A 72,089-nucleotide genomic window follows, 5' to 3' on the forward strand; every position below is an offset into this window, starting at 1 on the left:
AACCCAGATGTGGGGGTGTGTGCTTGTAATCCCAGCTGTAGGGAGATATCGAACCAGAGGATTTCCCATGCTTTCTGGATGGCAAGCCCAGGCTGACCTGGAAGATCCAGGCCAGTGAGAGACCCTGTTTCAAAAGCACACAGTAGGGGCTGGAGAGAGGTCTCATGGGTTACAAGTACAAACTGCCCTTCTAAAGAACCCATGTTCAGTTCCTAAGATCTTGGGTGGCTCGTAATCACATGCAAATTCAGCTCCTGGGGAACCTGATGCCCTCTGCTGGACTCCGTGGGTACCTGCACTCATGTACATATATCCATACACAGATATACAGATGCATACATACATGCATGCATGCATAATACATACATACATGCATACATACATATAATTAAAACCTATAATATGGGAGGACCACTAAGCAGTAGGACATGACGGTGAGCTGTGGCTTCCACATGCTCTCTTTTTCTCTGTCCTCTGTCTCTGTCTCTGTCTCTGTCTCTCTGTCTCTCTGTCTCTCTGTCTCTGTCTCTCTCTCCCTCTGTCTTTCTCCATCTTTCTCTTTCTCTCTCTCTCTTTCACACACACACACACACACACACACACACACACACACACACACTAATGAAAGGATATCTTTTTGTCTTGGGCTCTCCCCAGGTAGGTACTCCCAGCTGTGTAGGGTCAGAGAGAACAGACCTACCCATCATCATCCTTGGAGCATCAAGTAATGGAGGGTGTAGTTTCTACCATGGTAGAAATCTAGCTTACAACCCAACCGCAGAAACAGTCAAAAACAAAACTAAATATTAAGTCCAATACGAAAGTGAGATAACAGGCAACAGAAACCAGGACAAAGCATAATAAAAGTAGAACTTAGTATCACTTGCTCTGTGACCTATTTCTTTGAATCCTAGATTCACGCCAAGGAGTTGAGCCTCATTTTCCCACTTTGGGTCAGGACTAACTCTGCCTTCCATGTTTACTTAGCTCCTTTTTATACAGTTACAAAGGACGTTGACATTTGTCCTGATAAATATGACGTCGCACCTTCCTCCCCTCCTCTCTCTCTGTGGTGCTGGGATTCGTACCCATGACTTGTGTATGCCAAGCAAATGCTCTGCCCCTCAGCCACTCCCCAGCCTGCTGCTCTCTGTCCTAATGTCAAATAACCTTCCTCTTCTTGTCAGTTTCTGAAGCCTCGCTGTGCAGTAGTCGCCGTGCAGTGAAGCTGCGTGCCTTCTAGCTGCCTGAGCAAAGCCATTTTTTAGATTCGTGGCATCTTAGGACAAAGCGTGGGGAAATCACTTTCACTTGTCCAACAGGAGGGTGCCAGGAGCAACCTTCGAGACACACCACAAGCTCTATAAAGTGCATTTAAAATTGCTGTGCATATTACATCATGCAGAGCTTCCCCAGGCTGCAGAACTCAGATGCTGGAAGATTCTCTCCCTCAGATTCCACAAGGCAGACAGATGGCGGAGTCGGGATTCGAACTCTTGACCTTTGGATTCCCAGCTTGCTCTCTTAAACAGTTTTCCAGTTTAGCTCCACTTTAACCTTGTGAGGGAAATGAGGCAGGTAGCCAAGGAGGTTGCTCACCAGGCACGGAAGCCGATGCCAAGGCCACAGTGACTTCTCCAGAGTCACTTGGAGGAAGCACGGTAGCCTGAGGGCTCTGGATGGAGGAGGAAGGAGGTGCTCTGACAGTAGGACGTTAATCTCCAGCGGCTAGCTAGCTGCCTTCCCTGCCTCCCCTGCCTCCTCTGTGAGCTGCTGCCTCCTCCTGGTGTTTTAAGAGGCCCTGGGGATCTGGTGAGGAAAGAGGCTTCGACTCAGTAGAAAGTCGAAAAAGACAGATATTCCCAGGGAGCCTCGTGCAGATGGTCCCTGACAGTTGATTATTCGTTCAGCAGCCTGTTTCGGACTGTCCTCTGCATGGCTGGTGATGTTCAAGACACTTGGCTAAGGCCGAGAATCGTGGGGATAGGGTAGCGGTTGGCTAGCACATGGGTCGAAGGCTGGCTCTGCTCCTCTCAATCTGAGTGACCACTGGCATGTGATCTCACCACTCTGAGCCTCAGTTTCCTTATCTGTCGAGAGAGGGCAGCAATGGTTGGGAGCTCAGAGGATAGCTGTGTGACACTTAAAATTAGTATGTTAGCTTACCTGTCGTCTGGTACAGCATGCAAGAATAGGAAAGCTGAGAATATTCATTCAACAAACTCAGGCAGCCGTCATACCCACCCAGCATTTATTGGAGTTCTTGATATCCCAACTCTGGTCCTTCTGTTTGGGCAGGAAGCATTTTACCCACCCAGCCATCTCCCCAGTCACTGACCAGGCGATGGCGATATATGATGGTGATTGGCTGGCTGTCACTGGCTCATGACACCCTGCAGATCTCCTATCTTTAAATTTCACTAGGGATTCAGGAAACTGAGTTGATTGACAAGCCGAGGATGTCACCAGTCAGTCACCTGGGATTCCCAGATTCTCCCTCATGAGGACGAGATCCATGATTGGGTTGGTGAATGGGCCTTGTGGGTTCCTGTAGAGGGAAGAGGTGATGAGCTGTGTCACTTACCCTGACCTGAGGTGGCTAAGTTCAGGGTCCTCCTGACCTCCTCCAAACTTCTACAGGCACCTGCTTTCATCTTGGTAAAATGTGTTCCCATCCGCAGCCCAGATAACAGACATCCTGACCAAATTGTGGTGACGTTGAGGTAATGATGGTGATGTTGATGGTGGTGGTGGTGATGGTGATGGTGATGTTGATGGTGGTTGTGGTGGTGGTGGTGATGGTGATGGTGATGTTGATGGTGGTTGTGGTGGTGGTGGTGATGGTGATGGTGATGTTGATGGTGGTTGTGGTGGTGGTGGTGATGGTGATGGTGATGTTGATGGTGGTTGTGGTGGTGGTGGTGATGGTGATGGTGATGTTGATGGTGGTTGTGGTGGTGGTGGTGACGGTGATGGTGATGGTGACAATGGTAGTGATGGTGGTTGTCCCTTACCATGGACCAAGTGCTCATTGATACAGTCTTATTTTTATTTATCTTTTTCCCAGCCCTACACATCAGACCTTACACTCTCATACAGAAATAGGAAAATACAGAGCCAAGAAAAGTAAGGTGACTGTTTCATGACCACATTCCTAGAAAGAGATAGAGCTGGTTGCCAGTCACGAGCTTCACCACTAAAATCCTACCACCAGGGGTGTAGCTTTGGCCAGATACCCTCAGGCCCTCGAAGGCATTACCTCACTTAACCACCCCAGCCTTTTAGGGGATCTACTCCCTAGAGCTGCTGCAGACAAGAGAGCTGAATGCTGCCCCCCAAACCGTCTGTCATGGATCTGAGACCTACTAAACAATTTGCTCATGGAGTCCTAATTCTGAACTTCTGATTTAAAATGAGTTTTACGTTTTGTTTGGATGGAGCTCTAACAGGCATATGGAGAAGTGCAGATATGTTGCAAGTGCTGATGTGTGCAATATGTGTTACAAGTGCTGATGTGTGCTTGCATGTTACATGTGCTGATATGTGCAGACATGTTAGATGTGGCGTGTGCAGGCATGTTACATGAGCTGGCATGTGAGGGCATGTTACATGTGCTGGCGTGTGCAGGCACGTTACATGTGCTGGCATGTGCATGTATGTTATACATGCTGGTATGTGCATGCATATTACATGTGCTGGTATATGCATACATGTTACATGTGTTGCTGTGTGCATACATATTACATGTGCTGATGTGTTTTTATGCATGCCTAAACTCCACTGGATAATCCAGAGCTATGAATCCACCAACAAGCTATGCTGACCTAATCCCCACGGTAAGTTATTGTCTTGAAATGATTGGACAACACTTAATAAACTAGTCATGTCTTCACATGTTGAATTCACATAAAGGGAAACTCAATCCAGATTTACTCCATTCCAACAACCTGTCTCTGAATACCTCACACACGATCTTCACCTTTTTCAGGATGTGAAAATCAGGGGTTGGGGATTTATCTCAGTGGTAGAGCACTTGCCTAGCAAGCGCAAGGCCCTGGGTTCGGTCCTCAGCTCCGGAAAAAAAAAAAAGAAAAGAAAAGAAAATCAGGGCACAGAGATATTAAGTGGTTCACTTAAGGTCACACAGCAATGAACTTACCCTGTGTGGTATAGCCTGGCATCCTTTGCACACCCCATTCCTTACACACATGCCTGACTCATATGAGGAAAATGCCATTATCAGTCCCCCTTACGGACAGTACACAGGGGCTGTACAAGCTGAGAGCCATGGATCTGCATGTCTGTCCTCCTGAGCCACACCCTGAGTCCCAAGACCTTTACTCGGGGTCAGAATTTTCCATTTTCAGTCCTGCCTGGGACTCCAGCTTACTGTGTCAGGTTTTCTGGTACTAACCCCACCCCTTGTTCCCCCTCCCACACACACCTGGTGAAGTTTTTAGGGGAGAGAAGGTTCTAGAAGGAACCTGCTTGCTCACAGTGGTGGAGGAGACCAGTTCCCAGTTGGCTAAAACAGGAGCGGATAGATGCTTGTCTGTCTGTGGGACTCACTACTTCACCCCCTTTCTGTGAGCCTTCTCCTGGCCTTTCCTGGCTTCCCCATTTGCCCTCAGCTTGCGAGGATATGAATCCCGTCCATCTTGGCTGGAACGACCATCACGATGCATACAATATGACAGGAAGGAGGATGCATACAATATGACAGGAAGGAGGAGGAGCCGCACTGACACACAAAGCAAAGCAATCCAGCCTTGGGAATGGGCAGGTCAGAGGTCCCTGGAGACCCGTTGGGCTGGAGCCGCGCTGCAGACAGCAGCCTTGGCCATCTCCAGCTGTAACAGATGGATGGCCACAGTAACTTCCATGCCAGGGTCCCGGGGGGCACCGCCACTATCCAGAGCAAACGGACACACCACACATCGTCCGTGGGCCCCTGCACCGCTCCTCGCTTTGGGCCCTTGACTCAGAAGAGCTGGGGTGGGGGAGGGGAGACCCATCCATTCAGGTGACAGGACAGCAGGAAAGACTTAGCTAGGATGAGGGGAAGGACTTCCTGCAAGGAAATGTTATTAAGCTCCCAGGATGAGTTATTGACAGAAGTGCTGGGGGAGAACTTCCTGAGTTTGAGAGCAAGACGGATAGTTCTCCATCTGCAAGAGCTGGGCTAAGGCCTTCGGTGAACACAGCCCTGACCTCTTTGAGGAGGTCTTGCATCAGCTGCCGCTGCCTGTGAGGTCATAGCTGAATGCGAGGCTGGGATAGAACGGCCCTCTGACAAAAGGCCATCTGCGATGGCTGATTTTATTACCATTTCCTTTCCTACAGTAACATTACGACATGCTCGCCGTACACTTTATTTCTTGTGTTTTACTGCTGGCCCTGAGGTTTGAACCCAGAACCTAGTGCTGGCCAAGCAATGCCCCTGCCCTTGTAAATACGAATCTGAACAATACAAGCAAAGGAAAGTCAACAAAATAAACTGCTCATTTCCTTCTTCCTGTAAAACCCACCACCCTAGAGAATGACTGTGATTTGGGGGTGAGTCAATGGATTTATCTACTTTTATTCCTTTTAATAAAATATATTCTTTTAAAATAAAATATAATCATAATATAAATAAAATATATAATAATACAAATATATAATAATATAAATATAATTTCTTTTCCCTTTCCTTCTTCCAACCTCTCCCTTGTCACCCTGCCACGCCCTCGCAAAATGATAGCCTCTTTTGGGGGGCTATTATTGTTACATACATACATACATAAACACATAAATATATAAGCACAGCCTGCTGAGTTCACCTAGCGTGGCTGTATGTGTGTGCGCATGCGCACGTTAGGTTTCAGGGCTGACCACGTGGTAATCTATAACCAATGACAGTTCCTCCTAGAAAGAGGCTCGCTCTTCCCTCTCTTAGATTTTCCACTTGTCCTGCCCGTTAGCACATTTTTGTTGTTGTCATTGTTCAGACAGTGAGAGTAGCTTCCCTGTCGTTTCGGGGAGACCCAGTCTCAGACAGGCATCCTGGTCCTCAGAGTCTTAATCTTCCTGTATCTTTCTCTGCAATGTTCTCTGAGACTTAGGGGTAGGGGTTTTGTTGTAGACGCATCCACCGGGACTGGACGCTTCACATTTACTCAGTTAATCTCTGAATCATGACGTGGTGTGGTTTTCTATAATGGTTCCCTTTTGCAGCAAAGAGAAGCTTTTCTGAGGAAGAGCGAGAGCCTAAAAGGATGCGTTTTAGAATATAGTTAGGAATTAGGCTGATCTGGTGAGGTTTCAGCCTAAGAGTCTCTTCTAAGACAGAAACCCTCACTAACGCTGGGTAGCCGCCTAGGTTGCCAGTACCAGGCATGGTTTCCTTCCTGTTGAGCAGGCTGGAAGTACAAAATAGAGAGTCGTTGGTTACTGCTAAGATGTGAGCTCCACTACTGTGCCTTTGGGAGCATCTTGCCGTGTTGGTCATTGTCGCAGTTCATAAGCATCCCAGCTGTATAGGATCATTGATAGCTCTTGTCCCTCGGAAGCTGCACGGTACTTTCAGGTTCTACGCAATCCAGACCGTGGGAAGGAGGCTTTCGGGTCAGCTCCAGGGCAAAAGTTCAGGGTTCTGTGTCTGAAGTATATGGCGTCGTCAGCAACAGGGGCCTATCCTCAACAACTGAGAGGAGACTAAGGACAACAATAATTACCTATACTGCTTTAGAAATCCGTTGGACTTTCCTAATGAATAACTCAGAGGTTTTCACATGCCTGGGTTTTTGTTACTCTATGACTCTCTCAGGGAGTATTGGCACACCAAGTAGCATTAACTATGATATATATATGTATATATATAACTTATATTATATAATATACATATAAATATCATAATTTTATAATATTATATTTATATCTATGTGATTGTATACATAATGTGTAATAATGTATAATTTTACAAAAATATAAAATAATAATTACTAGAGGCTTCATCAAACTTCCCTTGTGTTGTTTGTCCTTCCCTCTTCTCCATGTTGATTTTTCTCCCCTTTCCTAGACAAAGACCCCCTATTCCCCGTTTTTCCATTTCCCCCTTTATGCCAGCTGTACCTTGCTATTGTCCTCTCTAACTGCATCTCTTCATAAGTTCCTAATTTCAGTAGTTACTCCAGGTTGTACACTCACCTCTGACTATTTGGAGTTGGGACCCACAGAAGAACCATGTGTCTTCTGGGTCCGGGTCTCCTCACTTGCTATAATACCTTCTAATTTGTTTGTTTTTTTTCTTGAATGCTTAATAGTATTTCGTTACGTATATGTTCCACATTTTCATTGTCTTCTGAAGGACGTTTGCAATGTTTCCAATACCTGTGATGAAAATACAGGTAAAAATACCCAATACTAGTAAACCGAATACAGAGATACATGAATTCAGTCATCACCGGGGATCAAGTTGGCTTTATTTCCTGAAACATTTCTTTTGTTCTGTTTTAACAGTCAACTCAAGCAATTTGTATGCAATCTAGGAAAACCTTAACAATGAATAAAACACGTAACATCAATAAGCTTACCCATTTAAGCCCTTCAGAGTTAAAAGTCACCGAAGAACGGCTTGGGTGGATCTGTCAGCTTTCTGTTATGACAGAAAAATAGCTAAGGCAAAATACGTGCCAAGGAGGGTTAATTTAGCTCAGTGCTAGAGGCACTCAGTTCCAGACTGGTCTTTCCATTAGTGCTGGCTCTGGTGGGAGCAGCGGAAGGAGCTAACGGTCATGTGATGTCATGAGTGCACCATTTACTTCCGCTTCTCTGAGACAAAATGCATGCCGGAAACAAGTTAAAGAGTTTATTTCAGCTCACTGTTTCAGCAGCTTTCGGTCCAGGATGGTATGGAAGCCGTATGGGGGCAGCTTTTCACATCACAGCACACAGGGAGCACACAGGAAGTAGGGAACCCGACTAGATCAGGGGTGGCTCTAACCTCCCAAGGCCTGTAGTGACCTAGTGATCTACTTCCCCGAGTCTGTGCAGCAAAAACTTGCCCTCCTCCTGCCACAAGATCCTGAAAGCTGAGATCCTAGGTGTGGGCCACTGTGTCCAAATTCTCGATTTATTCTCTATGGTAGCACATATGGTAGTTGCTTTTACTGCGTACATTTTTAGGTGGGGAAACGGAGGCTTCTGGGGGTTAAATTACTCCCAGCTGGTGGGAGACAGGTTCATGCTGCCTTTGGAAGAGGGCCTACTATGGAAGCATTGCTAGATAAGCATAATTCCTAACTACTCTCTACAGCTCACACCTAGACACACTCAGAGACATTTGTTTCCACGGTGATTGTAAATCCAGTGATCATTGATATATTTGTCCATCTATTGTTTATCTTCTGTATATTCATTTATCAGTGTGTCTATCCATATTCTTATTCATTCATCCATTTATATATTCATCTATCCAGCAATGAGCCATCTATTAATCCATTTCTGCATCTTTGCATACACACCTCCTGTACCGGTCCCTCCATGTATACATGTGTGCTTCCATTCTATCAGTATGTCCATCCATCCACCCATCCACCCATCCACCCATCCACCCATCCATCCACCCATCCACCCATCCATCCATCCACCCACCCATCCACCCATCCACCTATCCACCCATCCATCCATCCACCCATCTATCCATCCGTCCATCCACTCATCCACCTACTCATCTATCCATCCACCTACCCACTCATCCATCCACCCATCCATCCACCCACCCATCCATACATCCACCCATCCATTCACCCATCCATCCATCCACCCATCCATCCATCCACCCATCCACCCATCCACCCATCCATCCACTCATCCACCTACCCACCCATCCATCCACCCATCCATCCACCCACCCATCCATACATCCACCCATCCATCTGCTTATCCATCCATCCATCCATCCACCCACCCATCCATACATCCACCCATCCATCTGCTTATCCATCCATCCATCCATCCATCCATCCATCCACCCACCTATCCACTCATCTACCCATCCATCCACCCATCCATCCATCCATCCATCCATCCATCCATCCATCCATCCACCCACCTATCCACTCATCTACCCATCCATCCATCCATCCATCCATCCATCCATCCACCCACCTATCCATTCATCTACCCATCCACCCATCCATCCACACACACACCCATCTACCCACCCATCTACCCACCCATTCATCCATCCATCCATCCTCCCATCTACCCATCTACCCATTGATCTATTCGCCCATCCACCCACCCATCCATGTCAATATCCGTGCAGTCATCACTCACCCTTACCTCCATCCATCTTATCTATCATCCATCACATTCTGTGATCAAATCCACTGTAGGAGAACTCTCCCTCTCACCTTTCATATGCACCCTCATAGATACCTCACATTGGTTACTTAGGAAAGGCACAAGGTATATTAGCATAAAAGACCCTGAGAACTACCACACACTCTGAACTAACCAGAGCCTACTCATACCTGTCTGTCGTGAAAGAAACACCCTCTTTTCATATGTGTTTTTTCCAGTTCTGTTACTGTCACCCACCACATTGCCTTTAGGGAAGTTCTAGGCTACACTCCTGAACAGAATTCCTGCTGAGGCCTTGCCCTGCTTTCTCTAGCACCTTGCTGAGCTCTTGAGACTCTGATGGCTGTCAGAGATGAGTACCACAGCCCAGTCAAGAAGGCCCTCTCTTCCTCTGTTTTTACAACTTCATTCAACATGAATCTTGGATGCCAAGAGAAAGGCTCAGAATTGACGTCATTTGCCTCAATGTCACAGCAACTTGCCACTTGACTGGGGTTCCTTTCTCTTGTTCTGTTTTTGTTTATGAGTATAACATGTACTGATGTATGTATACTTTCATGTGTGGGGGCACGTGAGTGTGTGTACAAATGGAAACCAGAAACCAAACCCAGCTGTTGTCTACCTTGGTTTTTGAGGCCAGATCTGTCTCTCAGTGGCATAATGTTCACCAAATATACTATATACTAGGGTCACTAGTCAGGGAGTTCCAGGGTTTAGCCTCTCTCTAGCTCTCCAGAACTGGGATTATAATGTATATATGTATGTGTGTATGTATGTGTGTATGTATGTATGTATCTATCATCTATCCATTCATCTGTCTATTCATTTGTTGATCTATCTTCTATATCTGTCTTATCTATCAATCTATTATCTGTCTGTCTATCTGTCTGTCTATCTATCTACCCATAATCTATTCTATGTATATATGTATCCATCTATCTATCTATCTATCTATCTATCTATCTATCTATCTATCTATCTATTTATCTATCTATCTATCTATCTATATATCTATCTATCCATCTATTCTTTGTGTCTATGTATGTATGTATGTATGTATGTATGTATGTATCTATCTATGTATCTATCTATAATCTATCCATTCATCTATCTATTCATTTTTCTATCTACCTATCATCTATCTTATCTATCTCTATCTATCTCTCATCTATCAGCTACTTTTGTATCTATCCATCCATCCACCTATCATCTATTCTTATGTCTATATATCTATGTGTCTATTTATGTATCTATCTATATGTCTATTTATGTATCTATATATCTATCCATCTATCTAGCTACATACTCACCTATCCATCTATTCTTTGTGTCTATGTATCTATGAATCTATCTATGTATGCATCTATGTATCTATCCATGTATCTATCTATGTATCTATCTGTATCTACCTATGAATCTATTTATGTATCATCTGTCTATCTATGTATCTATGTATTTATCTATCATTTATTTTTAATGTAGGCTCTGGTAATTGAACTTAGGCCCTCCTGCTTACAAGGTAAGTATTTTAGCAACTGCGTCATCCCCCAGCCTGTGTCAAGTTCTTTATAAACACAGAGACAGTAATAGAATTTCCATTCTCACAGTCAGAAAAGCCAGGGGCCCTGGTATCAACCATCACAGTGTGGCTGCCTCCTCTAAGAAGAGCCTTCCCAGTCCATTTCTTTCAGAGAATGCAGTTTTTAAAACATCTAGCCTGGATCACAAACAGCTCAGAGCATGTTCTGAATCCTGAATGAGAGACCAAAGCCCCTCTCCTTTGGTGGTGCGTTCATAAACAGATGCAAGGCAGGAAATAGGTACCCTCTGCCCCTGCTCTGGGGTGTCTGTCGATAGAACAAAGAGCAGGGTTCTGTGCCCGGCCAGCACGTGGAGCCTGTAACGTGATTGCTGCCTGATGGTGGCGGAATGGATTCAAGGCCCTGGTCCATCTGGTTTGTGTATCGCGAACGAGCTGTTAAAGTGTCAGGACTTAACTTCTCTGAATTTGAGGAAGTCTCCCGAGGTTTTATTGAGCAGTTAAGATGGGTGTAAACCTCACTGGCGACCAGCTTTTCTTATATACACTCAGAGAGAGGCATGGCTCATGGGATGGAGAAATACAGGGGGTTAGAAAACCAGGTTAGACCCTTAGAACAACCAAAGCGTCGTAGCTTGGAACCCACACTTCACTGAGCAGACACAGTGCCCAGCGTCTCCTCAGGGACATGAGGACAATGTGACCTCACTGGACAGGGCAGTTTGGATGCAAATAATAGCAAGAGTGGTCAAGTTGTAGACTGATGGGACACACACACACACACACACACACACACACACACACACACACACACACACTTTCATAGAAAGATCCATAAGTGGTGGCAGGGACTCTGTGTCCTGCTTCTGTTTTTCCTGAGAATTCAGAACTTCTGTGTAGTTGCTGGGAGACTGGTGCTGTCCAGTGAGCTCCAGGGACCCACTTGTCTTCACTCTCTTGATATGAAGGTCATCAACACACACCACAAGGCCTGACTCCACCTGCCCTTGGATTCTGGAGATCTGAACTCAGGTCCTCATTCTTACGCAGCAAGCACTTTACACACAACTCCATCTTTCCAGCCCCGCTCCACATCCTGAACTTGTGCAGACCTGTGTGACTCTTGAGACCAACAGTGCAGGGGAGGTGATGCCCTACGACTTCCAAGGCCAGCACCTGAGATCAGCATTTCTTTCCTCTCAGTTCTGACAGCTTGCTTGCTCCTGGAGCCTGGCCGCCATACTTAGAGGAAGTGTAACATTGCCTGTGCGGGGGAGACCATCTGGAGATGCCTCAGCCCAAGCTGGCTAACGTACCAGCTTTGGTCACAGCCAATGGTCTGCAACAACTGCCTCACATGTAGGTGAAGACTCTTCTAGATGATCCTTTCCCCTGGTTACTGGCACATCCGCAGCTGTCACATTCCCCAGCTGGGGTCCTAGACATTGTAGGGCAGACACAAGCTGTTTCCGTGGTTCCCTTTCCAAATTCTCAACCCACAGAATGAGGGAGCAGAAATGAATGACTGTCTTACCTCACTATGTTATAAATCAGTGGTAACCGGAAGACTTGGTGTTGTTGTTGCTGTTACTATTATTTGAAACGAGATATTATTTATCTGCAGGCAAATTATCAATGATGTCTCCCAACAGCACAGAGAAAGTTATTTTTTATTCAGAAAACTCTTTTCTTGTCTTTATGTATTCTTTCTCATTCCCCCTTCCTCCCTCTCCTTTTCTTCCTCATTCTCTCTCTCTGTCACTGTCTCTCTTTCTCTTTCTCTGTCTCTGTCTCTGTGTCTCTCTGTCTCTGTCTCTCTCTGCCTCTCTCTGTCTCTGTCTCTGTCTCTGTCTCTGTCTGTCTCTCTCTCTCTCTCTCTCTCTCTCTCTCTCTCTCTCTCTCTCTCTCTCCTAATCCTCTTGTAGCCTAGGATGGTCTCATTATACAGTTGAAGATGACTTTGAATTTCTAATCCTCCTGTCTCTGACTTCATCTCCCAGAGTGTTGGGGTCACAGGCACCCCTACCTTGCTCATATTTATGTAGTTATGATAGAACTCCCCCATACTAGACAAGCATTCTACCAACTGACCTAAACTCTCTGCCCACTCTATTAAAAAAAAAAGAGAGAGAGAGAGACATTCTGCTTTGTTTCCTGTGTGACTGTAGTTGTTACATGGCCTCTCTGTGCCACAGTTGCATAAGTGTGGGCGGAGATTAGCATCCCTCTTTACTTAGAACACAAACACAAAGACAGGAGGCAGGGGGGTGCTTGGGCTCTGTTTTACTTTTGTCATAGAGGGCTCGTTTAAGAGCCAGCCCCAGTGTTGCCCAGAGTTGCTATGGGAACCAGAGCCCCCTTCCCAAGTGCTGCCTTAGCCACTTGAGAGCTTAGCCAGTGAGATCTACTGCTCTGATCCCAAGGCCAGCACTGCCCACTGAGAAACCTGCAGGATGCCATTGCTTTCAATGGACTGAATACTTTAAAGACCTGTGCGGTCCTGGGTGGTCCTGCTTCATCCTGGTGCTCCTAAAACACCGCTGCTCTGCTCACCTTTCAATTGCTTGGATGCCACGGGTTCACAGACAGCAGACCTCTAACCATACCCTTCTTCCTCCTGAGCCCCTGGCTCTTGCCCATGCCTACTCCCTGCTGTGAGCCTGTGAGCCTTCTCTGCCCCACCCACCCCCAATTGTTAACCTCTGGGCTCCCCGTCCCCCTACTGGCTTTTCATACCACAGGTGCTCATTGTCCCAATTCTGTCTTCCAGGTTCACCAACAACCTCTGAGGTTTGCTGTCTCCACAAGGGCAGGAAAATGAGTTGCCCCCTCTGCCCCAGTCTCCCCAGAAAATGTAGCACAGATCCCAACACTCTCTAGGTGATGAATACTGGTGGACTAAATGATTGAATGGACAAATGCCAGCCTTTTTGATGCTTTATCTTCCGAGGGGACTGTGTAAACAGTAGAATACTCCCTGAGGAAAGACAAAACAGACCTGTAGAACACACGTGCTGATGTCAACCTGTGCTTCCCCTGGTCTTTCTTGTCCATAGGAACCTGCTGGCCTCAGTCGAGCCAGCGCAGGGACACAATTCACGGTGAGACTCTTCAGACTTATATTCTGATTTAGTTACTCCTGACATCTTGGTCCTGAACAAGGGACTTAATCTTTTGTTTCTCATCAGTAAAGGGGGTTTATTGTGGTCTAGCATCACAAGATCAGTTCTGAGCTGTAGCTGCTAACCCGTGGGTGCCTCGGACACTCTATCCATCTGAGCTCCGGGTCTGTAGCTGTCATTTGTCTTAGGAAAGCACCACTTTGCTGGTTGCTGACTCGCCAGCCCAGGGCTCTGCACAGGTGTCTACAGAGAGCCAGCCCTTGTCCTGTTGGATGGCAAAGAGTTGCTTGGTGTCCCTTTGTGCTCACTCTTCTGGACTCTAGGCCTTCCTACTCAGGAGCAAAATGCTGAACCAAGATGGCAACCCATGGGGACAGCACCATGCTTGTCAGTTTGCTTATTACCCTGCTGGAGGCAGTCATGAAGTAGAAACTTAAGCCTTGGAAAGTCCGTTGGATGCTGTTTTGCTGGGGCAAACGCATGAAGGAACGTTTGGTTACGGGGGAAACAGGTGTGAGAAGATGAGGCAGACTTGCTGAAGCAGGCACTGAGAGAGGATGTTCTGCTAAAGCAAACATGTGAAAGGACACGTGATGAAAGATTCTTGGCTAATGACACGCATGTATTGGTCCACCTTACACCGGGCAGCTGAGCTTCATTTGTTGGGACTCCATAGAGAGAAATGCACCAAAAATCTTCCGGTGGTGTGCTGAAGGTCGTTACCGGTTCTGTGGACTCCAGCTGATTGGATGCATGTGCTGAGGCAAGCCACGTGAAGGACATGTGACGTTTGGAGGGTATAAATAGGAGCCCAGGGAGTAACAGAGACAGAGCTTGGCTTGCTGGTACAGCTAGCTATGCAACACTTGTGGGTCCCATATCTTGTGCCTTCACTGATCTTTGCCTCTCTGAGAGAGTCACAGCCGAGAACTCCTGATGTTCCTCCTGGTCCCTCCTGCTGACTCCAGCTGAGGCTGAGGCCTGGCTGTCTCTGCTAGGCCACGTCACCACTGTGGCTAACTCAACTCTACCCAACTGGACTGCTGGTCTATCTGTGGGATGTTTACGGGTGGATCAAGCTGCTGCTGCTACTGATTCTCTTGGAGCATAGGTAAGACTTTACAGAAGGAGCTACGTTAATCAGGTCTTGAGGGATCAGTAGGAGTTTACCTAGAAGAGGACAGAGGAATATCAGGTAGAGAAAACAAAATAACCAAGTGACCAAATTTACTATCTGAAGTTCCCAGCAGATGGCTTTGGAGGAGGGGAAGACCTCTGTCTGAAATAGAAGGGAAGGCACCTCACTATCCCCAGAGAGTGACCCAGAGTCTCATCACAGCTGAGACCACAGAAGATTAACCCTTGAAGGGGGCACTGGGACACCAGCCGCTTCCTCTCCTGCTTCTCAATGCTATGATGAACAAGGCTTCTCTGCCACATGCTCTTGCCATGAAGTCCTGAGCCACCACAGACCCAAACCAATAGGACCCGTGGCCATACACCAAGAACTCTGAAACTGGTATCCTGAACAAATCTTTCCTCATTTTAAGTGTGGTGTTGGGGATTTGGGCAATAATAAGGGAAAATTGATCAATACAGGATTCTGGAGGTGGTAAGTTCACCCAAGGTGAGATGATGATGATGATGATGATGATGATGATGATGATGGTGGTGGTGGTGGTGATGATGGTGGTGGTGGTGGTGATGATGGTGGTGGTGATGATAATGGTGATGGTGGTGATAGTGGTGATGGTGATGTTGGTCATGGTGATGAAGATGGTGGTGGTGATGGTGATGTTGGTCATGGTGATGATGATGGTGGTGGTGATGGTGATGTTGGTCATGGTGGATATGATTATGGTAATAGTCATGATGGTAATGATGAGGTTTCCATAGTGCAGATAATGATGATGGTAGTAATTGTGATGGACAAAGAAGATACCTTGCTCTTGGCAAAATCAATCCCTGACCATCTCTCCCTGGATGCTGGAATGCAGAGATGTCCTGAAGGATTGTCTTGACATAGCCATCCCTAGCAGAAGGAGGTCCTTGCTGGGACAGTCAAGTGGATCCTGGAGCTACAAGAACTGGTCCTTCTGTTCTGATTGGGGAGCTGGGCAGCACACCCCAGGATCCACTACAGGAATTGCCATTCTTGGTTACAAAGCAGGACACCGAGACAGGGGGTGCAGAATTTCAGGGGCAGGTAGTTTCTAGGCTTCAGATTGCAAAGCCTTTGGACTTGGAGCTTGGCAGAAGACAAGCCATAGGAGTGCATTTGCCCAGCCTATGCACTAGAGTTTAGAGTATGAATCAGGGAGGGAGAGGTGGGGGGAGGGAAGGAGGAAGGGGAGAGAGAGAGAGAGAGAGAGAGAGAGAGAGAGAGAGAGAGATCAGATAACCACATCAGACCAGCAGAGACACTTAGAAAATATGATTTGCTTCTGCCGTTGAAATAATTAGCTGGTTAGAAAAGGTCACCCACTCTAGCCCTCCTCAGCGGCCATCTTTCTCTCCCTCCAAACACACATTCAGGAGGAGCTGTGGTTAAGAATCACCAGTCCTGGAATCTGGAAGACTTGGCTGTGAAGCTTCTTGTTTTCCACCTTGCGCTGTGTTGGCAGATGATGTGCCTTCCCCGGCGCATCCATTCTGTGTCTCCATCCATTAAAGGGTGGTGTTGACTACATCTGCCTCTGACTGTTGATGCCACTGCAGAGATAAAGTCTTGAAAAATCCCTGACGCATTAGCAGGTGCAAAGCCTTCAAACTCCCTGGCACATTAGCAGGTACCTGACGGTGTTTAATTATTAGTGGTATTCGTACCCTCAGTGGTTTTCTCTTTTCCAAGTACACACTCTTAAAGAGCTATTAGCATCTGCCTGGACCCAGAGGATGTTTTGACTGTAACTGTCTTCATACACAGAACTGGATTTTTTTTCCCCTCCTAGAGTCCAAAAAAGGATCAATCCTCAAATTCTTAATCAGCTCATGAGTAGTTTCAAGAGAACGTTTCAATGTTTGTATACAAGCAAGAGAACCTTGTCTGAAATGACGGAGATTAAAAAAACAAACAAACAAACAAAACCTTTGCTCTCAACACAACCATCTGCTTCCGTTGGTGACTTGAACTGTCATGGACTCCTTTGACATAAAACGCATCAGGTTTCCACTCACCAGATTGGAGCTTTCGTGATTCTTGCTTGACATGTAGTAGCTGACATTCAGGTTAGACCCTGAGCCTCAAGAAGTGTAGACACATGTTAGGAAGGGGCTTCAAATACAAACTGAGCACTGTTATAGTTGAAATCAGTTCATCCCACTGAAAGCCTGAGGGAAGAAAGGGGGGAGAGAGGCAGAAGAGAGGGAAGAGCATGTATTTCCTGGGCAGGCAGGACCTCATCTGGAGCCAGGTCTTCGTAGCTATGTAGTTCTAGTCAAAGCAAAGTCTCCTTCCAAACCTTCGCTCCTCTACCTAAACTGAAACTGAAAGCACAAGTGTTAGGAATGTTCTAGAAGGATCTCTGTGAGCTACAGAACAGCAATGAGGTGGCCAGCGTACAGCAGGCCCTCACTGATGTTTTCGTCTTCATTGATTGACTTATAAAGACTTCCTATTGTTTTTTTTTAATTATGTGTGTTGCGGAGTGGAGGTGTTTGCACACACAAGCCCAGGTAGCTCAGGAGGCCAGAAGTAAGTGTTGGATCCTCTGTAGCTGAGTTACATGTGGTTGGGAGCCATCCAACACACCCGTCTAGAGAACTATGCTAGCTGGCTGATGAAAGGCGATGTGGAATTGTAAGCCAAATAAACTGTTTCCTCCCAAGTTGCTTTGGCCATGGTATTACATCACAGCAGTAGTGAGCCTAAGACAGGAATCACACCCAGGGTCTCTGAAAAAGCAGTAGGAACCTCTGAGCCATCTCTCCAACTTCTAATTTTTTTGTTGTTAAATATTAGCCTCAGCTATTTTAAGAGAAAGTTGCTTGGCATCAGTTTCTCTGCACCAGATAAGCCACATAATGAGATGCAGTACACAGCAGACCTTGTTTTTAAAAAAAGGCAAACGCAAACCCAAGAAACTAAAGCAGAAAGCAAATAACTGCAATAAAGTGAACACACATATACATACACATACATTCATATACACACATATACACACACATACACATATACACATATACACACATACATATACACACATATACACACATACACACACATACACATATACACACATGTACCCACATACAAATACACGCATATACACACATATATACACATGAACATATATACACACATATACACTCACATACACATATGTACAGATGCACATATAGAGAGAGATATACACAATACCCACATATACACAAATGAACATATATACATACATGTACACATATACACACATGCACACATATACATACCCATACACACATGTACACACACATATACACAGACATACACACATATACACATACATATACACACATATACATACACATATATACACATATATACATGTACCCACATATGAATACACACATATACATATATATATATATGAATGTTTATACAGGTATACACGTTTACACATAAATACACATATACACAGACATACACAATACACACATATACATACATATGTACACATGAACATATATACACACGCACACATATACACACATGCACACATATACAGAGACATACACACTAACACATATACACATATATATATACATATACACATACACACATGCACACATATACATACCCATATACACTTGCACACACACATACACTTGTACACACATATACACCCATACATATACACACATGCATATACACATACACATATATGCACATGCACACATATATACACATATACACATACATACATATATACACATACACACATATGCACACATACACACATATATACATACACCCATGCATACACATACTTACACATTCACACACACACACACACACACACACACACACACTGACCAAATCAGTTGCAGTCCTACATGCAAGCACCCTAACCAGACCTGGTGATGGACAGGCATTTTCACACATCCCATGTCTGCTCACTCCTGGCTGTCATTGTTTGTAGAATGCCACCATAAAGTCACTACGAATTTGAAGGCAATAGTACTAGATTTTCACTTGGAGGAAGGAACCCTCTGTGTGCAGGCACTGTTCTTACAACATAGGGGAGGCTGAGTTGAGCTGAAGCAGGAGCATCCCTCTGACTCTCTGTAGCTTTATCGTGGCCTCCGAAACCCACCTCTGGTTCCTAAGATACAGATAACGTTGTCCAAACCTCTCCAGGCTGCCTGCCAACCACCTATATACATTTAACCCTCCCATTCTCCCTTAAAACTGTAGTCAGCACCCTCAATATGTAGAAGGGAAGCAGGCAGAAGGAACGAATGACAGATAGACTCTCAAATCCAGCAAAACGTGACATTCATGCAGGATTTCAGCTCAGACTGCTTTAGTGTCAGCTTGTAGGCTGACCCCAAGCATTGAGTCCAACCTGTATGCTCTGTTGCACATGCTAACACACACCCAATGTCCACTCCTCCAACTTCTCATGAACCCACACTCACTGCCCATGCCTCTAATACCACAGGAACCCACATACGGTGCCCAGCCCTCTAACACCAGGTGAATCCACATTCAGTGCCCACACCTCTAAGCCACCTCTTCTGACCTTTTCAGACAGACAGCCTCAAGAGCCACGCGTTCACAACTCCCAAACTCTATCAAGTGCTTGTGGGCTGTCGAGTGATGGACGGAGCAAGCTGGCTGGTTCCGTTTTAATTGATGCAGAGAGGAATCGTTAACTCAGATCAAATTCATTTCAGATATGTTTGTCTCTTCCCTGATCCCCGTCGAGATGGCTGTATGGATGGGATGGGGGGAGGGGGCCAGACAGCACGATTTAATTTTTCAAGTAACACCGTTCAAATAAAAATACGTTTGTTCCAATGAGATTGTCCCGAAACAGCGTTTGCATTGATGGCTTCAGGGGTAATTCTATTAGCTGGAGCCAATTTTTCATCGAGAGTCAGGGGAGGGGAGGGGAGGGGAGGGGAGGGGAGGGGACAGGGTGAGAGAGTGGGGCGGACAGAAAGCTGGATGCGACCTTCTGTAGCAACACGCGCGCGCGAGACACTTTAACCCATTTTATCTCGGTTTTTGCTCCTAAAGTTGTTAAACAATCTCCTGCCTGCCACTAGGCTGAGGGGGAGCTGCGTGAGCTCCAGGACCCAGTGGGGCAGGCATACACATGGCTGCCGGTGCTGGGAGGCTGGACCCAAACAGGACCTGGGGCATAGGTTTCTGCAGTGTTCCCCACGAAGAACAACTGCTGAGTAAGAAACAAATGTGCACATGCTCGTGCAATCACAGAACACACACATACACACACACACACAGGTTCCTGTTACATCCCAACATGGCTGCTCATGAAATCACAGAATATGCAAACACACACACACACACACACACACACACACACACACACACAGGTGCCTGCTATATCCCAACATGGCTGCTCATGCAATCACAGAACACGCACACACACACACACACACACACACACACACACACACACAAGTGCCTGTTACATCCCAACATGGCTGCTTATGCAATCTCAGAATACACACACACCCAGGGGCCTGGCACATCCCAACATGGCAGGATGTGTGTGGCATATAGTGGCGAGTTCTGAGAAATGTGCTACTCGGCAGTTTTGTCACGGGCATTAGTGAGGGATCGTGTGTTGACATCAAAAGTACAGCCTGCTGAAAGGGAGGTGGACCCTCAGAGCTCCACTCCTCACCAAGAATCTACTCACGGTGATACTTGTTTGGAAATGGAAAGTCGCTTTTTGCCAACAGGGTGTCACACATCAGAGGAAGCCCTGTGCGGGCTCAGGAGTCACTAGCCAACACAGAACGGACTCCACATTTTGTTTTGTGGTGGAATTTTTGATGTTTTACTTTGCTTTGGCATTTTTGGCGTGTTTCACACTCGACATTTTTGTCCTAATTGGTATTTTGTTTCTTTCGCTTTTTGCTTTTTTTTTCTTTTTGCTTTTTGCTTTTTGTTTGGGGGATTTTAGAGAGAGAGAGAGGGAGAGAGAGAGAGAGAGAGACAGAGACAGAGAGAGACAGAGAGAGACAGAGAGAGACAGAGAGAGACACAGAGAGACACAGAGAGACACAGAGAGAGAGAGAGAGGAGAGAGAGGGAGAGAGAGAGAGAGAGAGAGAGAGAGAGAGAGAATGCGAAGTTGGGTGGAGAAGAAGAAGGTGAGAAGATTTGGAAGGAGTTGGGGGAGGAGGAAAATCATAATCAAATTATATCGCATGAAAATATTTTTATATTAAAAGGAAAGATTGGCTTGCTACACGCTGAGGTTTGCTGATACCACCCTGATATAAAAGGTCCAGTCTTTAAATATCAGTATATAATTGCTACCATGGCTGTCTGTTGAGCATGGTAGTTCCCAGCACTTGGTAGGCTGATGCAGGAGGATTGTCACATGCCACGAGTTCAAGGCCAGCCAATGTTTAAAAAAGAAAAAGTCTTTTACAGGAGGCAGCATGTGTGGAACACCAACTCCTACTCATATACATATAAAGATATATATATACATATATATGTATGTATATATATAATACACACCTGCCTCAACTCACATATATGGTCACCATGTATGTAGACACATGTATTCAACATGTCTACATATACATATATACAGACATAGATACATACATATAAACATAGATACATACGTGAATATGCATATATACACACACATACACGCATACATAGAATGCATAGTCAACTCTAGACAAATTTCAAAATGATCAAAGCTTAGATAGGATGATCACTGTGAGTTTAAGTCTAGCCCAGGTTACCTAGGGAGCTCTAGGCCAGCCTGCTCGACAGCGTGCGATCCTATCTCAAACAAGCAAACAAACCAAAGGCATTCAAAGCAGCCAGCCACTGCGTCCTGATAGACATGAGCCACCTGCTGCCCCACATTCAACCCTGGCCCCATTTCACAGACAGGGAAGCAGAGGCAGCTCAGGTCAGTGATTATCGAGTGCTGGAGCTGGAGCAGAGAGGATCGACCCAAGCCTGCTTCAAACCTAAGGTGTGGTTCTCAAAGGCTTTGGTGTTTGTCAATAACGGGTCTCATGAGGTCCTCAGAGAGGTGACAACCTCCTGTGTTCTCTGTCTTCTCGTCTGCAGATTGGAAGCTTGCCAGTCTTCCCTGGAGCTGGGCTGGCGACAGGAGCACGTTCTCTGCCCAGGGTAGACTTATTCCCTCTCTTCTCACCTGGCAGTTAGTTCCCTGATGTCACCCTTCCCTGCAGCCCTCACAACTCCTCACACATCTTGGTTACCTCAGCTCAGCCTGAAGCTGGGGCCCCACATGAGCAGAGCTGGGAGGGAAAGGCCATGGCTTATCGGGAAGCGTGGGAGACTCAGAAAACCCTCACTTGAGATTCCTTCACCTCTCCCCTTTGCCCTAGTTCTGTGTGGTGCCGGGGTCGTTAGACAGACATGAGACTGGAGGTTAACCGGGGGCGAGAGTCTGCAGGAGTGCAGCTGCCCTTGTGTCAACCATGCTGCGGTAGGACTCTGGTGACAGAGCTGCCTGAAAGTCACCCACAGCCCTCTCTGTATCCCCAGTAAGCTTGTTGGTCCACCATTTTGACTCAGATGGAATTTTCCTTAGGTCCGCTGGTACCATCTAGGTGGAGACTTTTATTAGTGTGTGAGCCTGTGTGTGGGTGATGGTGGATGAATGCTCATGGGGAGGCCAGAGGACAACACTGGGTGCCACTTCTCAGATACTGGCCCCCATCACTTTTGAGACAGGGCCTTACACTGGAACCTGGGGTTCACTGAGGCTGGCTGACCAGAGAACCCCAGGGAGCTTTCCCATGCTGGGATGACACAGTAGAGCCACCAACCTGTTCAGCCTTTAACATGGCTGGTAGAACTCTAAAATCGCATCGTCATGCTTGCAAGAAACGTCTGTATATACTGATCCATTTTCCTAGTCCTACCACAACATACTTTTATCTCCAGCCAGACAAAATGGGAAACTGACCTCTGTCTCCTGGGCAGGCTGGTCTGGCGTGCTATTGACTTGCTTGTGATTGTCACTGTCCCATTTTTTTACATCTGGTCCCACAAGAAATTTTCTGTAAAGCTCTGATGACTCAGGCTCTCGTGGTAGGAACAACACAGAGGCCAAGACATCTGGACGAGGAACCGGAGCCTCTGGGTACCATGAGATTCACTTAGAGGCCGTAATAGCCTCCTTGAGATGTGTCTAGAGAAGGGGGCCGCCCAGAATGACAGGAGTGAGCCAGGTGGAAGAGTTTGCATGGCAGAAAGACAAACAGGTTTTTCTACAGGAGTCATGAGAGGCTCCGAAAGCCAGGCTATGTTGAAACTCTCTATCCAGGAGTTTAGAAACAGGTGTCTTGGGTTGGTGTCTCCCCGTTGAACTGTGAACCAAATACTGTGGAAGTGTTGGCACCTGAAGGTTCTGGGGGAGAGGCCATCTCTCTTTCTGAAGTCCTACTGTATGTCAAAGCTCTGTGGACATGTGGAAAGCCCATCAGGGATTAGATCAAGATATGTAATGCCCGAGCAGCGACTCCGCTCTCCTGGGGAGTCTGGACGAGGAAACATGTTCCAGAACCTTCCAGATTGGCTAGTTTCACAATGGCTTTTCCAAGGTCAATGTTATTTTCGACCATCTATTAGGGATGATGCAACGCAGGCTCAGAGTGGCCAAGGAGCTCAGCCAAGGCCACACAGCAAGTACGTGGCAGAGCCAGGCTGCAGGCCTGGTACATCTCTGTCCAAATCAGTTTCTTTCCGCTGCCAGGGTAGCCAGGACGAGCTGGCACCGCCCCAGTGTCTCTCAGTCACGTACACCTGATAACGATCAAGGCCACCAGAGTCCCAGTGGGTGGCCTCCATCCAGAGGTTCATCCCAGAGGGATGGACTCTGAGGGTCCTGCATTGCACACTCACAGAAGACTTCGACAAGTTGAAACAGGGGCCTGGCGACGCAGCTCAGCCAGCAGAGTGCTTTTCTAACATGCATGGAGCCCCGAGTACTGTCCCCAGCTTAGTGTGGGGGCACGTCCCCTAATTCCAGCCCTCCAGTGGTAGAGACAGGAGGATCAGGAATTCGAAGTCACCTCAGCGGCATAGCAAGTTCAAGGCCAACTTGAGTGGGACACTCTGTGTCGAAATAAAAACAAACAAAACAAAACAAAGAAGAACAAGAGAATCTTGAAATGGAGATGGAGGTGCGGTCAGGTCTCAATGCCACAGGCACCAACATCTGGTGTTCACCCTGTCTTCTTTTCGGTGGGACTTTTCTCAAGATCCTATGGAGGTATGCTTCCAGGAGACGGGAAGCGTGCAGGTTCCTTGAGGAGTTTGGGCTCGCAGTGGGGGAAAGGGACCACTTGAACTGCCTGATTCTCACGGCTTTACTTAGCTGTGGACGAGTGACCTGCCGACATACTTCCAACCTTGGCCAGCCAACATTGGGAGGGTTAGCCTGTCGAACAAGGGTCAGCCCAGCTGGCCAAAGCTGCTTGCTAGCCATCTCTCCGTTTCAACCTGTGATGACTGGGCCATCTGCCTCCTCCCCCTGGGCAATGTGTTGATGTTGTGTGGGGCATGGCAGGTGGCTGGGGCTGAGGTGACAGTGTCGAGGTCATTGGATGGCCAACTTCAAACCAGAGGCTTGGGGTGGCAAACAACTGGGGGGATGTCCACTGTCCAAGTCAAACAAACTTCAGAGAATCGCGAGGTAGGTGGACAGGTGACAGGTCAGGATGGGAGAAGGCCTTGGGACACCCCATGGGTGTGAGGTGAGGGTTAACCCTGTCTACACTGTTGACTCCCGGGTGCAGGGAAATTTCCCAATTTCACACAGAAAAAACAAAGACAAGAGCAAAGCTGTATGTTTGGCAGCAGTCAAGACACCAGAATACACCAGTGGCGAGACACAGCACACAAGCCTCCCAAAGTAAGCTTTGGACATATTAACAATGGTAATCTGGCCATAACAAAGGAGACAACGTTGATTCCCTAGAGTTTTAGCTGAAAATTAATCATGTGTCATCTTGTGTTCTAGTTGGTGGGAATACTGTTGTTGAAAAGAATGCTTTAAAAAAAACAACAACAAAAACCACCATGTTCTCACAGAATTTTCAAAGTAACAGGAATGGATTTGATGGAAGTAAGAGTGAGATTGTATAGTAGTGCACAAATGTATGCTGAAGAAAATGAAAAACAAGAGATTTAGGAATTGAGTTTCACTGTGTGTGCACGTGTATACTTGTGTGTACACATGTGTATATGTGTGTATTGTGCAAATATGCATGTGTCCATATGTGCATATATGCGCATGTGAGCATGTGTGTATGTGTGTATATGTACACATGTGTGCACATGTGTGTACATGTGTGTTGTGCAAATGTGTATATGTATGTGTGTAGATGAACTTTCTGTGCACATGCCCCAAGCACCTGTGGAGGCCAAATAGGTCAACATTCATGTCTTCCTCAATCACTTTCCACCCTCTGTTTTAAGACAGACTTTCTCAGGGAACTTGGGTCTCAATTTGAGATAGACCAACTGCACGTCTCCTGTCCCCAGAACTAGGGTTACAGGTGTCACCTCTACCACTCCCATTTCTTATATGAATCCTAGGACTCTAACTTGTGATGTCAGCCCTTCACCTACTGAACCTTCTGCTCAGCCCAAATGGTTTAGGATTTAAGGGTTATCAGAAAAAGAAAGTCCTTGAGAAAACAATGGTTGAGCAAAGTCTAGAAGTGGGTGAGATGGGATGTGACAGCAGAGAGGGAGAGGGAAGGAAGCAGAGACAGACAAACAGACAGAGAGATAGTAGGAGAGACACACAGAGAGACAGAGACTGACAGAGAATGTCACAGAGAGAGACAGTAAGAGACACACACACACAGAGAGAAGCCGAGACAGAGACAGATACAAAGACAGAGACAGAGACTGAGAGCGAGCACACAGATGCCCTTAGAAAAGTCTCCAGGAAGATAGCACAACCCATGCACCCATGCGATCGTCCTGGTGTGGGGGTGCCTATAGAGTATTTCAGTGCTTCAATGAGAGGCTTGAAAGTGGAGGCAAGGAAAGCATTAGAGGTGAGGGAGAGAGGGTGCCTGAGGGTGGCACACAGGGCAGTCCTTCCACCGTCAGTACACGCTTTCCTTCAGCTTCTCCCCTGAGGAGTGTGGTGTGAGGAAGGTGTAGATGAGGAACTGGTAGGACCTTGACCTGGGTCAAAAGGGTGTCTCTTTGACTGCCTTTGGGAACCTTGGGGAGAAAAGACAGAAGCTGGGAGACAAGTTGTTAAGAGCCTTGAAGTCTCTATAACTCTTTATATGAGAAAGAGAAAGAGACAGAGAGACAGAGACACACAGAGACATAAAGACAGGCAGACAGAGACAGACAGAGACAGAGACACAGAGAAACAGGGCAGACAGAGAGACAGAGAGACAGAGACAGACAGGCAGAAATAGACAGAGAGACAGAAACAGACAGAGAGACACAGCTAAGTACCTAATCTCTCTCACAGGTGAGAGGGTGTGTATGAGAGACAGACATAGACACAGAGACACAGAGACAGGCACAGGCACAGAGAGATGATGCTTACTATGAGAACACACACACACACACACATATACTCACTCACACTGCATGATGCTTGGTTGATTGACACAAGAAGGAGAGAAAGAAAAAAGAAAACGGAAGGGATGGTAACAAGGAAGGAAGGAAAGAAGGAAGAAAGGAAGAAGTTGTAACTCATACACTGGAAAGCAGAAGGCCTGTGGGAAGGCATCTTGTAGAACAAGAGCAGAAACTGAGCCAGGAGCAGCCACAGATAGCACAGGAAGTGTTTGCAGCTGATCTCTGGGTATGCAGGAGCCACAGGCGGTGTTCCAACAGGAGGATTGCTACCCAACTGCTATGAGAGTAATTTGCTCAGGCTGCACAACAGAGGAAACACTATGGCACAGTGGATGACGGTGGGGGGCCTTCCCAACATCAAGGCAGGATGACAATGTGCGGAGGAGGATGTGTGGATTGGTCTGAGAGGGCATCTAGAGCAAGGTGTGATGCAGCTGTCCGGTTGTCCCTACCGGCCCGATTCTACCTGGCCCTCCCGTGAAGATCTTCCCCTCCCTTCCTCCTCTCCCTATACACCTTCAATGCTTAGCTCTCATTCTCCATGAAGCCTCACCTGGCATCTCCACTGGTTTTCCTTCAGAATTGCTTGCCTTTCTTGGGCCTCACTGGCACCTACACGCCAAGATGTATCAAGCCTCCGTCCGACCGAGGGCGTCTCTGTCTAATTGACCCAAACCGTGCTGTGCATAAGTCCTAGCTACCCTCCAGCATCCACCACATGGGGTGTACTGAGCCTTAGCTCACACCTCTACTTCAGCACCTAGAACTACATCCAAAGGCTTGTTTCAGTCTGACAGGATGAATCCAGACAAACAGATGGATGGGTAGGGGAACGGAAGCTGTTCTTGCCGCCAGGATGAACCATCCACGCACAAAACCAAGGGACAAGCCAAATGGCTGATAAGCATCCTCTGGCCTTCTTGTCGAGATATCTCCATTCTCCGAGATAAGGGTGGAGAAGGGTTCCCTTGAAGGACCAGAGAGCGAGCAGTGGAGCCTTGCCGGCTGACAGTTCTCCACAGTATGGCTAAGCAGGTGTTGTAGTTTACTCTGTTTCAAGTTCAAACTCAGCCTGTTTTACAAAGTATCTCCATTAATCCCCACAAGAACCTGACAACACAGAGTACTGCTGTCCCTAGTTATTATTAAGTAGCTGAGGAACAGAAGCCAAGAAAGCTCAAAATCATAAGCTTGAGTGAATATTGATCTCAAGGTCACAGACTCAGGTGGAGTACTTATTTCATGGCTGTAGCTTTAATCAGCCCAGCGGCCATTCTGATTATTGAGTTTGGGGATTAGAGACTCTTCTCTGTGTGTCATTGTAACAATGAGAGTGGTAAGAACAAAAGGAGACATTGCTGTTATGCAGAACATTTGGTGTGCATCTGGGTTTCATACTTAGCATACGCACACACACATGCACACTTGCACACATACACACATGTACACACAAACATACACACATGTGCACATATACATTATACACATACATATATACACACACCATACAAACATGCACACACACATGCACATATATATCATACACACATGCACATACAAGCATACATACATATGCACACATATGTACACACACAACCATACATATACATGGATAGACATATGTGTAAATATGAGTAAATTACTTATATGACTCTTACTTGTAAATGTGAAGGTATGTGCACGCGTTCACACACACATCACACACATACACACACACACACACACACACACACACACACACACACACACACAGAGGCCAGAGCAAGATAGCAGGTCTTTCTCAACCACTTCTCACCTTTTTGCCTTGAGGCGGGGTCTCTCGTTGAAACAGAACTCACCATTTTGACTATACTGAGCAGTGAGCTCTCCAGTGAGCGCTTGGATCCACCCATCTCTGCCGTGACTGACTTTCTACATAGGTGCTGGGGATTAGAACTCAGATCCTGGTGCTTCCTGAGGAGGTGTCATTACCCAAGCCCCAACCCAGCCCACAGATCATCTTAGCATTTGGCTGGGCTATGCACACATATGTAACCCAGACCTTGGAAGATCACAAGTTCGAGGGCATTCTGGGCTAGCCAGTGAGTACCCGTCTGACCCCTTCTCCTCCAGTCAGCATGGTCAGCTGCACAGTGAGGGCCCAGCATGATTTGGAGGGGGTCCCTTTACTCAGAGAGCCCCTTTATCTCTAGAACCATCTTGGCTACATGGTGAGGTCATTAGAAGCCAGGGTGATCCAGCTACAGAGACGATGGAATCTGTTCCATGTCGCAGATGCAAGGAACTTTCTAGAAAAGAGAGCCTTGCTCCCCCGATACTGCAGTCAGCCCAGCTACCTCTCCCTGAGCACTGGCTGGGTGCCGGTGCCCTTATCTGGGCCTCTCCCCACACTTTGTAAGCTGTCACGTTTGTCATTCTTGGATAAACTTTCGGCCCAGGCAACACGTACCTTGGGGTCAATGCCCTGTGTTACCCCAGGGATTGTTCAAATATTTGTGACCTTGTCAACCTGCTTCTCACTGGATGGTGTTGTAGCAGGATAGGGATGGGTGGGGGGGTCACTTAATGTCTGTACCTGGACATGAAGCAGTGACAGCCAGAGGCTGTATATGGGAGGTTGTTGAGGGCAGGGCAACTCTTGTTCTTGCTGTATGAGAGTGAAGGAGGGTAGTCCTGATGGGCTATATCCAGCAGAGTATGGGGGGTTTTTACAGTGTGCTGAAAGGGTTCTTATGCCCATTGGATTGATAGGAACACTGAGTCTGAGAGTTTGTTGGTTGGTGCAATAGTTCCTATAATGTGTGACACAGGCATGTGTGTGTTCCAGAGATAATCCTCCTCTTCTTCCTCTCCCTCCTCCCCCTCCCCTTCCTCTTCTTCCTCCTCCTCCTCCCCTTCCTCCTCTCCCTCCTCCTCCTCTTCCTCCTCTTCCTCCTCTCCCTCCCCCTCCTCTTCCTCCTCTTCCTCTTCTTCCTCTTCTTCTCCCTCCTCTTCCTCCTCTCCCTCCTCCTCCTCTTCTTCCTCCTCTTCCTCTTTCTCTTCTTCTTCCTCCTCTTCCTCCTCCTGCTCCCATCCTCCCCTCCTCTTCCTCTTCTTCCTCTTCTTCTCCCTCCTCTTCCCCCTCTTCCTCCTCTCCTCTTCTCTCTCCTTTTCCTCCTCTTCTTCTTCCTCCTCCTCCTTCTCCTCTCCCTCCTCCTCCTCCTCCTCCTCCTCCTCCTCCTCCTCAGTACTAACATCACTAGACAAGTGCTGAGCCATATCCCCAGCATTTTACCCAGTTTCCACTTGGAAACACAGCCCTACTATGTTGCCAAGGATGCTCTTGAACTGGCAAATCCTCCTGCTTCAGTTTCCTGAGTTAGCTGGGGTGACAGGCCTGCATCCTTAGTGAGCCCTAACAGTTAACCTAAGGAGGAAGGCGATGGCCAAGGCAGTGTACGTGTGAGCGTGTGAGCGTGTGAGCGTGTGAGCGTGTGAGCGTGTGAGCGTGTGAGCGTGTGAGCGTGTGAGCGTGTGAGCACGAGGCTGAGGGATCAGGGGGCGCTTCTGGAGGTCTGTAAAGGCAGGTGCACGTGCCTATGGCTTCCATCAGAGAGCAGGTGGCTGGAGCTGCCCTGCCTGTGTGGAAAGGCAGCATTTCAGTCCCATATCAGTGACCACAAAGATCTTGTTTGTGTTTCTCTCTGCCCTGCTGCTCTGAAATCTGCCCTCAGAACGCCCGAGATTTGGGACCCCAGAGGCAGGAGCCCCAGTTGAGTGTCGAGTGAGTGCATCACAGTGGGTTTGGGGATGAAGCACTCTGGGTTACAAGGATGTGCTTTAGGCTCCCATGAGGGGCTTGGCACAAATCCAGACCCCACCCCCTTCCCCTAGGCTGTGGCTTTGTCCTGGGTGAACTGTCCGGCCATGACCCTTGGGAGCAGGAGGGACAGGGCGCTGCCTTTGAAGCTAGCCATGTACTTTGATGTGATGATTTCACCAAGGCCCTTCCTCAAGTTAGGCAAACCCCTGTGTCCTTCCTCTAGTACCAGCTTGAACATCACAGGGTGGCCCAAAGCCTCCTCAAACTGTTTACCACTCTCTCTCCCTCTCTCCCTCTCTCCCTCTCTCCCTCTCTTCCTCCCCCCTCCCCCTCCCTCCTCTTTTCCTACCTGTCCCTTCCCTTTCCCCTCCCTTCCTTCTCTCCTCCCTCCCCTATACCCTCTCCCTTCCCTCTCCCGTCTCCCTCCTTCCTCTCTCTTGTCTTCCTCTCTGTCTTTGTCTCTTTCCTCTCTTGTCTGTCTCTCTCTGTATATGTCTCTCTCTCCGTCTCTTCCTTCTCCTCCTCCATCCCTTCTCCCCTCCCCCTCTCTCCCTTCCCTCTTCTCTTCCTTCCTCTCTCTTGTCTGTCTCTCTGTCTCTGTCTCTCTCCTTCTCTCTTGTCTGTCTCTTTCTGTATCTCTCTGTATCTTTCTGTCTCTGTCTGTCTCTGTCTCTGCCTCTCTCTCTCTCCCTTCCCTCCTCCCTCCCCCCATCTCTCCCTTTCTTGCTTATTTCAGTGTAAGTCTGTTTATTGTGGAAGAATGTTGTGGCCTGGGCCAGGTAGACATCTACAATTTGAGGGGACTATTTCTAGCGAGACCTTATTCCTCATGAAGCAGAAGATAGAGCAGCCTCGCTTATGGAAGACATGAACATCATCCCTAAACGACACATGGAGATCGGGCAGTGGGCCTCCAGAGCGGGTGCCAGTTTGATATGACAGTTACTTCTGGATTGATCTTGGAGGTGACAGGAAGATTTTCTGAGCTCAGGGCACTTAAATAGCTCCTTCACAGTCACACAACCGGCAGAGGGATGGCGACCGGCTGAGTGTGGTGGTTTCTCCACATGACCACCCTCACCACCTCCAGCAGCAAAGACAGTAATAACAGCCAGAGCAGAGGCTGCAGTCCCTGAAGAAGCAGGGTCAATGACAGGAAGCAGGGACGTATGTACACAGGCTTTCTTTAATCTTCTCCCACAGCCCTACAAGAAGATCTGGATCTGGATCATTCTCCTGTGTGTGTGTGTGTGTGTGTGTGTGTGTGTGTGTGTGTGTGTACAGAGTGATTTGGAGTGTCACTTATGAGAAGCCATTGAATCTTAGCTTTTGAGCAGAAGTTGTCACCCACCTACAAACCACCACTTGGCTACTGAGACATGGGATGGAAAGCCTTTAACTGTTGTTGTTGTTGTTGTTTTGTTTTGTTTTGTTTTGATGTTTGTTTTTAAACATGGGTTTGGGGTCTCGAACTCAAGTCCTCCCATGTGCTTGGCAAAGGCTTTACCAGTATCTTCCCATTACCAATGGTCCACCTCATACCGTTAAGAAGCATGACAACAGGGCTGGGGATTTAGCTAGCAAACGCAAGGCCCTGGGTTCAGTCCCCAGCTCCGAAAAATAGAAAAATAGAAAAAAGAAAAAAAAAAGAAGCATGACAACAGAAAGGTGATATAATCTTTGCAAACTGTGGGTGGCCCTGCCCAGGTATGGGCCAGCCTCAACTGGGTTGTTTCTAGACTCAAAGTCTTAAAGTGGCCCTTTGGAGGCTGGAGATGGCTGTTCCCCCAAAAAATGTTACACAGTCCCACTCTGAGCTGGTTGACAGGGGTGTGTGGTCTCCTCCATAGAGAAATGCTGAGCTTGCCAGGGGAGAAAGGGATTGTGGACTTTGAAATAGGTTGGGCAGGACCAGAGAGAACTTAGCAAGATTGCGTGGTATCCTAGCAGGCTTTCCGGGTTGGTGAGAGATGTTGAGATGACACAAGACTGTGGCCCATTGTTGAAATGATGTGTGGGGACAGCAAACTGAGGTGACCATTGCCTGAGACAGCCTGTAACACACACTTACCAGCTGCTTGTCCCTATTATGGGACCTGGGCTTGAGACTTGCAATCCCATGTCAAAGGACAGTCTCCATTTTCCTGGCTTGAAAGAGACTGGAACACGAGTTCACAAGGAAAGGAAGTCTCTTAGAGAGTGTTTTGGGTCTGGTCTAAACCATAGAACCCTCCTCCTGGCAGGATCAGGGAATGAGCCCCAGCCAGAGGGCTACTGCTACTCAAGGAAGCTTTCTGGCCTTGACTCCAACTCTGATTCATCTCTCCTTGGGCCGATCTCTGCTGGCCTTCCTCGCAGTCCTTTGATGGACCGATGAGATAGCAGACAGGCTTTGAACGAGATCAAAAGATGATTCAAAGGCCGTGCCAGTTGCAGCAATGGGTGCCGGTGATTGGGTACACACTGGTTTCCTTCCTATCCGAGGTCAAGATCGGATCCGGGTCTGCATGTTTCAGTTGCCAGATCTGCCTCCTGACCCTGCCCCACCTCCCAGGGTGATGAAACTCACCAGCCATTCTTGACAGGCACAGTTGAAAACTGTGGAATTGATGCTGTTACCAGGCAGGGAGGGGTTGAATGATTTGCCTTATAGACACTGAATATTTTTAAGACCTCACAGTTACTGGGTTCAGACCTGGGATCTATGCCGAGACATTTTTATTCTAAACTCCAGAGAAACAAGAGGGAGTTGGTCAAGATGTCCTCGGCTAAACTAAAAAGGATAAGAGATATATGGTTCTCAGAAAGTGTCCCTGACAGTGTTGCCAAACCGGTATGAAAGATAGCTTCTCATCCCTCCCAGCTGTAGCTGCTTGCTGTTCTTGGCATGGAGTGGAAGTCCCACTGCGGGGAAAGCAGAGATTATAGGACAGGTCCCTGCACAGTGGGTGAGCCCAGCTGAGCTACCTGCGCTTGGACACTTGTAGAGGCAAAGTGGTTCTTATTGCAAGCTGGTCCCATCTAGTTCTAGCTGGCTGTCTGCATCCCTGGCCTCCTCTGGGTAAGATGGCAGGATCAGTTATGGTAAAAACTATGCCCAGGCTCACTGCCCAGAGAGGCATCCTCACAGGGAGGGTTTGAGGGGCATGAAGACATGGTCATCCATGTCCACAGTCACACTTTATGGAGCAGAACTAGTTAATTCTGGTGTCATATGGCTGCCACCTTAGGACACTTCAGGAGGCTATAAGAGACTGTAACTGAGCAAGACAGGTTCAAGGCCTGCCTGGGCTACAGTTTGAGTTCAAAACTATCTTGGGAAAATCAGGAGACCCTGTTTCAAAACAAAATGTAAACTGAGAGTTGAGGAGATGGTTAGGCTGGTCAAGCATGCAAGTGTGAGGACCCGAGTTCAGTTCCCCAGCACCCACGTGATGCTGGGCAGGTGTGGTACTCCCCTGTAAGCCCAGGCTAGGGGCTCCTTGGAGCAAGATGGATGGGCTCAGCTGAGAGAACTTTCCCGAAGACATAAGCTGGAAAGGCAGAGGAAGACAGCAGACATCAACCTCCAGCTTCTTGCTGCATGTGCGCACGGGAGGATGTGCATGAACATGTGAGCTCTCCACATGAAGCACAAATCCAAGCATGCATACCACATGCAAAAAACCTAAAAGTCAAAAGAGGCTGGAGGGATAGCTTAGTGGCAGTGTGTTCACCTAGTGTTTTCACGGCCCTGGTATCAGTTCCTGCCTCCCCTTATACACACATAGACACACTCACATTTACACATATACTCAGACACACCATGAACGCATACACATACTCACACACACCAAACACCTCACACATGTATACTACACACATACTACATACCACATACACATGCACACATACACACTCACACCACACACCCCTCTCACACACATGTACACACACATATACACTATATACTCACACACATACACACACTCATACACACTCACACTACATATATGTTCACGTATACCACACACATATACTCACACACACTACACAAATACCTCTCACACGTTCATACTGCACCCATACTGTACTACATACCACACACACACACATGCACCTCACACACCCATGTACACACACATATACACCACACACATACATCTCACACACATATACACACTACACATTCACACCTCTCTCACACACATACAGTACACACACGCACCTCTCATACACATGTATACATACATATACACTGCACCCTCACAACTCACACACACATACACACCACACGCTCACACCTCTCACACACATACACACCACACACTCACACCTCTCACACACATACACACCACATGCTCACACTTCACACACACACACACACACACACACACACACACACACACACACACACACACCTTGCAAAGCCTTGCAGCTCACCTTTGGGATTGGTTTGTCCCTCATTGCTTCTGCACATTGATTTTTGCTATCAAACCTCACTCCCTTCCATCTCCTTAGTGCCCAAGGAAGCACAGAGGTGGGAAGGAGCCTGATCTTTTTAGCTAGGAGGCCAAAGAGAATTCCAGTAAAACAAAGAGGGCCATCCCCGTTAGTGTAGACTCTCCAGTCAACTCATTAGAGTTCAAGCCCCCGGCTATCACTCTCTAACTGGCCAACCTAAGAAAAGTGAACTACCATCTCTGAATAGGCTGGGAAATAGGGACCTAAGTACTCATGTGTTGCCATTTAGAGTTACGGGCACGATTCAATGTGTTTAGCACAGGGCTGATCAGTGGTCACAAAACTACTGATGCTGGCCTGGGCTAGGGGTTTAGATCAGTGGGAAGCAGAGCAGTTGCCCAGTATATGCCAGGCCCTGGGTCCCATCCCCAGCTCCAGAATAAAGTGGGGGAGGGGAGGGAGAGAGGAGGGGGAGGGAAGTGGGGGAGGGGAGGAAGAAGACGCCTCAGACCATTTCCTTGAGGTTGAGGAGGCTATCAGCCTGTCCCATTTGACAGTTCCAAACTGTACCCAGGACCAAGATTGCCAGATACAAACTGACTCATGATTTTGAACCACAGACACGTTACTTAGACGCCTCTGTCCCTGAGTCAAAGATCTCTCCAGATGGATGGAGAGGTGGGGGTGAGGAGCCCATGCTCCATCCTGGGTCTGCTCCTGTGGTCCTTGTCTTCCTGGGCAGAGATTGGTGCCGAGTGATTCCATCAGCAGAGCCTGGAGGGTACTGGAGGAATGGGTCTTGGCTGCCTTCTCTGGTTTTCCCCTTCTGGGGTGGACCCTTTGTAGCTCCCATTAAAGAGCAGCGAGGTTCAAAACCGACATCAACCAAGGCCCACGGCTTCCTGCACTTTTCCTAAGCACGTGGGCAATGTGCCTGTCTCGCAACCCTTTGACTCATCTTCCAACTCATCCTTGGTCTCCATGGTGAGTTAACAGAGGCCCGGAGAGGCAAAGTCATGTGCCCAAGGCCCGTTTTATCAGCTGCGGATTCAGGCTTTTATTCTATTTCTAACACACTGAGATGCTTGGGGGTTATGAACTGGGTGCCACGGTCTCTTGGAGCCTGTTATGAAGTGGGGGTGGGTGGGGCAGGGGCATATAATGCCTATTAGGCCTGTCGAAAGGGTCAAGATGAATTTGTGCTTGCCCAGGGCTCATGGCTTTATCTGGCTAGCCCTAGCTACATAGCTGTGGGCTCTTTACATTTTGATCATACATACATATATACATATGCATACATATATGCATATACAGTATACATTATTCATTATACATGTGCATATACATTATACATAATATGCATACTTATATGCATACACATGCTCATATATGCATATATATTATACACATGTACACTACATATACATACACATACATCAGTAATACTAATACTAATACATCATATGCATATGCATATATATACACATCATACACACATATGCATATATGTATATATGCATATGCATTATGCATATATGCATATGTGCACACACATATGCATTATGCATATATGCATATGTGCACACACATATACATTATGCATATATGTGTATGTGCCTATATGCATATACATTGTGCATATATGCATATGTACATATATGTGCATGTACATTATACACTATTCATTATGCATACCTATACAAATGCATATACATATATATTGTACATATGTATAGTTTGGGAAACATATTGGTCACTTATGTCCCTCCTTTTGCAAATGGCCTTTCTTTGCTAGACCTGGGCCTGATGGGTAGCCTTTTTAATGTCCTCCTGGTGGGAAAAGGAACCTTGTCTTCACCTTTTGCCCAACTCCCATGTGTAGGAAGCAGGAAGGGATTGGGTACTTCTCTGTTAGTGTGCTACTTCACTTCCTGCTGGGCTCAAGAGCAAGGCTGAGCAGCAACACTGGGGTGACCTTTAGGGAAGGTCAGTGTGGCCCCCTGAGCTGGGAGAGTGCCGGACAGACAAGAGGGAGTGCACACAGGCATTAACCCAGGGTCCTTCCCTTAGGAGTCCTCCAACACAAAGCCCATGGTCCTTCTGTGATGGGAGAGCCCAAACACCCACAGATGCCTTCCCTTCTGGCCTTGGATCTCTCCAAACCTTCTCGCCTCCAATCCAGAGGGCCTCACATTCCCTTTCCAACATCCGTTCCTTCTGTGCCCTTTGCCCTTGGCCCTGCCCCAGATCCTGGCAACATCCTGTTCTTCCCTGAGCCGCCGGCCCCTACTACAGCTTCCCAGTGTGATGGGAATCTTAAATAAATGCTTCCTGTTTCAGAGCCACCTTATCTCCAGTTCCTCCCCAAGAGCCGAAGGCAGCCCGTGCTCCCTTCTAATTTTAAACCTACTCTCTTCCATTTCAAGGTCCCGGGAAAGGCCAGGGGAGATGGTCAGAGGTCCTGCTGACTGGCTGACTCAGCAGACATAGCAGAAGCCCTGTCAGGGGATCTTGTCCCACAGGGAGCTGGGCTATTTGTGGGGAAGTGGGTAGGATAGAATCCGGAACTCGTGACAGAATGGAACACTAGTTTTGTGGAAACAGAACCAAATGTGTTTTTGAAATAACCTTACACCCACCACCACCACCACCACCACCAAAAAGTATACAAGCTCAGCACCCAGTCATTGGATTCCTCTAAGAAGCCACAGGATACTGGATTCCAGGAGTGTCATTTAGCCCATTGGGACCTATCCAACCAGAGTGTCACTGGCCAGTGAGGGAGTTCTGAAGGAGTGTGTCACTCAGACCTCACCAATAGTGGTTGGACACTGAGGCTTCATTTTTCTGGATTCCCAAGGGAGCATGCTCTCCCAGATGATTGTGACAAAGATGCCAGAAAGGTCACTGACCTGATGGGAGTGGTGGTTCCACAGGTGCCATGTCCCCTGCAGGTTCTGGTGCTTGAACACTTGGTCCCCAACTGGTGGCACTGTTTAGGGAGACTATGAGATGCCCTTAGGCGGTGGTACCTGTCTGGGGGATACGAGCCATTGAACGTTATAGCCTCCAAGCTGTGAACAAGTCACACACCACACTCCCACCACCACAGATCTCCCCGGCGTCTACTGCCTTCCCTCCATGTTGGGCTGTATCCCACCAATCATGAGTCAAAATAAATACATCCACCCTTCGGTTGCTCCTGTGAGGTCCCGGCGGAGTCATGAACAACTAAACCTGCCCCAAACTCCCCAAAGAGGCGAGATAAACTCGCACATTGTTTTACCATGTCTGTTAGTCATTAATAAAAATGGCAGCCGTGGGATGGCCGTGGCCATGTCGGTGATATGCTAAGGTTGGAGCCTCTGTGAGCAGAAGCTGAGCAAGGGCAGAAAAGGCGTAGATGAGACCCCCAGTCACATCTTCATTCTTGAATGTGGACCTGTCTGAAACAGATTCTTTTCTCAGTCCAGTCACTGGCACCCCAGAGTCCCCCCGCCCCCGATGTCCATCCAGTCTCCCTCATCTGTGGCCACACTGCAACCCCCTCCTCCACACACCACCTCATGAAAGAGTTGTGGAGATAAAGGTGAGTGCATACTGAGAACATATTCCATGGCTGGGGATCCCCTCAGACAAAACTCTAAGCAAAGGGCTATGCACTCCACTTCCACACTGAAGTTCAGAGAGGTCCAGGTGTCTACCTAGGATTACCCAGCTGGGAAGCTAGACAGTTGAGCTGTAAATCCAGGGATGATTCAACCATGGCCTTTGCAAAACTTGGCTCTGTATTTCTTTCTTATTCTCATTTAGCATTGTTCTGAGACGGCCCCTGCTGTGTAGTTTAAGTCAGCCTGAAACTCCCTATGTAGCCCAGGCTCATCTTGAAATGAAGCCCCTCCTGCTTTATCTTCTGAGTGCCCACTCCCCAGGCCCAGCATTCTCTGCCATCTTTAGAAAAAGCTCGGGGGCAATTTCAGGCTAGGCTATGGAGTGTGAGCTTGGCCTCCACCGTGAATTGCAAACGTTCCTAATGTGTTCTTCGAGACACACCCCACCAGAGCCTCTGCTTCCTCCTCCCTCACAACCTCAGCTCTCTCCTTTCATCTACCCACAACCCTCTCCATTACGTCTAGTCTCAGCCAGGAATCCCTTCTCCCTTTTAATCGCTGTGTCCTCCCTTGAAAAGGTCCAGCCACCACGCCTTTCTGCCTGGACCTTTGCACCCTCTCCTCTTTGATTCCCTTGCCCTCCTGGGTGGGTCCTGGGCTCAGTTTTCAAACATCTCTTGCCTTGAGCCTCAGAGCTGCAATCATTCCGTGTCTCCACATCTGCTCCTGGCTGTCCTCCAGGCGCTGAGAAATGGGCCATATTGCCTTCCCGGCCCTTGCTGTGTGTGTGTGTGTGTGTGTGTGTGTGTGTCCACGTGTGTGCATGTTCAAGTGCACATGAATGTCGAGGCCAGAGTCTGATGTTGAGTGCCTTCTTCAGTGGTTCTCCATTAGATTTCTTTGAGGCAGTGTCTCTCACCAAACCAGATCTCACCCAACTCTGCAAGCCTACCTAGCTATTGAGTGCCAAGAGTCCACCCATTTTCACCTCCCTGTTGCACAGGGACTCCAGACTGGCCCCACTGTGCCAGGCTTTTGGACATGGGTGCTGGCATTCCAAACACAGGTCCTCATGCTTGCTGGGCAAGCACTTTACCCACCAACCCATCAACCTTAGTTCTTGACCTCTGTTCAGCAGCTCATCCTCTCCCTGTGCTCCCTCCTAAACAGTCGTTACAGTCTCCCTGTGCTTACACTTCGTTAAGCATGACCAAGCCCTCAGCCACACCATGGAGCGTGCGTTGGTGCACGCGTGTGTATGTGCACGTGTGTGTCTGATTTCACAGCCCCCTTTGGTACCTCAGTGATTACCCCCAACTCCATGAGATGGGTAAATTCTGTAACATTTCCTTTCCAAATGCACACTTCCACTCTTTAACGGGATCACGTACCAGGTGCCATCTTGGCAGGCAATTTCTCATGGGCTGTAAGGCTTTGTCCTGACATTGAACATAACCCGAGAGTCTACCAAGGGAAGATGAAATTAGAATATGCCCATAGAACACTTAACGTGTGGTAGGCACACGGAAGATTCTGACATAGTCTAGAATTGCCACTGCTGTGGTTGTTCGTATCTGGAGGGAGTTTTGAGTCTGTGGTTCTGTTCTTTTCCAGGTGACGTCCCGCAAGTTTCACTTTTTTTGATACATTGTTTCAGACAGCTGAGGCTGAGCAGTCACTTGTCATCCTGAAATGAGCGGTTCTGCCTTAATTAGCAGCCACCAGGGGGGAAAGCGGGGCGTCTGTCCTCACGCTGTTTACATTAACAGTCTTCCTCAATCGCGCATCAGATAATAGACACCACCCGACGTGTGAAAGAATATTCAAGCTAATCGTATCTGAATAGATGTCTGTTGCCTCAGAGAAAATGATCGCAATCCAAGCTCTTTGTACATCTATTTCTGGCTGCGTCCAGCAAGTTGAACGGGGGTGGCTTGTTGAACAACTGGGGGACGGGGGCTAACTCGGATCAGGTGTAGGGCGTGGAGTGGGCTCTCACCAGGCAGAGCAGTGGACTCAGCAAGAGGCTGTAGGCCCTGCAGAGAGGCGGCTCTGAGTCGCTGCACTCCTGGCTTTGGCAAACCTCCTTGACCTTGTGACACATGTTTTATCATCTAGAGGCCTCAGAGTTCTTATTGACACAACAGGATGGCAGGGTTTTGTTAGCTTCCTTTGCGTGGCTGTTGCCAGAGTACCTAAGAGAGACCTTCAAGGAGGAAAGATTTATTTAGTGCGTGGTTTTGAGGGTTTGGTTTACGTCCTTGGTTCTGTTGATTCTGAGCACCACACAGAGAAGGGAGCTGCTCACACCATGGTGGGTAGGAAGCCGAGAAGGTGTATGGTCCTGGACACAGTGCAACCTCCAAAGCCCTAACCACGCCCAACCACTGCCCAGTGCCCTACTTCCTTTACCCGGGCCTCACTTCCTGTTTTCATAATTTGGGGGCCAAGATCACACTACCAACTGGAGAGCGAGTATTCAATTCACAAGGCCCAAGGGACACTGCAAAATCAAACTGTAGCACATGATGAGCTGAAGATAACGAAATAAGAGAGTGTCCCATGCTTATTTAGTGTCTGACGTGCGGCAAGCACTCAATAAATGGGAGTTGTCACCCTGGAGCCTTTGTACCCACTCTTCTTCCTCCTTCCTGGAATCCTGTTCCCCTGAGAGATGGTAAGGCCCCTTTTACTCACAACAGTTTTAGCTTTGCTCCGTTCCTCCGGCTGAAGGTTTGCACAAACCCTCACAGGGCAGCATATAGACCTTGTTCCCCTTGTGACCTCAGTTCTACCAAAAGACACTTACATTGTTTACCTGTTGCCTTGTCTAGCGTGTGTTTTCCCAGCCTTACCATCTGTCCTGCTCCAAGCCACACAGGTGCTCAGTGGCAGGCACACAGTAGGTGTTCAACAATACTCATCAGAAGAAGGATGAATGTGTGTGTGTGCATGCATGCATGTGTGAATGTGTGTGTGGAAGCCAGAGGTTGACATTGGGGTGTCTCCTCCATCACTTTTTACCTTCTATTTTTCCTCGCCTTATTTTTAGAGACTGAATCATTTTATTATTTTAAGAGTGAGAGAGAGAGAGAGAGAGAGTGTGTGTGTGTGTGTGTGTGTGTGTGTGTCTGTGTCTGTGTCTGTGATTGTGTCTGTGTCTGTGTCTGTGTATGTGTCCCTCATGCATGTGAGTGTCTTCTGAGGCTAGAGATATTGGATCCCCTGTAGGTGGATTTACAGGTAGCTGTGAGCTGCTCCCCATGGGTACATGAGTACTGTGCTTGAGATAGTGTCTCTTCATTAGCCGGTTAGATCAGGCCGACGGGACACCCAGCTTCAGGGATCTCCTTGTCTCTGACTCCCCAGTCCTGGGCTGTAAACATGGGTCACCATACCTAGATTTTTAACTGAGGATATGGGGGATTGAACCCATATCTTCATGTTTGCACAGCAAATGACCAACAAAGCTGTGTCCCTACTACCAACCTTCCCCTGAACTCTGTGACACCAGCAGTAAGCCAGTCAGAGAGCAACCAGGTGCCGTCAGCATCTTTATCTAGCCCCAGTCCGGTGGGTCTGTCACAAGTATCAGGCAAAGAGAGTTTCATAAATCCCATTGTGTTCAAAGCCTCCATTCATGAGTGACAACTGTCACTTTGGCATATCTGAATTATTTCCATCAAAACTTTATGCAAGAATGAAAAAGAGGTTTCCTACCTGCAGGCCAGGTGCTGCCCCTGGCAACAGAGGTAGCAAAGCTGGGAGAATATCATTACAAGCACAGGGTTGTAAATGTGTGTCAGCCTTTAAGCTGTGGCATCCCAGGTCCCCCTGCCCCCAAGTAGTACATTTGTAAACTATGTTGCAAATAATTTGTAGGGTTGATAGCTCCCCTTGAAGCACCTCCACTAAGTAATACATTTGTAAACTATGTTGCAAATAATTTCTAGGGTTGAGAGCTTCCCATAAAGCACTCCTTCCCCATGGACGCTTTAGGACTTGGGATGAGAGATCTTTGTATAAAGGAACAAACTGACTCTCAAAGAATCAAATAATGTAAAGTACCATACAGGGCATATTTGGGGTGCATACAATTTAGTGTATATGTGAGGAATGAGATCATTGGGAGTTACTCTGTAGGAGATCTTGGAGTTGGGAAAATCAAAGAAAGTGTCTCATGGAGACTGGGTCTTGACGTATATGTAGGAGTTTACTGGGTGGGGATAGGGCACACAATTCCAGTAAAGGAAACACCAGTCATCACGGGAAGCTTTGAGAACATCCCGATCAGAGGCCCGGAAATCTGGACTGTTTCTGGCTTCCCAACAAACTGGATAATGAGAGCAGGCAATCCTTTTTGGCTTAGTGTTTCCTCTGGCTCGCCAGCCTCGCACAGTTGCACCAAATGCCGGGCAGAGTGGCTCCCTGCTTGTTGCATATTGTCTGAAGGAGAGCAACGAGAGGCTTCATGTTAATCAAATATTGTCACAAACGCTGGAGGGATTTAATGGCTCCGGTTTTGCATTTCAAGGCTAAATTCTTTCACCCCACAGTCTGCCTGGCTTGAGTGGCTGATGCGATTTGTGGGTCTTTTTTCCTTTTCTAGCTTTTGAGAAATAGAAATCATATTAGGAGAATGGATGAGGGAGGCTTTTGGGGGGTTATGTGTCTGTACCTCCCCTCCATCTCTCTCTCACACACACACCCTCCCTGTCTCTCATCCTCTGTTTCTCTCATTCACATACACACACATCATTCTCTCATCCTCACTCCATCTGCCTCTCTCTCTCTCTCTCTCTCTCTCTCTCTCTCTCTCTCTCACACACACACACACACACACACACACACACACACACACACACACACACATCCTTCCTCCCCCTTTTCCTTCTCTCTGTGCCTCTCCCACCCTTTGCACATGAGTGTAGTTTGGAACATAGAACATAGAATGCAGATGAGATCAAGCTGATAGCCCTTAGAAGCACAGAGCGGGTTCTGAACGTGTGGTGGCAGGTTAGTAGAATGAGTTTGTGTTGGCGTACATGTTCAAATCCCTCCTCACTGCCATCTTGGTTTTTTGGGCTGCCTTAGGAAAATACCCCAAATGGAATACGGATTAGAACAACAGGCGTCTCTCCTAGTCGTGGAGGCAGGACGAGATGGCAGGGAGTCTCCTCTGAGATCTTGAGGGGAACTTTGTTCTTACTCCTTTCCAGCCCCTGATGGGGTCCTTGGCTTAGACACAGACACAGGACTCCACTGCTTGCTTCTGCCTTCATGTGAACATCCCCTCATGTGCCCATGTTGTAAATTCCCTCTGCATTTCTCTTTATAAGGACGACTATTATAGGACCCAGGACTCTCCTAAACTCAGGACACCCCATCTCAAGTCCCTTAACTTAATAACTAACCAAGACCCCATTTCCCCTGTTCCCACACCAAATCACTTTCAGTTTCTGGGCAGATATGTCTTTGGGGGCCACTACTTGATGGTGTTTTCAGTATAAGTGACTATACTTCTAGTTCACCACGTATCCAGGCAGATGTCCCAACCCAACAGAGCTGCCAACAAAACATGGATACATCTAGAACAAGATAATCGGCTCGGAGCTCGCTGTGCAAAGCCTTGAGCTCACCGCTGAAAGGACGGTGCTGTTCTCCTTAGTAGCAGCGGGTGGATATCTGTGCTGTTGACTCCCATCCAAGGGCTCCGACATGAGGAGGGCGGGAACGGCATCGGCTCAAACATCTGGTAAACAAGGCGGTGGTGCTTTCCAACTCTGCTGGTTTGGAATTTCGTAGACCCCAGAAGCAGATGCCTGAGGAGTAAGATGATGGATGGTCTACTTTCCAAAAGCGTGATTCTCCGAGACAAACGGAGCCATTTTTAAAACGAGATCAGCTGTGTCTACTTCTGCGCGTCTATCACCACCATCCAGACCCTTCCATCTTCACAGAAGGGGAGGGGAGGGTCACTGGACCCTCACTTGATATTCTAGCCACACTCCTCCCAGACATGTATATGTAAGTTTGCCCTAATTTCTCTTGGTCCCAAAAGCTAGCCTAGGGGCTAGGATAGGTTAGGGGAGGTTAACAGATGGGGACTTCATTTGAACAGCTGTGTGGAAGCCATCATTCATGCTGGGAAGACTTTCTATTGAGGTTGTTTTGGGGTCACCCACTCTCAGGTCAGTTCTCCCTCACTAATGCTCTGCAAGTAAGCCCAACGAACACATTGGTTCTCCAGAGCGAACTAATGGAGTTAAACTTCAGTTCTTCATTTGGGTCTCAGGCAGAGACACTGTTCAAACCCCTCTCCCAAAAGGAGAAGATTTTTATCAATGAAATAGTTGTGTTTCCTAAAAATATAGGGGGAGAAGGAATATGTTTGGTGGGTGTGTAGTCAGGTATGGGGGAAGTGAGTGCCTCTGCAGGCCCATGATGAAGCATCTCTTCCCCATGAGGGACCAGCCACATGACGGTATAGTATAGTATAGAGTTTATTCAGGACATGGAGAGGGGTAGAAACAGAGAAAGGCAGAGAGAGAGAGAGAGAGAGAGAGAGAGAGAGAGACAGACAGACAGACAGAGACAGACAGAGAGACAGAGGCAGACAGAGAGACAGAGACAGACAGAGACAGAGAGAAACAGGCAGACAGAGACAGAGAGACAGAGACTGACAGGGAGACAGAGACTGACAGGGAGACAGAGACTGACAGAGACAGAGACAGACAGAGAGACAGAGACAGACAGAGACAGAGAGAAAGAGAGACAGACAGAGAGAGAGACAGAGACAGACAGAGACAGACAGAGAGACAGAGGCAGACAGAGAGACAGAGACTGACAGAGAGACAGAGACAGACAGAGACAGAGAGAAACAGGCAGAGACAGAGAGAGAGACAGAGAGAGACAGAGAGAGACAGAGAGAGACAGAGAGACAGAGACTGACAGGGAGACAGAGACAGACAGAGACAGAGAGAAACAGGCAGAGACAGAGAGAGAGACAGAGAAAGACAGAGAGACAGAGAAAGACAGAGAGACAGAGACAGAGACAGAGAGACAGAGAGAGACAGAGAGACAGAGAGAGAGAGAGACAGAGAGAGAGAGAGAGACAGAGAGAGAAGAGGAGTAGAGACTGGCCATGAGCACATGGAGAGACAGGGGCAAGGGATGAGAGGACAGAGCCAGAGAGCAGGAAGGTAAGAGAGCAAGAGAGAGTGGAGGGGTCAAGCAGCCCCTTTTATAGTGAGTCAGGCACACCTGGCTGTAGCCAGGTAGCTGTGGGGTGGAGCTAAGACAAAATGCTAACAGAAACCCTCTTCCTTTTCCCCCAGACACTGCCAACGCAGGCAGTCTGGGCATCATGGATATCTGACCCAATGCTGTTATACTCTTATGCCCAGAGTTAAGTACCAGTGAAGTCCATGGGCCCAGAGACTGGTATCAGAGTTATACATAGTCTAGAAGCTCACTGCCGTGGTTGGTGTTAATCTTTAACTTGACAAAATCCAGGCTCACAGGGGAGATGGGGTCTGTGAACATAGCTGTGTGAAATTGTCTTGGTTGTATTCATTGATGTAGGGAGACTGACTCAGCTGCTCTTCTGTTTCCGTATTGTAGCTCCCTGACTAGGACAACTTAAAAAATAAAAAAGCGTTTAATTTGTGGTTTACAGTGCTAGAGGAATATGTTTGGTGGGTGTGTAGTCAGGTATGGGGGAAGTGAGTGCCTCTGCAGGCCCATGATGAAGCATCTCTTCCCCATGAGGGACCAGCCACATGACGGTATAGTATAGTATAGAGTTTATTCAGGACATGGAGTCAGAGTAAAGGTACGGAGGCAAGAACAGCCCAGAGCTCACATCTTGATCTGCATGTTGGAAACAGAGAGAGGGGGAGGAGGGAGGGAGCCGTGTGAGACTTTTGACACACAGTCTCCAACAAGGTCTCACCTCCTAATCCTTCCCAGGCAGGTCCCCCAAATGGGGACCAAGTGTTCAAACATATGACCCTGTGGGGACTGTTCTCATTCAAACCACCTTCAGTGTGCAAGGCACCATTTGCTGGACCGACGACCCTGACTGTAAGAGAGGGGAGGCATGCTATACCAAGTACTAGCTTGCCTGGATGCATTGCTCTCTTCTGACCACTGGTACAACATGACCGGCTGCATCCAGTCCCTGATGCCTCGACCTCCTGGTCACGAAGGACCACACTCTGAAGTGTGAGCTAAAACCAACCACTCCCTCTTACGTTGCTCTCCTCACAGAAGCAGAAGGTAGCCAAGGCCTCCACCGACATCACGGCCACACGCCATAAGCTTAGAGTACACAGGGCTGTGGGTTCAAACCTCAGCAGTGTTGTTTGGTTGATGAGTCCACTCAACTCTCCGAGCCTTGATTTTTCTAGTCGTCACAAGGGCTGGAGACATGGCTCTATCATGATGGACGACTTGCCTGGTCCAGGCGATGCCCTGAGGTCAACTCCCACTATTAGAAAAATGAAATATTAAGCTTATCTGCGTGTACCCAACACCGATGCCATTCTCACTGAATAATTACTGTTTATTTGTGTCATTGCTGAGGTGACCAATCAAGTCTCTTACCCCGTGGAAGTTGGGTTGTTCGTCTTTTTGTTGCTCTCAGGTACGTTTTATACAACACGAATGAGAATGTATTATCAGAAGCACGAGTTTCAAATATTTTTTCCCGCTTCCGTAGATTTTGGTTTCTTGATAACCGTGGCGCAAACGACTTAATCTTGATGAAGTCCAATCCCTTTCTTTACTTCCTTGCCCACATTTCCAGTGTGGTATCTCAGGGTCTCCTGTCAAATCCAAGGACGGTGCTTTATCACCCTAAGGATTAAAATGGTGAGGCTGGAGAGATGGCTCAGTGGTTAGAGCACTGACTGCTCTGCCAGAGGTCCTGAGTTCAAATCCCAGCAACCACATGGTGACTCACAACCACCTGTAATGGGATCCAATGCCCTCTTCGGGTGTGTCTGAAGACAGCAAGTGTCCTGGAATACATTAAATAAATGAGTTAAATAAATGAAGAAATAAACAAACAAATAGTTAAATGGTTTCAGCTCTTCTTAGGGTGCTGATCCATTCCCCAGAAATCCCCACAAGGAGGGACAGGATCTGACTGCAAGAGCATCTTTCAGTTTTCACCCATCGCTCGACTCCTATCTCTGATTCCCCTCTCAGGGCTCCACAACCCACCTGAAGCAGGCACAGTGAGGGATCGGAAGAGGAGAGGAGTGTAACTGGGTGACTGTGACCCACGGGTGAGAGATAATAGGTCCATGTGGTTGATGGATTTAGGTTCAAACATACATCCTGGCTCTTTGTAGAACCGTGTAAAGTCCCTTACGTGGTGCCTTGTGATCAGCCCCATGATGGGAGATGTGTAGGTGTGAGCGATTGAAGAGTAGTTGAGAATGATGTCCCCATGTGTCAGCAGAGTCCAAGGGATGTGCTTGGCAGCTGCACTTTCTGCTCCATCCCTGAGGCCTGAGGTGGCAGAGAAAGAAGCCAAGTGGCCAAAGGCTTCAGTGACTCAGAGGCGCCAGGAGAGCAGCCAGCTGAGGACAGACCTCCCCGTCCTGGGAATCTATTATTCAAACTCTGATCGCTCTCTTGAAGTCACACCCATTCAGAAAGCTCTCCACTTATAAAAGTCACCTTTTAATGGCACATTACAGCCTCCATGTTACTGAACCCAAAGTCTTTGTGAGTGCCAGGGAAGATTGAGTTCAGCCTCCTGGGGCATCATGGGAAAGGACTGCGTCGTGACAAAGCTGAGCCTCACCCTTGCCATCTGTCGAATGGGTTTGGTCTGACTGGAAAGAGTCACTTTATATATCTATCTGCTTATGAGGAAGATCGAGGATTGTCAGCGATTCCCCTTCACCCAGATCAGAATAAAATTATAAATAAAATTATATAATGTTTACGAAGTCTCAGTTACATGGTGATTAAGAAACAGTAGATTACATTATTTATACATTTATTGCCCATCATATTATGCACACAGTCTCTCTACACGATAAGGCCTTTAAGTTGAAAGGCTTCTTAAGTTTAACCTTAGACTTAATTTTATTTTATTTTTTCTGTAACACTGGAGATCAAAAAACAGGACCTCACATGTGGCTGTGCTTTGAAACTGAAAGACTGAGGGGAGGGGGAAGGAGGTCAAATCACAAAAATGGCAGAAAATAAAAATGCATGCCTATGTGGGCTGAAGTTTCTGCTTTCCCTGCCATGAGCACCCTTCCTCTGGGTTACCTACAGTCAACGTCAGATGTGCAGATAAAAACGATCCATGTGACAGTGTTTAAGTCTGTCACCTGCTGTACAGTACCTGCCTGGTGCTCACTATTTACCACCTCAAAAGTGCCTGGGTACCCCAGTGTGACGTTCAAGACCAGCACAATGTAACCCAGCGGTCAGACTGGCCTCTCCCCCATCCTTCCAAATTTCCCAACACTTGTTTCATGCGTATGTCCACAATTTCTGAGGTTTTGTTTTTTCTAATCGACCAGTAGATTGACCCAAAACATTTGCATATATGTCTAGCATCTCCAGTTCTGATATTATGATCATCGGCGTCAGGCTGGGGAGATGCCTCAGCTGGGAGGCCTGAGGGTCCACATCCCATCCGCATCGCTCAGGTAAAAAGCCAGGCTCAGCATTGCAGTATCAGCGATGGGGAGGTGGAGATGGGAGGGAATCCCATGGGGCTCTCACGGCCTAGAGGAATAGGGGTGAAGTACGACAGGCCCCATCTCAACAAGTAAACTGGACAGCGACAGAAGAGGCCGGAGTCTGGTTTCCATGTGCAGGAGCGCACGCGCACACACACACACACACACACACACACACACACACACACACACACAAGCACACGCTCTCTCACTTGGATTACTGTAATTTACATCTAACCTCACCTCTCTGCCCCATTCTTGGCAAAGGACTCGGTCTTGACGACCAGCCAACACCTAATACAAACACACTCAGACGAGGGCTGAATAAAAGACCTTTGGGTTACTGAAGCATTTGGTGGGGATATTTCACAGGAAAAAAATGGGGTTTCTGAAGACACTGAGGAACGCTTTTTATTCTGTTCAAGAGACTCGCCCTCTGATGTGAAATCAGGACCCAAAGGCCCTCCGGCTGTAGGTTGATTTCCCACAGTTTTCGTTGGTAGCAAGTTCCCTTCTCTCTCCTTGAATACCACACCTTGGGTTCCATGGGAACCTCTGTGCTGTTGGTACTTTGGTCTGGCCTCTCTGAAGGCGTTCCTTCATGGTCTCTCTCCTCAGTACAGTCTTCTTCTCACCCATGGCCTCCCCTGCCCCAGGAGCCAATTATTCTCATTGGACCATCAACCCCGGCATGGAGAACAGGCCACCCCTCTTTATGGCCCTTCCTGACCCATTCATTAAGGCCAGAGAGAACGTGTTTTGGCTCAAATCGGGGCCATCAGCAGGTGGCCTGGGGTCCAGTCTCTGCTCTAAAATGCTGCCAGTGAAAGAGTGTCCCCATCCAGCCTTATTTCATGAGCCTTGATAGTTACACCTCAGGATGGAGGGAAGTTGGGAAGGGAGGGCATTTCAGAAGGATATTAAATAGAATCTAGTACAAACACCAGTCAGCAGCTATCCCTTCGTGGCTCCTTATTCCTTCCTATTGGGTCTGAAAGTAACATCCCGCCCTCCCCTGCAGCTCTTTCTGGGATAGGTCTTTAACCAATGTTTACCTCACGAAGGCATAACGTCTACGGAGAGCTGAGCTGTCCGCTTGCTCAAACCAGCGGTTTGCTACTGACGTCCTCTCGGTTAAGGTTCCCAAACTCCCCTTCCTTGGGCCTCTGTCTCCAGCTGGTCAAAGTCAGAGTGAGCCACAGATACCGTGGAATCCTTCCTTGTGAATTGCTCAACACCAACTGCCTTTGCTGCAGGCCCTAGGCAGGGTGAGCAGTGCAGGGGCAGACAGACCACGACTTCATCAGGGTACCATGTGCTGTGTGTGCTCTCTGGATCTTTCTGGCTTCCTAGATCAAATCATTTCCCTAGTCTATTGTTTTATTTGCTGCTGCTACTGCTGCTGCTGCTGCTGGTGTGTGTGTGTGTGTGTGTGTGTGTGTGTGTGTGTGTGTGTGTGTGCGCACATTGTGCACATGCACAGGAATATTAGGTTTGTATGTACGAAGACATGTGTGGGAGAAAGATGCATATGTATATATGTTTGTGTGGAATCCAGAGGCCGACCTCAAGCTTCACCCTCAGAAGGTGTCTCCAATGGCCTGGGTACACCAATTAGGCTTAACCTGGTTGGCCAGTGAAGCCCAGGGATCCTCGTGTCTCAGTCTCCCCAGGTCTAGAAAGTCTGATGGTATTTTTGTTCCCTGCAGCCTGGACACACACTGATTGTGATTGTCATGGAGCCCAGAGATCCAGCTAGCATTTCCTCACCTCCATGAACTGTTCTTGTAAGGCCACAGATAACAAACACCCCTCTGCCAAAGGTGCCCAGTCACAGCTCCTCTGTCCCCTCTTCTCTGTCTACTTCCCTAGGCCCAGGATTGTCTTCACAGACTCACACAGGAGCATGGTGGAAAACAGAAAGGAAGGATGGGAGGAGGAGGCAGAAGCATTTTGTAAAACATGCAAAGAGCTGAGGACCTCTCACGTGAAGGCCCAATGGCTGCCGTGTACAGTCTGAAGGAAGAGGATAGCACAGCCCAGGTTTTGTCTGAGCCGATCACTGGTGGACTACAAGCTGCCCAGACATCGAAGGTCTTAAAAGGACAGGAGTTTTCTCTGAGGGTGCTACAGCTTGAGCTCAACAATGCTGCTCTGCCAAGGGCTGGGCTGTCCATGGGAGACAGGAAAGTTGTCCTAGTCAGTGCTTTCAATGGAACAGCTACGACAAGCGGAAAGTCATTGGGCTGAGATGCCTTTCTCCACATGCCCTTCCTCATGAGCAGGGACCCAAGACCATTCATGAGTTGGGGTAACCAGCGGTGTCAGATTCCTAGAGGCAGAAGCTGCCACCCTATTGGTTCACAAAATTACCTGCGTGTGTGTGTGTGTGTGTGTGTGTGTGTGTGTGTGTGTGTGTGAGAGAGAGAGAGAGAGAGAGAGAGAGAGAGAGAGAGAGAGAGGAAATAAAGTACACATGGAAGAATACAGTGGGAAGTAGATCAGGGGATAATAATTGCCCTAAGCCTTTGCAGGGTGTGTGTGTGTGTGTGTGTGTGTGTGTGTGTGTGTGTGTGTGTGTGTGTGTGTGTGATGTGAAGGGTTTCAGGATACCAGCCATTTTTTTTTTGACCTGAGTGATGGTTGTATTACTGTTAAATTTGACTATTAAATTGATTGGTTTTCAAATATTTCTTCCTCCTTCTCTCCTCCCTCTCCTTTTCTCCCCCTCCCTCTCTCCCTTCCCTTCCTCCCCTCTCCCTTCCCCCTACCCTCTCTTCCTCTGTCCCTCCCCTTCTTTCTCCCTACCTCCCTCCCCTTTCATTCTTCCCATTTCTCTCTTACTTTCCCTCTCTTACTGTCTTCCTCATTGCCTCCTTATCTCTCTCCCTCTCTCCCTCTCTCCCCCTCCCCACTCCTCTCTCCCTCCCTTCCCCACCTTCCCCTCTCCCAATGCTGGAAACTGAACCCAGGGTCTTGAAGGTGGCAGGAAAGCATTCTATCCCTGAGTTATGTCCTCAGGCCCCTGTTTTCTAGTCACATTTTGGAGTAAGCAAAAATTTGGGTGTACACACTCGGTCTGAGTAACTCCAAGTTCTGGGCAGCATGGTGTGTTAGGAAAAAAAACCCTGAAAGCTGGCTGGGAAGCCCTGCCAACAAGCTCCAGTTCACGCCTGGAAATGACAGCTTTGGAGTAGAATGTGACGCCCGCCCATGCATCTCACCAGAGGCTTTGACACATCCTGAGTCTGATGTGACGTCACGCTGGAGAAGGGGGCTCTGAGCACGTCCCCCAGGGATAAAGGCACAGCTGAGCAGCCCAGAGCAACCCCAAGGTCATCACTTGAACCCAGTCCTGTGGCTCTTGGCATCCTTCAGCCCTCAAGCACCTCGCTCATCTCTCAAGCTCTAGCCAGTCAGGTCTAGATTGGGCAGCACTCAGCTCCCTTAGCTGCACAAAAGCACCATTGTTTAGGTCCTGTTTTCTCGGAGGAAGTGGCCCATCTCAGCTATAGGAGTCTTGGCTGAGCCTCAGACATGAATAGGAAGAAGGTGCTTCTCCACTCTTTTGGCTGTGGACAGGGGAGTGGCTGGCTTGGCCAAGCACTCAGCACCCAGGATCTGCAGCAAGGCCGGGAAGGGCCATGGAAATAGAAGCATCTGGATTCCAGGAGTCACATGGTGACTATTCTGAGGCTAGCCTCCTTCCCCTCTCCCACGGTGCTCTGCCTTGGTGGCTGAGCATTCACACCAAGTATAATGAGAGAATGCATCTCTGTTTGGATTTGACAGACTAAGCCACACCATCGGAACAAGATCAGCACCTTTGAGGGCACTCTCTGGGGTCCACTGAGCCAAGGCCTAATTAAATCTACTGGGGGAAGGGTCTCTTGTTGGAGAAAAGGAGGTCTGTGTTGTGTCTTTTGAGAAAACACGCAGCTTGTGGATGGCGCTCCAGCGTATGGTTTGTCCTGGCTAATGTTATGTCAACTTGACACAAGCTAGAGTCAACTCAAAGGAGGAACCCTCAATTCAGAAAATGCCATCTGTAAGATCGGGCTGTAAAACAGATTATTGATTGATGGCGGAGGGCCCCGCCCATTCTGGGTGGTGTCATCCTTGGGCAGGTTGCTCTGGGCTCTATAAGAAATTAGGGGGAACAAGCCAGTAAGCAGTAAGCAGTAAGCAGTAAGCAGTAAGCAGTAAGCAGTAAGCAGTAAGCAGTAAGCAGTAAGCAGTAAGCAGTAAGCAGTAAGCAGTAAGCAGTAAGCAGTAAGCAGTAAGCAGTAAGCAGTAAGCAGTAAGCAGTAAGCAGCACTCCTCCATGGCTTCTTGGCCAGCTCCTGCCTCTAGGTTTCAGTTCATGTCCTGACTTCTTTCAACGATGGACTATAATGAGGAAGTTTAAGCCAAATAAACCCTTTCCTCCCCAATGTGCTACTTGGTCATAATGTCTCGTCGCAGCCACAGAAATCTTAGCAGGGACATGGGCACCAGAAAAACAGACCGAATGGGTGTCATGGACAATGTTGACATTGCCACAGTGCTTTGAGAGTCACAGAGAGTAGTCACTGTTTACCTGCTCTGTGAAGCCGGTGGGTCTGTGTTCACAGCTTCATTCCAAAAATAAAAAGAAAATGAATGAAGCTCTTTCCCAAAAGAGCGAATTCCTTTTACCTTTTCTCTTTTCTTTGCATTGAAAAGCTAGGAGGAAACTGAATGGGGAAGGATGCTGATTCTGATGCAAACGCTAGGACATCAATGATGCTAATGTTTAAGGATAGAAACACTACTGCAAAGAAAGGTGGAGAACAGGGAAGAGGAGGAGGGGGAGAGGGAATAGGGAGCAAGAGCGGGAGCAGGAGGAGGAAGGAAGGAAGGAAGGAAAGCAGGAAGACTATAGAAGCTGGAAAAGGAAAGGAGGAAGAGTAAAAGGGGTTCTGTTGTTCCTTGAGTACCTACTATGTGCCACAGATTATTGCTGTGGGTCCTTCCTTACCACTCTGCCTCTTCTCTGGTTACTTTCCCCTCTCCATAGTCCCAGTGCAGGCGACCACATCTCTGTGTGTAACCACTGGGCAGATGCCTGTCTCAAGCTGAGACAAAGCGGAGTGTCACACCGCAGGTAGCCATGACAGACACTTCTCCACCAAAAGAGATAAGACGGGAGCCGGCACTAAAAATGGAGTGGTGCTGACGCTTGCTGAGCGTCTGGAGGGAGAGATGAATGGTAAGAACTCCCAGTCTCAGGAGGCTCGAACATGCTTCCTACTCAGAGCAACGTGAGTATTTCCGGACTTCTTCCCATCGATCTCCCTTCGCTTCCGGTTGAGCAGGGACTGGGGCTTGGGGGAGTGGCGTTGACGTCTTTCAATCCAAATAATGGCTGTGTCAATGTTCAGATTTTCACCAACTCAATCAGTTGAGTGTTTGGAAAGAGAGTTTGCTGCTCTTGCAGGAGACCCCAGTTCAGTTCCCAGCACCCACAAATGCCTGTTCACTCCAGCTACCGGAGATCTCACGCCCTCTTCTGGCTTCTGTGGGCACTCCGCGCGCGCGCGCACACACACACACACACACACACACACACACACACGGCGCATATACTTAGGTGCAGGCAAAATGCCCAAACACATAAAATAAAATTAAAAATTAAAAAAGAAAACGAAGAAAAGTGGTTTCAAGTGGGTAGGGAAAGCTCCCATTTGCCCTTTCTCGTTGCATAAATCTTTTCTAGAATTCTCATTTAGGTCAGTTGGGGGTTGAAGTGAAGCAACTCTCTGGGTTCTGAATTGAATGTGCTCATTTTTTTTCTTTCTTACGTTACAGTGGGAGAAGGGGTGGTGGTTTGACTCATTCCAGGCACACAACTCTTGGGAAACAGAGACAGGGATACCAGGTTAGTGGTAGTCTCGTGGCCTGCGTTCCCAACACCGCTTTGAGTAATCCAGAGACAGTGCACTGGACACATTTACAATTTCTTACCACTTCCCAGAGAGGCTGCCACAGAGCCTGGATCCAGATGTTCCAGACATGGGAATGAGATGGGTATCAGAAACCCAAGCAGCCTTTCCCACATCCCCATGAGCCGACAGTGAGTGTACGCTACGGGTCATGATGACCACAAACTCATCAGTGTGACGACAGATCTCGAAAACACGCTCACCCGAACAGGACAGGTTTAGTACAGAAACAACTGCTCTGGGGTGGGCACAAGGAAGAAAGCCACCTGTGGTGTTAACTGTTTTCCAAAGCAAGTCCAAAAATTCATTACTTAAAATAAAAATGTGTGTGTGTGTGTGTGTGTGTGTGTGTGTGTGTGTGCGCGCGCGCGTGCATGCGCCAAGCCTCTCATTAGCAATGGACCTGACCAAATAAATAAGCTATGCTGTCTGTCTACCCAGACTCAAGGATCCACCTCTCTCTGCTTCCCCAGGGCAGGCATTTCAGACCCACCACCATGCCTGGCCTTTTAAATGTATGTGCTTGGGATTGAACTTGGGTCCTCATCGTCGAAAGGCAATCACTTTACTGAGTGAGCCATCTGTCCAGCCCCACCACTACTTTATTTCAGTGGTCATTTGCATGTGGCCCGTCACTGACAACAAGACCAGAAGAATATGGGCCAAATTAATCTTGTCTCCTTTTAACATGTATTTTTGTAAGTAAAGTTTTGTCAGTACAGAGCACACTTGTTTTCCTGAATGGTGTGTGGGGGGAGGGGCCAGGGCGTCTGCGTGGAAATGAATGTGTAGCCGCAAACAGAGACTTGCAAAATCTGAAGTGTTCTCTCTGTCTAGTTCCGTGCAGGGAACAAGCAGCCTTTGAAGTGTGGCCGATTCAGATGTGTTTAATTCGGAACCAGCGGGCAAACCTTAGAAACTACGTGCTGGGATTGTCTTAAGTATTTTGTTGTGTTTAAGCGGATTAGTTCTCCCATAAGGGTCCTGTGAATTTGAGCGTCGTCAGCTTCTTCTAGAGCTGTGCCTATCTGGCAGTCACTGGCAGAGGCTGGGGAGCAGGCCAGTCCTCCTTGGCTGAAGTCTCCACCTCTCCCTCTTGCCTTTCTTACTGAAGCTGAGGCTAGCTCACCATGTATCATGGCACTTGTCCTAGAACCCACACGAGCTCCCCAGGGGTGAATCTCTTCTGGGAAGAGGCCAGATAAGGTTTTGCTTCAGGTTGCTGTGTGCTAGGGGAGAAGTTGTGGTGGGGAGGTCCCCGGGATAAGACCCAGTTTACACAACACTTGCCTAGTATGAAGCACAGAACCCAGTACTGGATCCCCAGAGCCTCATGAACTAGGCATGGTAGGATAAGCCTGTGAGCTCAGCAGGAACACACACACACACACACACACACACACACACACACACACACACACACACACACACACCATATGAGAATATTTAAGGGTTAATAGGGCCAGTTATGGTGGTCTACATTTACAGTCCCAGCACATGGCAGACAGTGGCAGGAAGATCCCAAGTAGTTTGGGCTCGGCTGAACTATTAGAGAGTCGCAGTCCAGCAAGGGCTACTGAATGAAACCCTATATAAAAACACCACACTCCCCCAGGGAGAAAGAAAAGACTATAACCTGTCTTTTAACAACACAAGCTCAAATATCACGTGTCTGTAGTGACTGTATTGTAGCCTCTTTGTTACAGTGAAATGCTGGAGTGAAACACATATATGCACACATACATACATGTATATACATGTACACACACAAACGTACATATATCCACATTCACACAATGCATACACACATACACACACATGCATATACACATGCACACACATATACATGTACACACACAAACACACATATACCCACATTAACACAATACATACACACATGTACACATGCACACACTCATGTACACACACATTCACATGTGTACACACATGCACATACATACACACACGTACACACATAAACACACACATACCCACATTCACACAATGCATACACACCTGTATAATACACTTATGTACACACATTCACATATGTGTACACAATGCAAACACACATGTACACACATCCACATCCACACACATGCATACCAGCAGAATAGTTGAGAAACAGCAAAGGGTGACGTATAATCTTATCAACATAATTTTACCTCTATATGAAATTCCATGAACACAGCAGCTACTAATGCCAGCTGATGCAGCCCAGCTTTATATAACAGTGCTTGTATGTCCAGCCCCATTCATGTCATTGTCACTAGTGACATACTTTTTGGTCTTGTCCCAGACACACTTAAATTCAGTTTTCCCTAGGAGCATCCTACCTGCATATCCAGAACACATAGGAACAGAGACAAAAAAATTAAAAAGAGTTGGGTTGAAAGCTGAAACGGGTTAGCTTCTAGGTTGGGGTGATTATGGTTTAATTACTATTACTAGTGGCTTTGTTGTTGTTACTGTCTTCTTCTTTTTTTTTTTTTTTTTTTAACCTACATCTACAGTCTTCAAGATTTGGAGCAGGACTCCTGCCTACGAAGTACCACTGCCTTCTTCAGTCACTGGGCACAATTAAAGAGCACCCCACATACTTCTGGGATCCTTTAGGGGGAGCAGCCAGGTGCTGTTGAGCCCACAAGCCAAAATCTTTCCCCTCTCCATTCTGGATGGATGGGATGGATCAGTACAGCTCTAGAAAGATACCCAGAGGATCATGGGATTTCGTCAAGTGCTAGGAGTTACGCCTAACGACCAGGTTTCTGAGGATTTCTCCAGGCTATTGACAGAGAGCATCCTGGGATGTGGAAGGAGAGCCATGGACAGTTCCAGCCCACAAATGAACCCAACTTCCAAAAAGAAGGGTGTAGCAAGGGGAGCTGTCCCCAAAAGCCTTCTAGCACAAACTGAAAAGCTACTCCAGGGTTCAGATCAGGATCCAAGCAAAAGATGACACAGCTCAGACCAGCCTCTGACTTATGTAACCAGAGGGGGCGGGGCGGAGAAGGTTGGGCTGTTCATTGTTATGCAAATGAGATGCAAAAAATTTTCTCGAGCTCCAGGCGCCCCCTCCAACAGTGGCTTAAGAGAATCTCCGAAGATGCTTCTGCTACATGTGCAAGACATTAAAATTAGCCTGAACTCATCTGAAGAGCCTTTCTGACATCGCCATATGTCGGGAGCGGGGCTGCCCCTCCCATTCAGAGAACATCTTAAACTATTTTCAAATGATTTAGGTTCACCAAGACCTAAAACGTATTTTTCCTCCTTTTGAGTACCTTTTTAAGCCCCGGAGTATTTTGTAGGGAATTCAAGCCACATGCTCACACTTGACTCTGCTACATGTTGTTTTCTGAGAGTCATTTGGTGTCCAAGCCGACTTTGAGAAATGTATATTGAACGCATGAGTACATAGACATTGGCATCTACATGTGTGTGTGCGTGTGTGTGTGTGTGTGTTGTGTGTGTGTGGATGTGTGTAGACAGTATTAACATTACAAACAGGCGATTGTCTAAAACATGTAGTATCTTTTACTGGCTGGTAACTTGCTTTGAAAACTGCTTTGCCTATTTTTAAATCAACTTATTGTTTTCTGATACTTGTTTTTCTTTACTAACGTCGAGATCTAGAAGTTTCTATGCTTTGCATTTTAACTCCTTCTGAGATCTACGATAGGTAAATATTTTCTTCTATTCTATAGGTGCCTGACTTTCCATTGATTAGTATGTTTGTATATTCATGTGGGTGCATGTGGGTGGCAGGTGTGTATGGGGGTTGCACATAGATGTGTGTGTATGTGTGCACTCATGCATGCATGTGTCTGTATGTTAGTACAGACCAGAGGCCAACCTTGTCACTCCTCAGACACCGTATATCTTGTTTTTGGAGACAGTGTCTCTCACAGGCTGGATCAAGACATAACCAGAGAGCTGGATATCTGAAGACAAAACAGATCTCAAACAGAACTCACACCACCACCTCTATCCACACAGATTCATAAGCACACAAGTCCATCCCAGGCAGAAACACTGTGATTATTCAGTTTCCTGGCTGCCTAACTATTATCATTATTACCATTGTTATTTTGTATTGTACTTATTTATTTAGCATGTGTGCTGGGGAGAGGTGCATGCCACGGTGCTCATGGAGAGGTAAGAGAGCAGCTTGCAGAAGTCTGCTCTCTCCTCTCCTTTTTCTGCCTTGCAGACTTGGGGATCGAACTCAGAGCATGAGGCTTGGCAGCAAGTGCCTTTACACGCTAAACCCTCTTGCCGGTCCTCACCTGACATTATTAAGGGCAAGAGGGAAAGGAGGGTAGCACAGACACAGTCCTTAATGACACCCTGTGTCTCGTGCCAGAAGAGTGGTGAGTTTACCTGAAAGATTTTGCCCAAGTGTGGATGGATTTGGTTTGACACACGGACACCCAGGTGTGAAGACAGAGGAACAGGAAGGCAGGAGAATATTACTGTGTCCTCCCAGGCTCTGTGTGACCTGCTTCGTGCAGTCTGAATCCCCTTCCTTCCTACTGGATTCATAGCTTCACTTTTTACACCAAAACCAACAAAGGTTCCAATGCACCCGTAGGGTCTGTTCTGCATTGCTTTGTCTGCAAACTCCCCTCTTGCCTCTCTTGGGAGCTGAGATAACTCTCCCAGCTAAGGCTGTTACTCTTCTCTCAATTTGGTGTGTGGCATGCGTGTGTGTGGCGTGTGTGTGTGTGTGTGTGTGTGTGTGTGTGTGTGTGTGTGTGCCTGTGTGTGCATGTCACCTGAATGTTGCCGTGCATGGGTGATTTCAGGTATGTGTGCTGGGGTGCACACGTGGACGTCAGAGGACATCTTTCAGGAGTTTTCTCTTCCTGTGGTGGTTATAGGGATCAAGCTGAGGTAAGGGAGCCTTGTGCTGAAAGTACTCCTCCCCGTCGGCCATCTTGCTGGTCCTGTTATTTGTATTAATTACTGCCCTGCTGATTTCACAACTGTAAGTCTTAGCCAGTGCTGAACACTATGCACACATTCTCATTTAACCCTCACAGAAATGCCTACTCTTCCCTCCTTGTCCCACCTCCTGATCATCCCCTCCTCCCTCCTGTCCTCCCTTCTTTCCCCCTCCTGTCCTCCCTTCTCTTCCTGCCCTACTGCCTCCTGTCTTCCCTTCTTTTCATCTCCTCCTCCTCCCTCCTGTTCTCTCTTTTCTTTCTCCCCTCCTCCCCTCTTGCCCTCCCTTCTCTTCCTTCCTTCTGCCCTCTCCTCTCCCCTTGTCTTTCTCCCTTTTCCTTTCTCCTTTTCCTCCTCTTTATTCTCTTCCTTCCCCAATCCTCCCTCCTCTCCAACTCTCCCTCCTCCCCTTCTCTCCCTCCTCCTTCACAATCATTGTCCTCACTCTGTAAACAAAGCCAAGCTCACGCTCTATCCAAGTACATCAAAGACTCAGATGCTCGAGCTTCCTCTGTGGACTTGAGCCCCTGGCTGCCATCTTCCCCGTGGACCCTTGTGCTCCAGCAGCCTCCTGCCTTCCTCTCCTGTGCTCTACCTTGTGATGGCTGGAGGAACCATTCAGCCAATCAGGTATTGTGAGTAAGAGTCTTCATAAGCCTCAGTTACAAGCGGTGCAGCTGGTACCGAGTAGACCCTTGGTCAGCACCTGCACTTGACTGTTGTGTGGTCACTGTTGTTATAAGACCAAATCTCTTGTAACCCAGGCTGTCTTCATACCCACTGTGTAGCCAAGGGTGACCTTCTATTTCAATTGGTGGGGATGGGGGAGCAAGGTGGAAGGGAGGGTACCATGGAAACTTCTCCAGCCTGACCCCAGCTGCCCAGACCCCTGGTCTCCCGAGGCGGCCAGCAATGTTGGTATAGTTTTTATTTATCTTTCCAAAAATGTTTGATGCGCGCGCACACACACACACACACACACACACACACACACACACACACACACACACCGAGAGAGAGGGAGAGAGAGATACATTAATATAAGTGAGTTGCCTTTCTTTTTTAAATATGCATGTTAGTATATTATAAATGTTGTCTAGATACTACTCCTTTATGTCAGCCTTGTGGATTCTCGTCCTGGAGATTGAACCTAGAGCCCCACGAATGCTTGGCAGGTCCTCTCCCGTGCTAAGAAAGGCCCCTGCCACGGAGCTACACCCTCAGCCCTCTTGGAAGACAGTTTTGTTTGTTTTGCTTTGCAATGAAGTCTCACGAAGTTGTCCAGGTTGACCTTGAAGGTTTTAGCTGTCTTAGTCTCCTGAACGAGTCTACCATGACAGCCTGCAGTTCCAGCCCCCCACCCCCACCCCATTAAACACCGTTTAGGTTCCCAAAAGAGCGCTTACAAGCAAAACCTCTTGTCGGTTTTTGTTTTGTTTTGTTTTTTTGTATAAAATCTTTAATGCAATCTGACTCATTGAGAAGAGAAGAAACCTCCTATTTCCAGATTGATCTGTTCATTAACATCGCCTTTGAATGAGAGACACCCCCACCCCACCCCATCCCTCACCGGCTCCCTCGCCCCGGGATTGGTGGAGTTTGAAACTTCACAGGGTCTTCAGCACGCCTTGGTTCCTGAGTCTCTGGATGGAATTTCGGCCCTCACTTTCTTTAATCTCCCCTAAGCTCTCTCTGTTTTACCTAGGACAGGACTCTCCTCTTTGTTTTCAGACTCTGGGCAGCTCGGAAGCTTGTCTTGCTGGAGGCTGCCCCTCCCCCACCAGGTTTGCGCATGCTGTCCCTTCCGGCTCCAGAAGCACCTCTTCCCTCCTGCTCCCAAGGGGACTTCTTAGAATTTAAAGGGACTGAAAAGGAAGATCGAGGTGGGTGGAGCCAAAGAATGGAGGGTTCCAGAAACAGGCTGACTTTGTTTATGGAGATAAGCAAGCCTTTGCTGTGTTTCTTGACTGGGCTTCCCCTGTCCCTTCAGAAATTCTGCAGTTTCTGCTGCAATTAGTGCGCGTGCGCGTGCGCGTGCATATAGAAGCTAAAGGTTCAAATCTCTTCTTTTTGAATTCCTCCCTCTTGGTTTTTGTTTGGTTTTTGAGACAGAGTCTCTCACAGAACCCGGAGCTCACCAAGCAGACTGGTCTGACCAACCAGCAAGCCCCCATGGAATCCCCTGCCTCTGTCACCTCACGATTTCGGGTGAGCATAACTACACCTGGATGTAGACCTGGTGGTCTGGGGATATGAAGTCTCATGCTCTTATAAAACAAGCCCTGAGACCATCTTCCCAGGCTCCTCTCGAAATTTCCAGGGCTTAAACCTCTGCACCACCACTCCGGAGGCCTGGAGGCCTGGCATGGTCCCTGCCAAGTCTGACTCAAATCTCACTTTTTCAACCCCTCTCTGCCTCTGGGGTCTGCCTTGCCCACACTGCAAACTGATTTTCCCATCATCCGCTTACTCCGAGGTATATTTTCCGGCACAATTTCCTTCAATAATTCCTTGCTCCCCGAGGCGATCCTTGAGGCTGGAGTGAACACCTCTTCTCTACCCACACAGCGCCCCCTGCAACCCCCCTGAAGTCTCCCTCCACACTTTTCCCTACCTCCTTTCTCCACCAGAATGGCTCATTTTCCAAGGGGGCTTTCCACTTGGTACCTGTTCAGGAGAGCTAGTGCCTATGGGAGTCACTTTTGGACCTCACAAGCCTCGGCGTTTTTATGTGAATTCAGACGGCTGGAACACCCAGCTACTGCGGCGGATTCATGAACCGTTGGCATGACTGATCTGCCAGCAAAACTTCAAGACGTTTATGGGTTTGTTAGAATTACATGGCAAATCTTGGAAGGATTCTCAGAGTTATGTAAGAAGGGAAAAGGCCTGGTGTGGAGTCTCTCTCTCTCTCTCTCTCTCTCTCTCTCTCTCTCTCTCTCTCTCTCTCTGTGTGTGTGTGTGTGTGTGTGTGTGTGTGTGTGTGTGTGTTTCCTGCCTCCTCCCTTTTCATCTTAATACAAAGGAATGTGTGAAAAGCAGAAATGTTAACAGATCCGGGGCTTTTGGAGGCCTGCTCAGGAGACAAAGGTCAACGTGTGTTCAGCTCAATTGTCTGTATTCAAGTGCTGACAAGACAGAACAGGCCTCCGACACGCAGACTTCTGGCAGAGTATCAGACTGGATGCTTCCTTCTCCTAAAGAGGCCGTAACGCACATCCCGGGCTGAGTTCATTTCTGGATGGGAACGAATGGACGACGGTCGCCTTCTCTGACCAAGTCAAAGCCTCCTCATGATGGGGCCCAGCTAAGACCCAGCCTTAACCACGTTCTGAGACAGGTAAGGCATCCGAGCGTGCACGTGGCAGGAGCTCAGTGGATATTCCTGAGTGAGGGAGAAGATCTGTGTTCGCACTTGGCTCGAAGCGTCTGTGTTTACCATGGTTACTAGAGACACGGCTCAGTGGAGTCCATGGGGGGACTTCAAGTGAATGTACACATTTGTCTTTGCATGGATGCAGGCTTCATTTTGGACACAGTGAGGGCCATGTCCACGAAATGCTCAAAGTCTATCGAGAGAGAGAGAGAGAGAGAGAGAGAGAGAGAGAGAGAGAGAGAGAGAGGCGCTAGCAGCCAGTACTTGGCTTTGGTACACAGAGCTGTCTTTCTGTAAGAGGTTGTGTCCCTGCTTCTGGCTCCGTACCTTGGCCCTCCCAGAATGCCTTCAGTCTTCTCCCTATGAATGCGATTCCCAGGTCAGCCAAAGATTTGGGCAGAGTTTATACATGCCACCTGGGGCGTTCCCTGTCTGGCTCCTTGCTTTCTTAGAGGGCACAGATCATCGCCTGCCTTTTAGGCTGGGATCCATGAAAGTAGGAAACGTACATTGTGGAGCTGCTTCCCCCCAGATGCTCTGCACCTCTCGACTTTGCCCTCTATCAGTTGCCGTCCTATGCCTTTAAGTTTTACTGCTCTTTAAAAAAAAAGTGTTCAAGGCAACTGTTGTTAATTGCCAGAGATCATCTGTCCATCTGTCTGTCCGTCCATCTACCGTCCATCATCTGTTCATCTGTTAAATCACTTTTCTTACTTTCTCTTTATATCAATGATCCGTTTACATTATTTAATATCTATCATCTATTGGCCACTTCGATTAGCAGCTAACTGCTGGCCAATGCAGGTCTATATTCTTCAACTCGATTCTGATTTTGCATCATAGCAATCATGAAAGAGGACCACATCTGCACTGGGATCTATAGCTGTGAAAAGAAAGAAAAAAATCTGTCGTAAAATTTGAATTTATTTAATTTTCACAGTGCCACTGTGGTCTAGGGTTGATCACCGTGTCCCTTGCTGAGAGCAGAGCCTTACCCCATCAGAGGTCACAGGGTCCTACGGAAGCACGAGGCTGCTCTGTCTGGCTTTCTCCAGTCGTGGTCAGAAAAGGTAGCTAACCAGATTCATCTGAACATCGAGGAAGGGTAAGAGAATAAAACTTTACTTTTTTTGCTCACATAACTCCCATCCGCTTCAAGTTTATCCAGTGACAACCCTGGCTTTAGTCATAAACAACCCAGGGAGAGAGATTGCTTGCCCTGCTGAATCAGTCACACACACACACACACACACACACACACACACACAGAGCAGAGGAAGAGAGAGATCACAGGGGGGCAGTGTCAGTGGCTGCTCTGTGCACCAGACATGGGCACAGACCTCAGGGCAAGAGGAGCTTGGAAATGTAAGCTGCCAGCAAAACCACGGAGAAGAAATGGTGTGGACACGAGGCGCTGTGAAGCCCAGGCTTTCTGCGTGCCTAGGAAGCAGAAATGGTGTGGATGTGCTCCTGTGGGTTCCAAAGTGGCGTCTCGGTATCGTCCAGGCAAGGACCGTACTGATGAGGTAAAACGTAACTTTTACTCTCTAACAGTTAAGCAAATCTCACTGCTCTGAAGAGTTCAGAAATACAAACGAGGAGAGGGGAAGAAATGTGAACACCGCCCCCAAACGTCACAGCTATTTTGGCATATTAATAACTTTGTTTATTCTTTATGTTTATTTCCTATGTGTCTATGGTTGTCTATGTGCAATGGTTACCAATCATTTTCCCCCCACAGAGGTTCCGTAGCACACCTACTGTTCATGTTTCTCTACCGTCCATGAGGCTTTAGGAATATCTTTCAATAGGTATGCCTGATTTTTAAGGTGGAATAGAGACACCTTAAGGGTGGGATGGCTCAGAGGGCAAAGGCCTGTGGACCTGAGTTCAAACTCCAGGTCCAACATGAGGGAAGGAGAGAACCAAATCCTGCACTTTGGCCCCTGATCTCCACATGAGCGCTGTGATGCAGGCTTGTGTGTGTGAAGCCATGTGCACATGTGCGTGTACACACACCACATACACTAAATAAATGTCGTTTACATTTTAAAGGTTGAATAGTAAGTCGCTGCCTCCCACTTTGCTGATTTTGTTCTATTATTATTATTATTATTATTATTATTATTATTATTATATTTATATTTATATTTATATTTATTGTTACTGGTATTGGTATGCACAGTAATTTTGAGACAAGGTTTCACTGCCATGTTGACCTTGAACTCACATAACCTTCTGCGTCATGCTTCTCAGTGTTGGTATTACAAGTGTCTCCCCCACACAGGCCACCTTATTCTTAAGCATCGTGTTAGCATGTTGGTTGGAGTGGTCAGAAGCCAAGTTACTTCGGTTCAATCACAGCCCCAGTGGCGTTTTCAGGGCTGGATACACAGAGCCTGGATGCAGAATCCTCAGTAGACTAAACTATTAATCTGGAGTCAGATATCCCTGACCAGACTGGCAATGGGCACACATCCCTAGGCCCTCCTGGAGCTGTGCCTTGTGAGTCTCACAACGTCTCTCTTGACAATCAAACTTAACCATCAGGGATATTGATGTTGCCCTCTCTGGCCCTCCTGCTGGCACCACCCTTCCTTCCATGGGCTGAGAAGTCTGTGGAGTGGGTAGGCTGTTTTAGTACAACCTGTGTTCTCTTCCAAGCTACTCTTTGGATACACAGCCCTAGACACATTACACTTTGCACCCTGAATCTGCTTCTATGGACACCCTCCCGAGGAGCAGGCATGCTTGCAGTGTGCATAGCCCTGGTCCTGAGGCATGATTGGAAAGTCTATGTTGATGGAGGCTCACTGGGACCTGAGTGTCTTCTCATGTCTGCCCGTGGCCCCTCATGGTACAATCAGGGTGGCAACAGAAGACCTGAGAATTGAACAATCAAACTGTGTCATTATGAAAGTATGCTCTTCCAGACAGAGAATAGAAAAGGCATTTAATTGTTGATTTATAACTTTTCAAATAGTCTATAGGCCCCCGTTGATTTCATGCCCCAGCTTTGCCAAATACTTAGCCAGAATGTGTGTAACTTTTGGCAAGCTGCTTGGGTTTTTCTGTGTCTGGTTAGCTCTAACATTAGCCAAAAAACGAGTCTCTTCACTTGAAGAAGTTGGTGGGAATCAGATTAATATAAACTAACTGTTTACTTTTGCATCTGGCCCATGGGAGACACTGAACATTTATTATCGTAATTACGTTTTGTTACCTCTTAGGATCTTCTCAGTCTCTACAGAGCTAAGGATAACTCGTTGGCCACATTTTTAATCAAATACTTGTGCACCTGTATAATTATTTCTCTAGGAGAAAAATTAAAAAAACAAACACACACAACACACACTCTCTCTCTCTCTCTCTCTTTCACACACACACACACACACACACACACACACACACACACACAAACCCTCTTTTCACTAGACAGGAAATTTTCAGGTCAAAGAGAGCACACTTTTCCAAGTCTTTTGATATGTTTATGAAGGGCTTTGGGGGAATGAGGTTGGCTGATTATATTATTCGTCAGGTATAATTCCTTGCCTGTCGAGGCTTTGCACACTAAATTATCGAGGTTGTTAGTGACATTTTCAAACCTAAACTCTTAGTGGGAGAAAGAAGCCCTGAAATGAAAAGTTGGATTAACTCCCGAACAAAAACTAATTAGTAGCAGGAAACCCAAAAGGTACACAATGGAGTCAAGACAGAACTCGGAAGCCCTTGAGTCCGCTGTGGGCTGTTCAGAAGCCCTTAAGTCTGCTGTGAGCTGTTTGGTGTGGTGGGCGCCCCATGGAGAGCACTGGAGCTCGCTCCCACCCTCCGCTGACCTCACTTTTGCAGAGACTGGCTTTACCTTGCTAGTCTTTCTCTTGAGAAATCAGTTCTCCTCTATGATCAGCTGTCCGCCCCCGCAGCAGGTGGATTTGGCCGGGGTGGGGGGTGGGGGTGGAGCAGGTGTGACTTCCTTTTTGGTCATGAGCTGGAAAGGCATAGAAACCTGACAGAGTCAGGTTTGGGGTTTAGGACCCCCGAAGGGCAATATAGCTCAGGCATTTTCATCTGACTCGCAGGCTGTCCAGTTTCCACAAGGAAGCAGTAACTGGGACAGGTTCTCTGCTTCTTTGCTTTGACCCAAGAAATTACCCTATGTCTGTTCTTCAATGGGCACCTTGCTTGTTGGCTTCCAGAAGGGTTTAGCCATAGGAAGCATAAGGAGGAGAAGGAAGAGAGGGAAATGAAAGTCAGTGTGGGTTTCCTTTCCAAGTGGGCACATCTTTCCACATAGCTCTCTTGCAGCCCCAGCTTCCACTCTTGGAAGACCTCACAGGTCTGAAGGATGCTAGTAGCATGGTCATAATACTCTTAGCTGCTCTTAACTTAGTCCATAACGTTCTGGGAAACTCCCTGCTTCCGACTGAGCATGCTCTGTGAATCTGGCCAAATTCCAGGCACGCAAGACAGCTTGCTGCTTCTTAAACTGGAACAGAGACTGTGTGCCGGGCACACCTGAACACTGAGTTTTGGTGGGTGATGTCTCTGATTCACGGAGTCTCCAATGGGATGACTTAGGTGATGGATGACTGGGACTGCATGGGAGGTGGTGGTGGTGGTGGTGGTGGTGGTGAGTAAGCTTGTCCTATGTAGTGTCAGAGCAGAGCAGGGTTGGGACTATCTGACTCAATCATGTGCCAGCCACCTCAGAGAGAACATCTCCACCATCATCTAGAACATTCCCTGTGGGGCACAGGGCCACTGGTTATGGAACGCAAAGATATGATAAACCTAGAGGATCTGAGAGGAGCCCATCTCAAATCCCCCCTCCTTTTGTCTTGTTTTAAAGAATTGTCCTTGCGTAGCCTAGGCTGGCCCCAAACTCACAGAGGAAGAGGATGACTTTGAACATCTCATCCTCCTGCCTCTAACTCTCAAGTAGTGTGTGCCTCCATGCCTGGTTCATGTGACATTGTGGATGGAACCTGGGACCTCTGCGTGCTAGGCCAGCGCTCTACCCACCGAAACTCAGCATCTCTACAAGAAGCTTTGAATAACAAAGTACTGGTGAAGGTAAACTGGGAGCTGTCCCAAATCAGTGTTTTGATCCAGTTGTCCTTCCCGGCTCTAGACAGACTTCCTCACTGTGACAGAAGTATCATGGAAGGCACACTCCAGTTGAAAAGCATTTTAACTTTTTTGAAGGAGACTCTGAGCGAAGAAGTCTCCAGAGCAGGCGGGTCACCAGGGAAGCGGCCGGAAGAGGGGGTAACTAGTCCTAATCAAGTTACATGAGACAAACTGCCAGGAAACAGAGGCTCCAGAAGACGAGATACTGTAGAATCGGAACTGTGAGGGGTGGGTACATCGTCACGGGAACTCTACAGGTTGTTTGCATTACAGGGGAAGCTAGGCTCTTCTACCACTCTAGGCAGAACAGCCTCCTGCGTGTGTTGAAGACACAGTTCCCTCACAATGTTTCCTTCTCTTCAGAGATCAGACACAATGTTTCCTTCCCTTCAGAGGTCTGACGCAATTTGGGTCCCCAGAGCTTCCGTACTGTTACCGCTTGAGATAGAAATGGGTTCCATAGGTTTGATGATTTGTGAGGATGACACAGATTCATCTCAACTGTTACCATGGCGATAAAGGTTGGCGATGGGCTAAAGGTTGGGAGTGTCCCAGGAGTATTAGGAAGGGACAGGGGATCCCCCTAAAATTAAAGCTTGACATACCAGAGTTACCACTCCAGCAGAAGGGCAGCCTAACCCAGTGTGACCCCAAGCTTTCTAGTTGAATGAAAAATTGGGTAAGGACCTACTATTTTTCTTTTCCAATAAGATTTCAGTATATTAGGCACAAGAGCAGTGGGTGCTTCAAAATCATGGCACCCAGCATGGAAAATGTTCCAGCATCTCAGGGCATTGCCGCTAGAGGCTGGGGAGAGGGCTCCAGGGTTAAGAGCATCTTTGGGGGCATGGGTTGGGGGTGGTTCTTGCTTTCAGAGATTAAAGAACTACTTTGAGAGTTTTCTCCTTCTGCCCTGTGGATTCCGGGATCCCTCAGGTTTGCTCTGGCAAAGGTTCTGAGTTCAAGCCATGTGGGGCAAGTCAAAACCACCTGTAACTCCAGGTCCAGGGAAATCTGCTTTCCTCTTCTGGCCTTCTAGGACACTGCATAAAAATGGCACATAAATCCACACACAGATACACATAATAAAACAGATTACAGTTAACAAAGAGTGGATGTATTAATTAACTATTATTGATTAATCGATGGTTTGCTTGTTGAATGAAGTTTGGGTATACTTAAAACTAAAACCATCTAGCTCTCAGAAAGCGCAGGGTTCTGCCCTGACTGATAGAATGTGTCTACAACTATTAAACATCAGCAAACTGTCTTCACTTACACTATGGAAACTGGGACACAGAAAGGCTTTCCCAGGGTCCAGGCTGGTTGGGAGGTTCCTCTGAGCTGTCTGAGCTTGCCTTCAGATAGGAAGGTGTGTTTGTGTGGGTAGGGGTCCTTAACCTTTGGCCTACTGCACTTAAAACAGAGGAGAATTAGCATTCATGCAAAAGGCATCACGTGACCTAGCCTTTGGCCTCCAGAGCTCACACAGACCTTGGAGATTAGCTCAGCTTTCCCGAATGTTCTTATGCAACCTACGTTGTGGGAAGAAAATCGCTGGGTTGTGTAATCTCATTTCGTTTCAAATGAACCTCAGGTACAGGGGCAGCTACTGAAACCTGCAGGGAAACTAAGGTTCAGAGAGGCTGAACAAACTTGCCCAAACTCACCCAAACTTGTCCAGCCTGAGGGCGAAGCGAATGTAGGAGGAGGCTCTGTCCACTCAACTTCTCAACCACACAGCCCGGGGTCTACACGGCAGTGGCCACTGGGGAAACAAACACGAAAACTATCATCAGGGCTCCAGGCCCCGTGTCTTTTGAGGACTGAGGGCCACAAGAGTTTCCCAGCCAGTTCCGGACACAGCCAAAGATGTGTCTAGTTGAGTTGATAATTCCTTCTCAAGCCCTCACACACGCAGTCAAATGCACCCACTCCCCCGAATCCTGGAGCAAAGACTTTCACACTAATGGGAGGTGGAGCTGGCCTTATCTCGAAACTTCAAAGAAAGCCCCTCTTGATCTCTCCCTGCCCTGTTCCATGCTGCTGACACGGAGACCTGATGGAAAGGGGACCTGTGTCCTCCCTTTGATCCCGGGGCAAGCCGGGCAATCTCTGGTCTTCCAGACTTCACTGGCCTCGTGCCCTGACTCTATGATATTTACGGATTGAAACCATGCCGCCTTGGCTTATTCAGTTTTACTCCGTCACCCCCAGGGAGTGAGAAGTGGAGTTTCAGATTCAAAGGGGAGTGTGCAGGTGGGCACCCTGGCCAACTGGGTGGACCTGGTTCTCACCCTGCTCGATGCTTTCTTACCCACACTTCAACACTTCACATCGAACAGCTGCCCAAGCTGTGGCTTTAATCTGGGGGTCCTCGGCCCCTTCTATGATAAAGAGATAGTTATAGGCTCACTCTCAAAGCCTGCCCATAAGGGCCGGAGAGATGGCTCTTTCAGGGGGACCCGAGTCTGTTTCCCACCGCCCACACTGGACAGTTCATGTGTGCTTTAACTCCAGCTCTAAGAATCTGATGCTCTAAGAATCCTCTTGCCTCCGTGGATTCCTGTCTAACCGTGGTCCGCACAGACATGTGCACATACATTTTAAAGGATGCACATATCTGAAAATTATGTTTTCAAAGGTTCACAAGGCCACCAGATCCCCATCCTGTGCAGTTCTAGACTTAGGCAACTCTGACTTGGGGTCCTTGCATGTCAAGAGGACAACAGACAATAACATGTATGTATGTATGTATGTATGTATGTATGTATGTATGTACATACGTATGTATGTATGACTCCTTATGACTCAGGTCTAAATGCTTCAGCTCCGAGACCCTCAGTTTATCTATCTATACAATGGACATATTTCTAGACCCTGCCTCACACAGTTCCAGGGAAGATTTCACAAGTCGATGCACGGAAAACGCCCGTGGGTTATTGTTTGTGAAGGCTTTGCCTGGGACGACTGTTTGCCAGTTCTGATGCTGCCCCCGTGATGGGAGCCTTGTGCTCTCGGGTTTCAGTTTCCTCATCTGCCAAATGGGTTGATCCGCTTTGCAGACATGCTGACTTGATCCACAAGCACAGCTGAGGTAAAAGAAAGGCACGGGCAACCTCACCCTCTGAGGCCATAAGGGACCAACTCTAACTTCCTTCTCTGCTTCCCTACATGGGATTGCATACCACCACAACTGGGGTTTTCACACGAGCTCTGGGGATCTGAACTCAGGTCCTATTGGCAAGGCAAGCACTTTATGGGCTGAGCCATTTCTCTAGCTCGTGCAATCATTCTGTT

Source organism: Rattus norvegicus, chromosome 12, assembly GCF_036323735.1.
Source record: "Rattus norvegicus strain BN/NHsdMcwi chromosome 12, GRCr8, whole genome shotgun sequence".
NCBI classification, from domain to species: Eukaryota; Metazoa; Chordata; class Mammalia; order Rodentia; family Muridae; genus Rattus; species Rattus norvegicus.